This window comes from Phoca vitulina, unplaced genomic scaffold (assembly GCF_004348235.1).
Source record: "Phoca vitulina isolate PV1807 unplaced genomic scaffold, GSC_HSeal_1.0 scaffold8, whole genome shotgun sequence".
NCBI lineage: Eukaryota > Metazoa > Chordata > Mammalia > Carnivora > Phocidae > Phoca > Phoca vitulina.
This window is the reverse complement of record NW_022589711.1, coordinates 23,269,259-23,336,848: the sequence shown is the minus strand read 5'-3', so window position 1 is coordinate 23,336,848 and position 67,590 is coordinate 23,269,259. Positions and strand designations below refer to the sequence as shown.

At 36.3% G+C, this 67,590-nt stretch overlaps 2 protein-coding genes and 1 pseudogene across 2 annotated transcripts; all 3 read right to left on the bottom strand.

The window, feature by feature from the left end:
- Positions 1-22,559: 22,559 nt before the first annotated feature.
- On the bottom strand, positions 22,560-30,552 carry LOC116633514 (annotated as a pseudogene).
- A 1,768-nt stretch (positions 30,553-32,320) lies between these two features.
- Positions 32,321-33,244, bottom strand: LOC116633513 (olfactory receptor 5AC1-like). Its single transcript, XM_032406119.1, has one exon. The coding sequence runs from the start codon at positions 33,242-33,244 to the stop codon at positions 32,321-32,323; it is 924 nt and encodes a 307-aa protein (XP_032262010.1).
- Positions 33,245-50,110: 16,866 nt separating this feature from the next.
- On the bottom strand, positions 50,111-51,034 carry LOC116633512 (olfactory receptor 5AC1-like). The gene has a single exon (XM_032406118.1). It carries the CDS (start codon positions 51,032-51,034, stop codon positions 50,111-50,113), a length of 924 nt encoding a protein of 307 aa, XP_032262009.1.
- Positions 51,035-67,590: the final 16,556 nt, after the last annotated feature.

Sequence of the window (67,590 nt, the reverse complement as noted above, 5' to 3'; positions counted from 1 at the left end):
TGTGCTCCGTGGCTCTATCACTTGCCAGAAGCGGCCGACAGAGGCCCCTCCCCCGCCGTCTATCCTCCCGAATATCGCCTCGGATTCACTTCTCCGCACGTCCTACCTTCCAGAAAGTGGTCGCTTTTCTGTTCAGAGAGTTGTTGCTATTCTTTTCTTCGATCTCCTGTTGAGTTTGTAGGTGTTCAGAATGGTTTGATCCCTATCCAGCTGAATTCCTGAGAGGAGACGAAATCCAGGTCTCCTACTCCTCCGCCATCTTGCTCCGCCCCCTCCAGTTTCCTCTCATCTTAAGGATTTATGTGATTAGACTGGGCTCCCTGGATAATTCTGGATAATCTCCCTATTTCAGAGTCTGTACCCTTAATCACATCTGCAAAGACCTTTTTGCCATATAAGGGAACATATTTATGTTACTGAGATTGGGATGTGGATATCTTTGGGGGCCATTATTCTGTCTCCCACAAAGTGATAATAACAATATTTGTAATTTATCATGATTTCTTTTCTTATTTTTTCTCACAAATACGTTTTCTCTTCGGTATATAGTTATGTATTTGCAATGGTTATTCTTTTTCTTTTGTTTAAATTTGAGTATAGTTGACACACAATGTTAAATTAGTTTCAGGTGTACAACTTAGTGATTTGACAAGTTTATACATTATGCTATGTTTACCACAAGTGTAGCTACCATCTGGTTCATTACATCACTATTATAATATCATTAACTATATTCTGATCTTAGTTTTTTAAATATTCTCTCTTTTATTCTTGGTCAGTCTAACTAAAGAAATGTCCTTTTTTTTTTTTTTTAATCTTTTCAAAGAATTGACTTTTGGTTTTGCTAGTTTTCTCTACTGTTTTTCTGTTCTCTGTTTCATTAATACCTGGTCTTCTCTCTATTATTTCTCTTCTTATGCTTGTTTTCGATTTATCTTGTTTTTCTTTTTCTAGTTTCTTAAGGTAGAAGTTTAGGTTGTTCATTTGACTTTTTTTCCGCATTTACAGCTCTAATTCTCCCTTTAAGTACTACCTTTAGCTATATCCCATACCTTTGTTGTGTTTTTGTTTCCATTCATTTCAAAATATTTTCTAATTTACATTTTGTCTTGAAGTCTCTTTTGTCTAATATTAGTATAACCACTCCAGCTTTCTTATTGTTGCTATTTGCATCATATATCATTTTGTATTTAGAAGAATGGAAGCCATTTGTGTTTTTGCATCTAAGGTACATCTCCTGTAGACAGCATGTGGTTGTATCTTGTTTTTATGATGATGATAATGATGATGATGTCCAACAATCCTTGCCTTTTGGGGGATTGTTTACTCTATTCACACTGAATGTTATATTGATATAGCTGGATTTACTTCTGCCATTTGCTTTTTGTTTTCAATATGTCTTATTTCATTTTTTCCCCCTCTATTCCTCCTTTGTTATCTTTTTTGGTATTAAGTGGATATTTTCTAGTGTATCATTTTAATACTTTTAATGATTTTTTAAATATATTTTGAGTTATTTTCTTAGTGGTTGGTCTAGAGCTTATAATATGCATCTTCTCTTATCATAATCTACTTCAGACCTATACTAAGTTAGGACCAGAAAGATAAGTAAAATTTATACTGTTATATCTATATGTTACAGACCCATTGTTACAATGATTGCTTAATAAAATGTTTTGACTCTTAAATTAGCTGTGACATAAAAAGGAAAGAAAATATATATTTATAAAATTTGTTATATTAGGGAGGGGGGAAAGATGGCGGAGGAATAGGGGACCCTATTTCAACTGGTCCCCAGAATTGAGCTGGATATCTACCAGACCACTCTGAGCACCCACGAAACCAGCCTGAGATGTAAGAAGATCTGGATCTCTACAAACAGAATATCGCAGGCAGTTGGTTTTGAGGTAGGAAGCGGAGAGCCGTGATTCTGCGGGCAGATATCGGAGGATAAACGGAGGCGGGAGGGTGCCTGGATGTGGGGATCCTGCACCGCCGGTGAGTGACAGCCTCGCGCGCTGCGGACGGGCACAGACTTGCAGACCGGTAGCACCAGGAAAGAACTTTAGGGCAGCCCCCGGGGTGGAAAACCAGACCGGTGGGGTCGGGGTCGCGCACACGCGAACCACAGGCCCCCCGGAAAGAAACCGGAGCGACGGTCGCGCGCACACAAACTGCAGCCTCCGAGACGGAAACCTGGTGTGCCGCGGTCGCGCAGGTGAACTGCAACCCCCGGGGGTGGAAACCCCAAGCGGCGGAGTCCCGCGCCCTCGAACTGGGAGCGGCTGGCGGTTTTAGAAGCACAAAGGGCAGAGATGTGCCTCAACCTGGAGGCAGGACTGGGGGCGCTGCGGAGGGGCATACAACCCAGGCCGCTGCAGTTTATAGCAGCACGGACAGAAACGGAGACAGTGTGGCCTGGAGAGCTCACTGAAGAACAGACTGAGGTCTCTCTGCTCTGAGGCAGAGGGTTGGAAATGGTCTCTTCTGCTCTGACTCGCGGAAGAGATGCGGAAAGCCACCAGGGAAAGGCGCCAGAGAACAAAAACCCTAAAGACTGATTCCCGCTGAGCCCATCCCCCGCCACAGGGGTGCAGGGCAACTCTGCCCAAATAGGGTTGCCTGAGTAACAGCGCGGCAGGCCCCTCCCACAGAAGACAGGCTGGGAAAACAAGAGGCCAGCAACCCTAAGATCCCAAGAAAACAGGTGCATCTGGCTTGGGTTCTGGTCAATAATTTGGACTCTATACATTCCCTCAAACACCCATCAACAGAATGACTAGGAGGAGGAGCCCCCAAAACAGAAAAGACTCAGAGATTATGACTTATGCTGCAGATTTACAAATGGATGCAGATATAACCAAGATGTCAGAGATGGAATTCAGGCTAGCAATTGTGAAGACAATGGCTAGAATGGAGAAATCAATTAATGGCAACATAGAGTCTCTAAGGGCAGAAATAAAAGGGGAATTGGCAGAACTTAAAAATGCTATCAATGAGATCCAATCCAATCTAGATAATCTAACAGCTAGGGTAACTGAGACAGAAGAGAGAATAAGCGATCTGGAAGACAGTATAATAGATAAAAAGGGGAAAGAGGAGGCCCGGGAAAAACAACTCAGAATCCATGAAAATAGAATCAGAGAAATAAGTGACACCATGAAGCGTTCCAATGTCAGAATAATTGGAATCCCGGAGGGAATGGAGAGAGAGAGAGGGCTAGAAGATGTATTTGAGCAAATCGTAGCTGAGAACTTCCCTAATCTGGGGAATGAAACAAACATTCGAGTCCTAGACGCAGAGAGGACCCCTCCTAAGATCAAGGAAAACAGGCCAACACCCCGGCATGTAATAGTAAAACTTGCAAATCTTAGAACCAAGGAAACCATCTTAAGGGCAGTTAGGGGGAAAAGATTCCTTACGTACAGAAGGAGGAACATCAGAATAACGTCACTCTCAACGTGAATGGCCTAAACGCTCCCATAAAACGGCACAGGGTTGCAGATTGGATAAAAAGACAGGACCCATCCATGTGCTGTCTACAAGAGACTCATTTTGAACCTAAAGATACATCCAGACTGAAAGTGAAGGGATGGAGATCTATCTTCCATGCCAGCGGACCTCAAAAGAAAGCTGGGGTAGCAATTCTTATACAAGACAAATTAGATTTTAAACTAAAGTCTGTAATAAGAGACACAGAAGGACACTATATCATTCTTAAAGGGTCTATCCAACAAGAAGATCTAACAATTGTAAATATCTATGCCCCCAACATGGGAGCAGCCATATACATAAGCCAACTGTTAACCAAAATAAAGAGTCATATTGATAACAATACGTTAATTGTAGGAGACCTCAATACTCCACTCTCAGCAATGGACAGATCATCTAAGCAGAAAATCAACAAGGAAACAAGAGCTTTGAATGATACATTGGACCAGATGGACCTCATAGATATTTACAGAACATTCCACCCTAAAACAAGAGAATACTCATTCTTCTCGAACGCACATGGAACTTTCTCCAGAATAGACCATATACTGGGTCACAAATCAGGTCTCAACTGATACCAAAAGATTGAGATTATTCCCTGCATATTCTCAGACCACAATGCTCTAAAACTGGAACTCAATCACAAAAAAAAAAAAAGTTTGGAAGAAATTCAAACACTTGGAAGCTAAAGACCACTCTGCTCAAGAATGTTTGGGTCAACCAAGAAATCAAAGAAGAACTTAAACAATTCATGGAAATCAATGAGAACGAAAACACATCGGTCCAAAACCTATGGGATACTGCAAAGGCGGTCCTAAGGGGGAAATACATAGCCATCCAAGCCTCACTCAAAAAAATAGAAAAATCCCGAATTCACCAACTAACTCTACACCTTAAAGAACTAGAGAAAAGGCAACAAATGATGCCTAAGCCACACATTAGAAGAGAAATAATTAAATAATTAAAATTAGAGCAGAGATCAATGAATTAGAAACCAGAAACACAGTAGATCAGATCAACGAAACTAGAAGTTGGTTCTTTGAAAGAATTAATAAGATTGATAAACCACTGGCCAGACTTATCCAAAGGAAGAGAGAAAGGACCCAAATTAATAAAATTATGAATGAAAGGGGAGAGATCACGACTAACACCAAGGAAATAGAAACAATTATTAGAAATTATTATTAACAACTATATGCCAATAAACTGAGCAATCTGGATGAAATGGAGGCCTTCCTGGAAACCTATAAGCTGCCAAGACTGAAACAGGAAGAAATTGACAACCTGAATAGGCCAATAACCAGTAACGAGATTGAAGCAGTGATCAAAAACCTCCCAAAAAACAAGAGTCCAGGGCCTGATGGATTCCCTGGGGAATTCTACCAAACATTCAAAGAAGAAATAATACCTATTCTACTGAAGCTGTTTCAAAAAATAGAAACAGAAGGAAAACTTCCAAACTCATTCTATGAGGCCAGCATTACCTTAATCCCCAAACCAGGCAAAGACCCCATCAAAAAGGAGAATTTCAGACTGATATCCCTGATGAATATGGATTCCAAAATCCTCAACAAAATCCTAGCTAATAGGATCCAACAATACATTAAAAGGATCATCCACCACGACCAAGTGGGATTTATCTCCGGGATGCAAGGGTGGTTCAACATTTGCAAATCAATCAGTGTGATAGAGCACATTAATAAGAAGAGAGAGAAGAACCATATGGTCCTCTCAATTGATGCAGAAAAAGCATTTGACAAAATACAACATCCTTTCCTGATTAAAACTCTCCAGAGTGTAGGGATAGAGGGAACATTCCTCAAGCTCATAAAATCCATCTATGAAAAATCCACAGCGAATATCATCCTCAATGGGGAAAAGCTGAGAGCCTTTCCCTTAAGATCAGGAACACGTCAAGGGTGCCCACTCTCACCACTGTTGTTCAACATAGTACTAGAAGTCCTAGCAACAGCAATCAGACAACAAAAAGAAATAAAAGATATTCAAATTAGCAAAGAAGAAGTCAAACTCTCTCTTTTCGCAGACAACATGATACTTTATGTGGAAAACCCAAAAGACTCCACCCCCAAATTACTAGAACTCACACAGCAATTCAGTAATGTGGCAGGATACAAAATCAATGCACAGAAATCAGTTGTTTTCTTATACACTAACAATGCAACTGTAGAAAGAGAAATTAAAGAAACGATTCCATTTACAATAGCACCAAAAACCATAAGATACCTCGGAATAAACCTAACCAAAGAGGTAAAGGATCTATACTCTAGGAACTACAAAACACTCATGAAAGAAATTGAAGAAGACACAAAAGGATGGAAAAACAGTCCATGCTCATGGATCAGAAGAATAAACATTGTTAAAATGTCTATGCTACCCAGAGCAATCTATACCTTCAATGCCATCCCGATCAAAATTCCAATGACATTTTTCAAAGTGCTGGAACAAACAATCCTAAAATTTGTATGGAATCAGAAAAGACCCCGAATCACCAAGGAAATTTTGAAAATGAAAAACAAAGCTGGGGGCATCACGTTGCCCGATTTCAAGCTATATTACAAATCAGTGATCACCAAGACAGCATGGTACTGGCACAAAAACAGACATACAGACCAATGGAACAGAATAGAGAGCCCAGATATGGACCCTCAACTCTATGGTCAAATAATCTTTGACAAAGCAGGAAAAAACATGCCATGGAAAAAAGACAGTCTCTTCAATAAATGGTGCTGGAAAAATTGGACAGCCACATGCAGAAGAATGAAACTCGACCATTCTCTAACACCATTCACAAAGATAAAGTCAAAGTGGATGAAAGACCTCAATGTGAGATAGGAATCCATCAAAATCCTAGAGGAGAACATAGGCAGTAACCTCTTTGACATTGGCCACAGCAACTTCTTTCAAGATACATCTCCAAAAGCTAGTGAAACAAAAGCAAAAATGAACTTTTGGGACTTCATCAAGATAAAAAGCTTCTGCACAGCAAAGGAAACAGTCAACAAAACAAAGAGGCAACCCACAGAATGGGAGAAGATATTTGCAAATGACACTACAGATAAAGGGCTGGTATCCAAGATCTATAAAGAACTTCTCAAACTCAACACCCAAAAAACAAATAATCAAGTCAAAAAGTGGGCAGAAGAGATGAACAGACACTTCTCTGAAGAAGACATACAAATGGCTAACAGACACATGAAAAAATGTTCATCATCATTAGCCATCAGGGAAATCCAAATCAAAACCACACTGAGATACCACCTTACACCAGTTAGAATGGCAAAAATGGACAGGGAAAGAAACAACAAATGTTGGAGAGGTTGTGGAGAAAGGGGAACCCTCTTACACTGTTGGTGGGAATGCAAGTTGGTACAACCACTTTGGAAAACAGTGTGGAGGTTCCTCAAAAATTTAAAAATAGAGCTACCCTATGACCCAGCAATTGCACTACTGGGTATTTACCCCAAAGACACAGATGTAGTGAAAAGAAGGGCCATATGCACCCCAATGTTCATAGCAGCAATGTCCGCAATAGCCAAACTGTGGAAAGAGCCGAGATGCCCTTCAACAGATGAATGGATAAAGAAGATGGGGTCCATATATACAATGGAATATTACTCAGCCATCAGAAAAGATGAATACCCAACTTTTACATCAACATGGATGGGACTGGAGGAGATTATGCTAAGTGAAATAAGTCAAGCAGAGAAAGTCAATTATCATATGGTTTCACTTATTTGTGGAACATAAGGAATAACATGGAGGACATTAGGAGAAGGAAGCGAAAAATGGGCGGAGGGAATTGGAGGGAGAGATGAACCATGAGAGACTATGGACCTGAGAAACAAACAGGGTTTTAGAGGGGAGGGGGGGAGGGGGGATGGGTTAGCCCGGTGATGGGTATTAAGGAGGGCACATACTGCATGGAGCACTGGGTGTTATACGAAAACAATGGATCGTGGATCACTACATCAAAAACTAATGATGTATTGTATGGTGACTAACATAACATAATAAAATTAAACACTACAAAAAAAAAAAAAGAATAGCTAAAACCAACAACACAAGAAACAACAGGTGTTGGATAGGATATGGAGCAACAGGAACCCTCTTGCACTGTTTGTGGAAAGCAAACTGGTGCAGCCACTGTGTAAAACAGTATGGAGGTTCTTCGGTTAGTTAAAAATAGAATTACCTTATGATCCAGCAATTGCACTACTAGGTCTTTACCAAAAGAATACAAAAACACTAATTCAAAGATGCACCCCTATGTTTATAGCAGCATTATTTACAATAGCCAAGAAGCAACACATGTCCATTGGTGGATGGATGGATAAAGAGAATGTAGTATATACAATGGAATATATTCAGCCAAAAAAAAAAAAAAGAAAAAGAAAAGAGTGAAATCTTGCCATTTGCAATGACATGGATGGAGCTAGAGAGTATAATGGTAAGTAAAATAAGTCAGTCAGAGAAAGACAAATATCATCTGACTTCACTCTTATGTGGAATTTAGGAAACAAAACAAACAAGCAAAGGGGAAAAAGAGATAAAGAAGCAATCAAGAAACAGACTCTTAGTTACGGAGAACAAACTGATGGTTACCAGAGCGGAGGTGGGTGGGAGGTGGGTTAAATAGCTGATGGGGATTAAGGAGGGAACTTTTTGTGATGAGCACAGGGTGATGTATGGAATTGTTGAATTACTATATTATACACTTGAAATTAATGTAACATTGTATGTTAACTAAGTGGAATAAGAGTAAAAACTAAAAAAAGAAAGAAAGAAAGAAAAAATTTGTTATATTAACCTTCTTAACTACCATTTCTGGTTATCTTCAGTTACCATAGGGTGTAATTTCCTTATTCTAGTATACCTTTGTTCCCACATGTTATATTTGTGTTCTGATTGTCAAATATATTACATTTCTATGTTATGTCCCAATAATTCAATTTTATACATATCATTTAATGCATTGCTTTTTAGATCCGTTCACAGAAGAAAGGAAAAGAAAAATGTACTATACTGTCTTTTTTAATTGACAACATAGTTACCTTTACTGCCACTCTTTGTTATTTTGTGTGGATTTAAGTTACTGTCTGGTGTTACTTATTTTTAGCCTAAAGAATTTCCCTAATTAAGGCAGGTCTACTAGGCATGAATTCTCTCATTTTTTGTTTATTCTGGAATATTTCTATCTTACCTTTATTTTTACAAGATAGTTTGCTGGGTAGTAGATACTTGGTTGAGAGGTTTTCTCTCCTCTAAGCACTTTAAATATATCATTTTACTACATTCTAGTCTTTATTGTTTCTGATAAGAGTCAGCTATTAATCTTTGTGGTTCTCTTACACATTATGAGGTATTTTTCTCTTTCTACTTTCAATATTTTTTCTTAATATATGGGTTTCAACATTTTAACTATGTGTCTAGAGGTAAATATCTGCATTTATCCTACTTTGGAGTTTGTTAAGCTTTCTCGTTGTGCATGTTGATCATATACATTTTGATCACGTTTTTCATCATATTTGGAAAATTGTGCCAGTCTTTGAGACTTTCTCCTATCTTCTGTAGGCAGAATCTCTGTCTTATGGAATGAGGGTAGGGTAGGATAGAAAAGTCACTCTTCACCAGCTTCCACCCATATCCTCCCTACAGAGAAGAAACTATAAAGGTTAGGGGTGTAGTGGCAAAAATTGTGCTGCCATTTGGCCAACACCACTGCCCCATATAATCTTCTGAAGCATGGAGCTGGGGGAGATGAAATCTTTTAATATTCTCTGGCTACCAGATCCACTCAAAATACCTCTTCCACTCTTAGGATCTGGAGGAAATACCACTTGCTGGAATAGCTCTTTGACAACATAGACTCGGGTAGGAAAATGGGTACGGTACCCAGTTCAAGTGTCATGGCCTTCCATAGTTCTTATCAAGTTTTCATATATTTTGTTAAATAAGTGCTTCTCAATTAACTATAAGCCCTTTCATCTCCAGAGACTTTGAATGATCACCCTGCTAATTGGACCAAGTTCTTCACATCATTCTGGCAGTCTCACTCCAAGAATGATGTTTTTCTCTTTATCATTTACATTTATCATATTTGTCATCCATATCATATCACATCAATAAAGAAATTAAGCATTTGGCCAATTAGATTGACATCAAATACTGCTTTTATTACTTATATCTATGTGTGTAAAGGTATGGCTAAGACTAGTGTGATCTACTAGTGGAATTTTATTCCTATTATCATCTAAGGCTCAGGAAAAATAACAGATTTTGTAATTTAAATCTGTTGTTCTATCTACTACAACATGCTGCCATACCTAAAAATAGAAATTTCAGGAATAAACAGAAGTAAAACTTTCACTATGTGCAGATGACATGATACTATATATAGAAAACCCTAAATATGCCACCAGAAAACTGCTAGAGTAATAGATGAATTCAGTAAGTTCGCAGAATACAAAATCAATATACAGAAATCTGTTGCATTCTATATACTAATAATTAAGTAGCAGAAAGAGAAATTAAGAAAACAATTCCACTTACATTTGCACCAAAAATAATAAAACACTAGGAATAAACTTAACCAAGGAGGTGAAAAACCTGTACCCTGAAAACTTTAATGAAAAGCATTGATGAAAGAAATTGAAAATGACACAAATAGGAAGATATTCCATGCTCATGAATTGGAAGAACAAATATTGTTAAAATGTCCATAGTACCCAAAGCAATCTACAGATTTAATGCAATCCCTTCAAAATACCAACAGAACTAGAACACTTCTTTTCTCACAGAACTAGAACAAATAATCCTAAAATTTCTACAGACCACAAAATACTGCAAATAGCCAAAGCAGGCTTGAAAAAGAAGAACAAAACTGGAAGTGTCACAATCCTAGATGTCAAGATATTCTACAAAGCTATAGTTATGGTACACACAAGATAGTCACATTGATCAGGTGGGGGGTGGGAGGGATGAGGTGGCCAGGTGATAGACATTGGGGAGGGTATGGGCTATGGTGAGTGCTGTGAATTGTGTAAGACTGTTGAATCACAGACCTGTACCTCTGAAACAAATAATACATTATATGTTAAAAAAAAAAAAAAGAAGAAGAAGAAGATAGCAGGAAGGGAAAAATGAAGGGGGGGGGAATCGTTGGGGGAGACGAACCATGAGAGACTATGGACTCTGAGAAACAAACTGAGGGTTCTAGAGGGGAGGGGGTGGGGGCATGGTTAGCCTGGTGATGGGTATTAAAGAGGGCACGTACTGAATGGAGCACTGGGTGTTATATGCAAGCAATGAATCATGGAACACTACATCAAAAACTATTGATGTAATGTATGGTGATTAACATAACATAATAAAAAAAAAAAAAGAATGAGAACCACTAACTATATCTTTTAGAGGAAGATGTGGTAAAAGAAAGCAAACAAGACAAAAGCCAATGACTTCTCATTAATTTCATTACGTTTATCTCCAGGGTCTGATGAGTGAGAGGATTATCTAGCTCTAAAATATCCTGTAAACTGGTAGCACTTGAAATGCTCCTACTCACATGGGTAATAGAGAAACAAGGTAGCATCCAAACATCCTCCACCATAAAATATAAAATTGAAAAGAATAAAAATGTCTGCAAAAAGCTTACAGAATTTTATGGAAAATCCAGCTAATGCTCCCCAACATTTTGGAAAGAAAAGAAAAGAAGAGGAATACAGACAGCATAGCCAGGGGCTGACCTTCACCCCCTCACCCCAACCCTGTTGAAGGAGAGAAGTGGGGAGGGGTGGCAGGAAGTGGCTGACCCTATGTCCATCTATAAGCTTATTTGTACTTTATTGTTCCCTCCTACTTTCCCCTCCTGAACACTCTTAGACCTTTATTCACACTCTGCTTCTTTTTCCTTGCCCATTTTCTTCTTTCCCATACCATGAAATTCTCAGACACCTATTAGCAGATAGTATAGTGGTTAAGGGCAAGATCCTGGATCCAAATTGCCTGGGTTTAATCATTTTCAGGCACTTCTTGAAATTACTTACTTAATGTCTTTGTACTCCAGCTTCCCCTATGTAAAATGAGGCCAAAATAGTTCTACTTTACAAGGTTCTATGAAGATTAAATGAGGTAATACTTATACTTGGAACACTGCCTTAAATGGGTGTAATATAAATGTTTGCTAAATAAATAGATCTTTATATGGTATATCCCATATGATAAAAATGTTTTAAAATGTGTAAATTTTATATTTATACTTTAAAATTACATAAGAACATACGTATATTCTTTTTAAAAAAGGACATATGTATTCTTCACCAAATATCTATGTATGAGTTTTCTATATTCTGAGACTTACATTAAGCTGTGCCACTTGAGAATATTCAGCTCAACCTCATTAGTGACTACTGGAAGAAGAAAGAGCTCAGTAAATTCTTATAAAGTAATTCCCTAGAAACTCACTTTAGCACTATGTTCCTTCCAATAAAACACTTTATTCAATCTATGGAAGGAGAGAAAGAAATAAAAAAAGGACTCATAGTTTTCCAGACTTCACTGAATAGTTTTAAGTCCTTTTATTCACTCTGCTAATAATCTTGCCAGTACAATCCTAATAACTATGATTAGAGTAACAAAGTGCATAGGTGTTTGGGAAAATGCACCTTATGCCATAAGTAATTTAGAATGAATCTTTAAGTCTACTTCTTTTCAGTGTGCTGGGATATACACCCTCTGGGAGACGGAGAGAGCTTAAAATGCTGGGTATCAGTAGAACCTAAAAAAAATGTTTAGTGAGGATTTCTGCACTGATAAATGGTACAGGAAGCCATGGCCATCATGTAATGTTATTTGAAGAAATTTAACATTAATGTGAAGTAAAAAGAAAAGTAACTTGAATAGAATGATGCTCATTTGAATGGAAAAATTGTAAAATGCTCAAGATTAAAATTTTCCACAACACAATATAGATTGGAGAATTAAAGGATGAAGACAGCAAAATTTATGTGGAATGGTAGAAAGCTACCACGAAGATAAAAAGGGGAAATTCATGGCAGAATAAATTAGTCAAAATCTTTGGAGGTAGGAGGGTGGATGCAGGATACTTTGTAAAGGAAGCTAAATAACTACTTACCTAAGCAGGAGTTGAGAAAGTTTTGGAACAAGATTTTGCTTGTTTCTTAGGTATATCTGGGAGGAGATATGTGAACTAAAAATGTTACAGAGCAAGCAATATAGAGAGAGTAAGCAAGATCAAATAAAGCAACATCACAGGGAATTTTTTAATGTTCAGCAGTCTAGAATAAGTGTGATGTAATATATTTCATTAATTTTTCTTCTCTCTGTTCTCTGTTGAAAGTTGCAGAAATAAAGAAAAACACATTACAATAGTTCCTCCCTGAACTTGACAAACCAGATTACAGCTATATCCATTTTAAACATTGTTTTGCTTTCTTGCTTCCCAGAAGTATCTTCTGAAGAGGTTCATTTTTGACTGGTCAGTCAAAAGGATTGAGAAAGTTTCTGAAGTCAATAATAGGAATTTGATAATATGTGCATATTAAAGATTGAGAACTGGTCATTTCCAAATATATTGTAGAAGCCAGTTGACTATAGCTATCAATTTATTCCATAATTGAGTTGTAAAGTGCCAGGGGTGCTGACATTGATGGAGCTCAGGAAGGAAGAAGCAAGTGAGAATCTGTAGCTGACAAGGACCTGATTTGAATCAGGATTAATAAGGGTTGATATTATTAAGGATTGAATTAATCAGTACCCTATGTAATTTGAATCTCTTAAAGTCTCTCATTATCAGCCCAGCACTCATTTAGAAGAGATGTTTGGGGACCGGTGATAGAAATGTCTGCTAATAATGCCCATTGCTCCTCACATAAGAATTGGAAAGTTATTTAGTGAAACTGTTATCTAATTTCCTGTCACCAAACTTTTGCAAATTTCCCTTGGGTTGTTTCTCATTATTTTGAGTAATTATCATTCTCTTGGCACCCTGTTAAGTTTTGTTTGTTTGTTTTTTTCCCCATAGAAGCAAAGATGATCACTCCCAAGGCTGGTATAACAGAAGTCATAACATAAGCTGTATTTCAATCATTATAGTTGGCTTCATCCTTACTCTCTAAAAGCCCTAAATAAATTTACATTGAAAGGAGAGCTCCCTTGTGCCAGTTTCTCCTCAGGTCAAGACCAAGTGACTTTTCCCTGAGCTAGTCTCTTCTCACTTAATTACCCACCTTGGATATTGACCGAAGGTTACCTCTTCAGAGAGTAGTTAACTATCCCAAAAGACTGGCTCCAACATTTCCCGAGCCATTTAAAAACAGGCCTAAAAATTCAGCTTTATAGCTCACCAAAGCAGGAGACATATGGTTTTTTTATCTTCTATCCCCAATCTGTCTTCATTCCCCTTATTGGATACCAGAGAATTTTCTTTAAAAAGGTATACAATAGATTTGGTTGATTTATTTGTACCCTGTGTCACCTAAACATAATTAATGTTGGCTCTTTAAAATTAATTTAATCCTTTTTATCCATATGATTTCCATGAGATAATGGAAACCAGAAGAATCCAAATCTCTCCCACACATCCTCAAATTTAAAAAAATACTGATGAACAAAGAAAACAAAAATACCCATAAAAAGGAATCTGGGTGGCTCAGCTGGTTAAGTGAACGACTCTTGGTTCTCTTGGTTTCTGATCCAGTCGTGATCTCAGGCATTGTGAGTTGGAGCCCCCTGCCATGCACGGTGTGGGGCTCCATGCTCAGCAGGGAGTCTGCTTGAAGATTCTCTCCCTCTGCCCCTTCCCCGACTCACGTGCACATACATGCATGCACTCTCTCTAAAATAAATCTCTTAAAAAATATCCATAAAACAGATCTTCCATATACCTAGGAAACAGAGAATACTATGAACTTTAATTTATAGGTAAGCAGTAAATTATATCCAAAAACTCACTCTGGAGCCTGGACCTGACTATGGAAAAGACGGAGACTCTACAGGGGAAAAAAAAAAAAAAAGAGCAGAACTGAGGCCCCAGGGTAACAGAACACAGATAAAATCAATCCCAGAAATATAAAGTTCCATCCTGAGTGAAGAAAATACCAAGAACCAGCCTGAGACTTGGTAGCTAAGAGCAAAGGCTCTGAGGTATCAAAAGGACAGCACCTGGAAGTGTCCAAGGGTAAGATAAGCAGTCTCAGTGGGAGCATCGCCTCTGTGGGAGGTAGGATATGGAAGATGGAGAGAGCCCTGTCAAGCTTGGTAGTAAAGAGACAGAAGGCAATTAAAGGTCCTAAAGAGACGAAAGAGAACCACAAAATCCGAAGATACTTCAAACTCTCCTCCAAGGAAGGTCCTAGAAATCTGAAACTTTCATTTTACTATAGACCACCAGAAGAAGGGCATGGTGAACTGCAAAAATCTAGTAAACTAACCAAACCCATTCTACATGTCTATCAATACCTATAAGTGATGGTCCTGGAAAATAACATTTCAGAAGACCAGAAAGCAATTGAGGATATCCATAGTAAGCTATGATGAGATAAAAATTAATGCATTCCTACGTTACAGGACACCCATACAGGACAACACGATTGTAACATAGAATCACATGATACCAATTCAAATTAAACATCCTTAAGTATGCAGGTATATAAGAAAACTAATTCAAATGAAAAATTCTAAAACTAACAACAGATATGGACCAATATTAAGATCTGAAATAAGTTGACCAGATTCAAGAAAGAGTTAAAGAAGAAAAAATAGTCTTAGATACAGACTTACCTATAAGGTGCAAAGAAAAATAGATTTTTTTTGAAAACATATTGTAAAAAATTGAATGTGGTAGCCAGTTTCCAAAGATGATCTACATGTCCTAGTATTCATGCTCTTGTGTAGTCCCACCTACACAGAATCTGGGCTGGCCCAATGACTCTCTTTAAACAATAGAATGTAGCAAAATTGATGCTGTGCCGATTCAAGCCTAAGAAGTTGCTTTTACTTTTGGATCCTGAGAGATCACATGGAGAGAGAGAGGCCCAAAGACTCCAATATGTCAGCTGAGCCCAGTGTTCTAGCCATCTTCACCAATGGACCAGATTTATGAATGAGCTATGTTGAAAAATCTAAAACAGTTATGTCTACAGATTACTGCAGATCAGCTGACATTACTTGGAGCAAATAACAGCCCATTTGAGCCTGGCCAATCCACAGAATTGTGAGAGATGATAATTAGATTGTTGGTAGGTCACTAAATTTTGGTCATTTTTTACACATAAATAAATAAGAGAAACATTCAGAAAACTTATGAAAAAAGCCAAGGGAGAAAAACAAAAGTAAAAAGAGGTAAAAATGATCAGAGAAAAAATTACTGATATAGCTGATATGCAAATAAAATCTTATATATATATATAATGAGTCCCTGAAGAAGCAAAATAAATCAATTAAATAGAAGGTAAGCTCCTTGACATCAGTCTTAGCAATGACTTTTTGGAGTTGACTACAATAGCAAAGACAACAAACAAAAGCATAGGTATTTGCAAATCATATATCTGATAAGGGATTAATATTCAAAATATATTAAAAGCTCATACAATTTAGCAAAAAAAAAAAAAAAAAAACCCAAACAATCTGATTTAAAAATTGGCAGAGAGCCTAAAAAAAATTAAAAAATAAATTTTCCAAAGAAGACATACAAATGGCCAATACCAACATGAAAAGATGCTCAATATCGCTAATCATCAGAGACATACAAATCAAATCCACAGTGTAATATCACCTCAGACCTGTTGGAATGACTATTATCCAATAAATAAGTGTTGGTGAGGATGTGAAGAAAAAAGAACCCTTTGTGCACTGTTAGTGTGAATGTAAATTGGTACAGCCACAAAAGAAAACAGTATGGAGGTTCTTTAAAAAAAAAATCACAAATAGAACTACCATATGATCCAGCAATTTCATTTCTGGGTATGTGTCTGAAGGAAATGAAACTGTTATTTTAAAGAGATAGTTTTACCCTCATGTCCACTGCAGCACTATTTCAATAGCCAAGACATAGAAACAACCTAAATGCCCATCAACAGATAAATGGATAAAGAAATTGTGATACACACACACACACACAATAAAACATTGTTCAGCCATGAGAAAAAGCAGGAAAGCTTGCCATTTGTGACAACATGGATGGACCTTGAAGGCATTATGCTAAGATGAAATAAGTGAGAGAAAAAGGAATATCATATGATCTCACTTATATATGGAATCTAAAAAACAAAACAAATCTTCATAGATACAGAGAACAGATCGGCAATCACCAGAGGCAGGAGCTGAGGGATGGACAGAATGAGTGAAGTGGGTCAAACGTATAAACTTCTGGTTATAAAATAAAGACATTCTGGGGCTGTGGTGTACAGCATGGTGACTATAGTTACAATACTGTATTGCATATTTGAAAGTTGCTAAGAGAGTATAACTTAAAAATTGTCATCACAAGAAAAAAATTGTAACTGTATGTGGTGATGGGTGTTAACTACGCTTATTGTAATAATCATTTCTCAATACATACACATATCAAATCATTACGTTGTGCATCTAAAACTAACACAATGTTGTATGTCAATTATACTTCAATAAAAAAATAAGTTTCAAATGAATTTTTTTAAAGTATAGAAAATCTTCACTCCCTCATTCCTATCTTTATATCTCAGCAACTTGACAAAGGTGTCTCCCACTTCACTAAGCCACCATCAGTGAGGATTCCTATAAAACACTCTTTTAATTAGTGAGCTCTGTTGAATTGTCTAATTCTGCAGGACATTTCTCTGGCATTGCTCATACATAGTAGTTATCTCAAGGTATAAAATTATGTGCTGTCTTTCTATTTCCACCAGTGCCTAATAACAGACTGCCTTTAGCTTTCAGAAGGGCTGTTCCTTGCTGTGCATCAAGTAATTTATAATATCCCCAATGGATGCCATTTGTGTGGTAGTGTTGATGTTTGCCAGAGACTCCAGTCTTCATGTAACTGGATAACAGACACCCCTGAAATCACTCGTAACTTAGGATGATGTGATTCCAGAGAGACTGTTTGGGCTCAGGTTGTCTCTAAAGGTTTTTGTTTTTTTTTTCCCAACTCCATTAAAATTCAGATTTCTTTGAGTAAATCAATACAAGGCTTAATAAAATGCTCAAGTGCATTATATATATTCACCAACATGTAAATAGCCCTCTTCTTATCTAGAGGTTCTGAAAAGACAGTAATTTATTCTGTACTATCTGTAAAATGGCTATTGTTGTCCCAGTTCAAATTATTCTCCCAAATTTTATGGATCGGTCAGGGCCCCATATTTTAGCTGGATAGATTAACCATTTTGGATATGACTAATTCTTAGTTCCTAGGTTCCTTTGTTCTTAGTTCCTAGGTGTCTTCCTCTTCTCAGAGATAAATTATGATAGAATATATTTTCAATGTAATGAGCTAGTATCCTCTTTACAAGGATTGAATCTATATCTTATCTAACCAAGGTGTATGGCTACGCCGGAGTGATCAGCCTATCTCAAACATGTATCGGCGGCGTTGTCAAATGGAAGAAAATTATTTGATTTTCAAAATTCTTCTGAAACTGGAATAAAAACATAAATCCTTGGCCAACTCCACAGTAGTGTACCAGTCTCCTTTAGTTCACTGGACTTCTTTTTAAATGGCTTTTACCATCCCTAGTGAAGAGAAGCTTATCAATGGAACTGTTTTATTTAGTCCTCAGTAGTCATAGTAAAACTTCATTAACTCTTTTTTCCTAGATACCAGACAGGGCCTTTATATAATTAGTCAATAAGGGATTAATATCCCTATTTCTAGCATCTCTTAAAGCAGGAATGGATTATTGTCCTCCAAGGATTTGGAATTGTTTAATATTCAATATAGAGGAAAGCTTGCACTATTCTACAGGTTCTCTTTGGGTGTCCAATTAGCAATGGGTGGAGGCAGACTTGACCTGATTAGATATTTGCAGGCAAAGGCAAAAACCTCCAGTATCACAACATATCAAATCCAATAAAACATTCAGATAGAGGTGACATTTCTACAGGCTTTTCTTATACTCATATATTCCAATTTGTAATTTACTATAACTCTGGCACCTACTACCACAGCATCACATTATCCTCAGAGTTTTATCTTTGGCTTTCCAATGTTGTCCTCTCTGTCTCTTGCTGATATCATCATGCATCATGTTCCAGTTTCCGGTAATCCCAGAAAACTCTGTTCACCACCTCAAAGCCATTCAGCTTAGACCAATCATGCATCTTTAGATTTCCCTGCTGATATTTTGCAAGTAGAGCACAATCCTCGCACTCTATTGCCTTAACAAACGGAGTATTCCCACATCTTGCTCACTCACTTTATTTTACCAAGTATTCTTTGACATATTCCAAACAACATATCCCATACAACAAATCTGTCTGGTTCTTTTTAGCAAGGCAAGTGCAGTTGCCCAAACTATCAGGGGTTTTCCACCTCCCAGCCAGTAGTCACCATCAGATTTTATATAGCACCTTCACCAATATATTTCTTTTTCATCTAACTTTTCTTTTAAAAAGCACAGAACTTTCTTCTATCACTGAGATCCAGGAAAAGGAGATTGCTAATAAGTTTGCTATAGCTGTCTGTATGTTTTGTTCTCCTACGAGATTGTATAAGGGTACCAAGCATTCTCAAAGTTTGCATGGAAGCATTTTTCATTAGGAGTGATATTATTGTTATCTATATTCAATCTAAGGTACCTGCAGTTAAAACATTTCTACTACCATTTCTGCAAGGATCTTTTATGTTCCATTAGGTGAAAAAATTGGGCAGGTACCCTTTTCAATGTAAGCTTGTTAGATTTCTACCTTAACCATGGTAGTATCATTATTTGGAAAGAAAAATGTATACTAAAGTCCATAGTCATCAGGCCATTTAATTCTCTCCATTCAGACTCAATGGATTCTCTACCATTGAAATACTAAGCCCTAGGACATGTGGTCTGGACTAACAAAAACTCATCAGGTTTCTAGTGTTTATTTGTTGGAAAGATGTCTCAATTATTTAACAATGCCCCCCCTCCATTTCCATGGTCTTGTCCTTCATTCTCAAGGACAGTGAATAACGTTGGCTTCTAGGTGAATATAATATCTGCCAAGCAAAAAACCTCATGACTCATCTTCTATTTTATATATTTGTCTCATCTCTCCTAAGTCAGTCTACTCCTTTGTGTTCTTCTGATAGAATTTCCATTTTGTTAATGCTATTGATAACCAACAAGCAATGTTTCTAGCAATTTTCCCTATTTGCCTTTGTTTATTAACCAACCCATTTTGCTAAATCCTAGATGTTTGAAACTATATAACCTAAATTCCATTGATAAGATATATACTGTAATTTGCTTCAAAAAAACTTCCACTATAGTGAACCAGGGGTTAGTTTCAGCTATCCCAGCACCAAAGTCTCAAAAGACCTTCCCTACCCATCCTTCTTCACAAGGACCATTTAAGTAAATTTCAAGGGTGGAATGACGTCAAATTCACAAGATGAAATAGGCTTACCCAGTGTTTATTTACCCAAGTTTATTACCCAAGTTCACTTAGCTTTAAGCAAGAATACAGAACAAGTAAAGCAGCAGCATGCATAGCCGCAACACGACAGCAGCTTTGGATACTCTGATAGTTTCCAAAGCTTCATTCACTGAATGCAAACTGTTCTATGTACAGATCACTCAGCACAGGGAAGGTGCAGGGTTGGGGGGCTCTCTCAGCTTAATTAACTTGCTTATAACCTAGCACCTAGAGGTATGTTTGCCTCACATCTAATTTTAGTACAGCTGCATTCCATAAAAACAGGCTATACAATAAACAATCTTGATATACTTGACACACTTGATGTACAACATGTTTAGGAACATTTTGGATCAGCAATCAGTTCATACCAACCTCAGGAGGAATCTAATTTATCCCAAGTTAATGCATCTATTGAGTTGCCTTTGGAAGACTGTATAAATGTCAATTTCTTAGAGGGTCCTCAAACTGGAGTAAAATATTACTGTTCAACTTTTAACCCTTTACGTCCAAAGTAATATAAATACCCAGGATATTATTAAAAATAATCCTGATAAAATCATATATTACTTGTGCAATTATGAAGCTAGTAAAAGAGTGTAAATATCATAGCATATAATTGTTTTTGAAGATACTTCAAATAAAACATGTTCCATGTACATTAAGAAATAAATATACTTACATTTACATAAATAATAAAAAGTATTTAAGGATTACTTTTAAAAGACCAATAGTAATTACAGAAAAGAGGGTTTAATCAAAAAGAAAATTAAAATGTTAAAGAAACATGTAGTTTATAGCGCTTGTAAAATGAGTCACAAATACTGTGAAATTGCTGAAAATCACCCTACAAGTACAGATGGTTTCTAAGGAGAATAAACTTAATCATGTGGAATATTTTTAAAAGAAATTTTGTTTTTGGGGACCAATTGGAATTAATTTTAAGACCATACCAACAAGTTGACTTTTTCCAATAATGTTTATATAAGAGATAAATAAATGTAAGCGATAAGAGATATTTATCATATGCCTACAGTTTTAGATAATAACGTTTAGTATATTTGTTGGAACTATTGGCAAGATCTAAAGTGTTTTAAAAATACTAGAACAAGGGCGCCTGGGTGGCTCAGTTGGTTAAGCGACTGCCTTCGGCTCAGGTCATGATCCTGGAGTCCTGGGATCGAGTCCCGCATCTGGCTCCCTGCTCAGCAGGGAGTCTGCTTCTCCCTCTGACCCTCCTCCCTCTCATGCTCTCTGTCTCTCATTGTCTCTCTCGCAAATAAATAAAATCTTAAAAAAAAAAAAAATACTAGAACAATAGGCATATTTTCATTCTTCTACAACTTAAACTTAATTCTCATTTTGTATAATTGTTTTTCCTAAGTGAATGTGCTCAAAAAAGAAACAAACCAGATTGTTCAAGGAATATAATTGTTTTGCCAAAAGAATTGAAGCACCTGTGCCTATATAATTTTAAGTAAATTAGAATATATATATATATATATATATATATATGACATATATAATATCTTTTAAGTGATCACATCCCTGAATTGGAAGTAAATTAGTGGGAGAGAATTCACTGACAGTTTTATATCCCTACATGCAAAATCAGGTTCTTATCTCTGATCCAGCCTCCTCGCCTTTTCCTTAGTCAGCTCCAACTAAAACAGATAGGAATAGTAACGCAACCACAAGGTTGATCGAAATTGCTTTATACTGCACTCAAATATCCCTAAATTTATAAATTATTGCATCTCATGCTGCATGCAGTATCCCTGATTTAAAAAAAAACAAAAACAAAAACAGTGCATGGAATTACAACTCTGAGCTGTGGTTAATTTTGATGTTTCATTCTTTAGTTCATGCCAACTTTCATTTTCTTCCTAACATCCACAAATTTCTTTAGAAATTTTCATTTTTTCCTAACTTTATCACCAAACAGTACATTTCTTCTCAGGAAATATTCTTCCAAGGAGCAGAATTTTATTTTATTAGTCAACTGGAGTTACTATGTGTGGCAGAAAACAACAAAGCCTTATTAACTTGCAGGTCCAGAGCAATGGGCTGGGCTCATTCATGAACTAAATGACTAACCCTATATACCAGCCTCTATTACAGCTATTTTTCACCATAATTATCTGTTTCTATCTGGAATTTTGGAAAGCCCTAGAAAATAACTAATTTGCAAAAGCCAAATCCTCAGATAAAAATAAAGCACAATGTTTCTAAATAAGCTAGTTCTATAGATAAGGTTCCCAAACTTTCACTGGACCCATATCCAAGAAACCATAATGGGAAGCTGGGATGCTTCCACAGAGCTTATGAACTCCTCTGACCATTAGCCTTCTGGTGGAATAGCAGTCATGGCTTATCTACAGGACTTGGGGCTTTTTTCAGCAGATGATAAAAAAGAAACATTTTGAATATTGTCTGGCAACTATTTATTTCTTCATTATTCTTCTCAAGGTACCTATAACTTCTTTGTTCCTCAGGCTGTAAATAAAAGGATTTAGCAGAGGAATTATTATTGCATAAAATAAAGAATACATTTTGTCATGATCTTCAGTGTGGCCAGACTCAGGATGCACATACATGAAGAAGAGAGCGCCATAGGACAAGGAAATAGAGAGCAGGTGGGCGCTGCACGTGGAGAAGGCTTTGCTCCTGCCCTTTTCAGACTTATTTTTCAGGATGGCGAAGAGGATCCAAATATAAGAAACCATGATGGTCATAAAAGTAAAGACTTGTGTAAAGGCCGAAAAGATTAAAACCAGAAGTCTATTAACTGTAGGATCAGTGCAAGAAATTTTGAGAAGTTGTAAAATTTCACAGTAGAAATAATGCATTTCATTGGACCTGCAGAAAGTTAATCTAAATAACAAACCCACATGAATTGCTGAATGTAGAAAGCCAATAAAATATGAAACACCAATGAACTGAGAACAGAGGTTATTGGACATCACCCCCGGATAAAGCAAGGGGTTGCATATGGCTACGTAGTGGTCAGAGGCCATCACTACCAGGAGGAAACACTCTGTGATGGCACTGGAGCCAAAACTGTAAAATTGAGCCATACAGTCAAAAAGTGATATCGTATGATTCTTGGATAAAAAATGTATAAGCATCCTGGGAGTCACAGAGGATGAGGAACGAGCATCTGCAAAGGCCAAACTGCCGAGAAATAAGTACATGGGGGTGTGAAGATGGGGGTCCTTCCAGATGAGAGCAACCAGACCAAGTTTGCCCACCGTGGTGGTGAGGTATGACCGAGAACACCAGGAACAGGGGGACCTGCAGCCCCGGACGAGCTGTAAGTCCTGTGAGAACAAACTCAGCCGCGAGTGTCTTATTTTCTTCTGCCGTATCTGACCTGGCCGGACAGTAAAATAAAAGAAAAAAGTGTTGAAACAGTCACAAAAGAAATCATAAAAACAGTGTATTTTTTGTGTAACATGTATTTCTAAAAGGTGCTTTTCATGTAATTAGCAATTTCTTAATTTTTACCTTTGTATATGTACTTTAATATACATTCAAAATTTTCCATAATAAAATGTTTTAAAATGATAATTCACCTAAAGTAACAAGTAAATTTAATACAAATCCTTCTCAATCCAACAGAGGTTTTAAGAATTATATATGCTTATCTTAAAATTTATATGAAAGAAAAAAATTTCCAATTTTATCCAAGAAAAATGTATAGTAAGAACAGTCAAGAGTACCTTAATTTCTACTGCACTATAACATAAAGATATAATAATCAAAACATTAAGATAGTGGAATAAGAATAGACAAGGGGGTCAATGCAATAATAGGCAGCCTTCTCAGAAATAGATTCCATTATATATAGAAGTGTGGCATAAGACAAATACGATGTTTCAATTCGGTAGGAAAAAGGTGATGGGTTTAATGGATTGTGCTGCCAGTGTTGGCTGTCTGGATATAAATAAGGTTAGACTCCTACCTAACAGCATAGATATTTTGTAAGAAATTTTGGAGACAACAATATAACATAGTGATTAGAGAAATCCTTATCCAAGAGAAGAAAGCCAATACTAAGCGTAGCTACTATATAATTTTAATGATTAGCAAAAGAGTATTGAACAGAGTCATAGGGCATATGATAGGTTGGGAAATACATTTTACTATGTATATGAAAGATCTAGATTTATGAATAATGTAATATGTAATATAAGAATAACTTAAAAATAGATAAGAAAAAGGCAAACGATCCAAAAGAAGAATGAATAAAGGATATGAACAAGCGAGTTTACAGATAAGTGAATCAAAATGACCAATAAATAAAATGAAAAGATGCCTAGTTTTCTGTGTGTCGTAAATATACACACATGTGCAAGTGCAGGTGCGCACACACACACACACAGATACTTCCTTTCTCACATATCAGATTAGCAGAAATTAAAATGAACGGATACTGCTAACTGAGGTGAGAGAAGTGCTCCTTTCGTGTTACTTGTGGATATATGAATTGCAACAGCCTTTTTGAAAAAGCGATTTTATATGATACCATTTAAATTTTTAATAAATACATATACCCTTTATCTTTTTGCCTTATATATACCCTAGAAATAAAAGCACAACTATACAAAGATAAATACACAAAAGATATCTAATGCATTATTTTTCAAGGTGGCAAAGACCAGACACATCTACAGTGAGATGGTTAAATAAATCATGGTTATGTACATTCATATTTTGTAATAGAATTCAGCCACGAAAACAAAGTCTTATTTCACTTGAATTGGCAATTTTCACAATGTATTGTTACCCGAGAAGAATATGTAACAGAGAAGTGTAAATAAGATTTCATTATTGAAAAATAAACAATGCATTTTTAAATCTTTTACCTGGAGAAAAATGTGGATAATAGAAATTAAGTTTATAGCATTGGGTTTTCTAGAATAGAAGTAGAGGTAGAAATGAGGGAAATGGAGAAGAGGAAGAGAGAAGTCAAAATAAAAGTTCTATGAGAACAGCAGCATATATATTAGGATCTCTTTCACATAAAATTATGTAATTGATTTATTTGTGTGTATATCTATGTAGGCCTTTATACGTACATAAAGAGATGTGCAAAAGAATAGTCTCCAACATGTTAGTAATGGAGAAAAGAAACAAGAATGATGAAATCCTGTTGTTTTCTTTTTCAAGGAGATGCTTTGTCACTGAAAAGTCCATTGTAAAATTAGGATGCAATCATCTGTTAATTTTTGCACGTATATATCAGTTAAAGACAGAAATAGCCTCCAGGGAAATTAGCATTTTCTTTTGGAAATTGTCAATGGGAGCCAAGTTTTAACCAGTGAAAGTAGATACGGGGCGCCTGGGTGGCTCAGTCGTTAAGCCTCTGCCTTCGGCTCAGGTCATGTTCCCAGGGTCCTGGGATCGAGCCCTGCTCTGCAGGAAGCCTGCTTCTCCCTCTCCCACTCCCCCTGCTTGTGTTCCCTCTCTTGCTGTCTCTCTCTGTCAAAAAATAAATAAAATCTTAAAAAAAAAGAAAAGAAAGTAGATACAATTTGTTTTAATACCCCGAAGTTATCTGTAATTGTGTAAGATAGGGATTCAAATAGAACAAGAGCTTTTTAGAAGGTTTTCTTTTTTTGCAATTTTAGTAATTTTTTTATTAATCTTATTTCTCCATACTTATTCTTTAGTCCCTGTTGTAAATTTATTTTTTATTTATTTATTTATTTATTTAATAAGATTTTATTTATTTGTCAGAGAGAGAGAGAGAGAAAGCACAAGCAGGGGGAATGGCAGGCAGAGGGAGAAGCAGGCTTCCTGCCGAGCAAGGAGCCCGATGCAGGACTTGATCCCAGGACCCTGAGGATCTTGATCCGAGCTGAAGGCAGACGCTTAACCAACTGAGCCACCCAGGCATCCCCCCTGTTGTAAATTTAACATGTGATGAATAAAAAAAAAAAATTTAACATGTGATGTTTGCATGAAGTAATGACATTGATTTTTTTTCATGATTTATAGATAGTCTCTGAAAGAAGTCTAAAAAGGAGTTTTCCAGTGAATGTAGTTTCTTTTATATTACCATAAAAAGAAAAATAAAAACATTCAGGTACACAGATTGTTATGGTATTTCCTGGGATGAAAAAACATTTTCATAATTTTATAGTCACATCTCTCAATACTGATGGAACACAAAATTTTTTTTATCATGAGAATGTATTAGAAAAACTGAGTTTGTCTAATGTAGAAATAGGAACAAAAGCTCTTTTTCTTTTTTTTTTTTTTAAAGATTTTATTTATTTATTTGAGAGAGAGAGAATGAGAGAGACAGCACATGAGAGGGGGGAGGGTCAGAGGGAGAAGCAGACTCCCTGCCGAGCAGGGAGCCCGATGTGGGACTCGATCCAGGGACTCCAGGATCATGACCTGAGCCGAAGGCAGTCGCTCAACCAACTGAGCCACCCAGGCGCCCACAAAAGCTCTTTTTCAATGAATCAGTGATCAGCATAAGAGAAGATTGTGAGATATTATTCTATCTCCACTAAAAATAAAGGAAGAATTCATGAGCTTTGGAATTTTTACTTTTGAATGTATATCCACCGGGAACCCCAATATGTACAACACAGGCAAAATATTAATTGAAAATTAGGAACTTAAGAGATTTTTGCCCTGCATAAACTGGCCCAACTTTCTTTACAATCTTGAATAACCAAATGTTTGTTTTTGCTAGTTTTAGCTCCTACAGTGTGTAACTTGGCCAAGGATTAGTAATCTCTGTGAATTTTGTCTCCAGCGTTATGTGATAAATGAGACAAGGAGCATTTTGCAGTTACCACCAGTGACTTTAGCCCATAGTCTCGTGATTTCATGAAATTAAAGAATTTGTATTGTATTTAGCCACAAACTGTAAGCCAGAATTTCCCAGTCTGAACAAATTACAAATAAGTTAGATTTGAGCTGCATAGCTTATGTCTCAATTAAGCAAACTTCACATTATGAAATTAACTCTGAATTTTTCTTACCACTATTATTGAATTTTTCTAATTTTCATTCTTCTGTTAACCAGAGTTTATTATTTAAGAACTCCCCCCAAAATGTGTAAAAATTCTAACTGAAATATACATGATCAGACAGACATTTACTTCTGTCTGTCTAGATTTTGGTTGCTGATTTAAATAGAAAAAACACCTGTCCAGGATGTTAATTTCTTACTTAGATGTTTATCATACAGACAAATTACAACACTATATTAATGAAATTTATGGAAAATTATGAAAATCTCTGCACTCTCACCTACTTCCTGTAAATCATGGGAAATTGGAAATGTTTTCTTCAAGTAACATAAAAGGTGCAGAATTGAAGCAGTATTATTTGTGTATTGATTTTCCTTGGAAACTCCAAACTGGAGGGAGATAACATTTCTTCCTTCTATCTGCAAATCTATTCTTTAAAAAATTCTGAAATTCCCTTAATGCTTCAAAAAGATTCCCAGTAGGATGAAGTCAAAGTTGTTCTACTGGGCCTTGTGAGCTAATCATCAAATCATCTACACACAGCTAGTTATAACAATTAAAACTGTACATTGTGTCCTCAGGGTTCACCAGAGGGGCATGTTTATAAAATGTCACTGAACGGAGTTTAGAATAAGCTTGTTTTCCTTCCTCTTGTCTCTTTTAATGGTCCCACTACCCAAATACCTACTTGCCCACTTGGAAATCCCAAAGGTACATTAGAATTAACATGTCCAAATCTGAAATTAAGATCTTCCTCTATTCCACCCCCAAACCTGGTATTCTTCCAATGTTCCCTGTCTCAGGGAATAGGGTCTGCAAACAAGTATTTGTGCACACCATAAATCAGGAACATATTCATGAAACTAATTTCTCCCTCAATTCCATTTTTTTGACTATTGCCTCTAGATTTTATGTACTAAAGATGTCTTAAATCCAACTATTTCTATTTGTACAGTTAATCCTAAAATCCATAATACATTCATCTTTCACCTGGGCTTATTAAATAACTTCCTAATGACACTATCTGCATCTGCTAACACAGTCATCCACTCCATTTTCTACACTGATGCCAGACTGATTCTTATAAAACGTACACCATTTCACCATCATCCCATACACACTCTCCCCACTCGGCATGTATAAATAACTTCTCATTCCACACAGAGTAACAACTAAAATTGGTAAGCCTAAATATCCATTTCCCTACACTGAGAAATAGACCCAATAATTAACTGTATACAGTTGAAGAGGGTTTTTTTGCATTACATGTATATATTATTTACAGTAACACTAATTGAATTTACAAATAATAGCCAATATTTTAGTAGATCAACAGAACAGAAGGTTAGTTCTCCTTTATGATAAGTATGAAGCACATGTTCTTAATTGAACAACTGTTCATTCCATTTGATGATTCAGAGTCCCAAACTCTTTCCAACTTGCCACTCAAGCATTTTCCACACATGATTTCCTTCAGGGTTTGTGTTCTCATTTGGATCAAGCTGGAAGGGTAAAGTTCATAGGGGATTCCAAATGTGAGGTGCTTATGAGCCAGAAATGTAAGTGATATACATCACTTTCAAGCCTAAACTCAATCATATCGCTATAGTCAATGGAAAAGGGAAGGTGTGTGTCTAGGATGAAAAGAAAATAGATTTGGTGGTCACCTAACAGTTTCTTCTCCTTATTCTACTACAGTTTCTGATTCTCATTTACCAGTTTTACCCTCCTTCCCATGTAGACAATACTTTCAGCATCTTCCCAAGGGAGTCAAACCCAATTCCCATCTAGCCTGTATTCCAAGAAAAAGCTAGGATCTCCAGTTGATACTCTGGTCTCTCCATTAAATCCAGCTGCAGCTGTTCTTTGGGAACCAAGAATTTTTTTAGTATTTTGCCACATGTTATAATTACACACAGAAATATGCAATTTTTGTAAGAATTATCTGTCATCTTGTGGAAAACACGAACTTTACAAAGTTATCCAGTCTTTATCAACATAATATTGTCAATATAAACGAACCAGCCTGTGCTCTACAAAACGTCCTGAAAATAAATATTCCTTCTGTTCTCTTAACCCATTACATTCTCTTCTTAATAAACTTTAGTCCACTCAAAAGACTTACTCTTTTTGAGGGATCTACCCATTGCAAAAAGACGTCTGTCCTTAATCTGATTTTCTGACTGTGTTACAGACTATCAATGTTTGGCTAAGTAAAACTGGATATTGGATGTTCAGAAGCTGCCCCCACCCCCAGTATTTAGCCTGTCTCTATGCCAGGGATCTCACTACATGACCAGCAAGGCTACCCTTGTGTAGGCATAAATATAGGGTGGATCTGAAATATCTGGAGATTTGGCAGTTGTCTCTGATAAGGTGTCAGAAAGTGTAGAATGTCATCCAACCTCAATTTCTCTGTGAGTTCTCCTCTCCCACATGCTCGTTCCTACCCCCAAGTTGTAGCGCCATCTCTACTTTACCTGTCTGGCTTGAGTGAAAACAGGTACTGGATGAGCCGATTGTTGGAAGATTAGTATAAATTCACTTGCTAATTTCACAGGATTTCCCACACTGACTTTGCTTTCTGCCGGACAAGCTTCAGGTTCTCTTTCAGACTTGACTAGAGACTCTGGTCATGTCCTCCCACATCTGGTCTTCACAAATATGTCCCAGGCTACCTCTCTGAACTGAGTTATCACTGTTGGAATTGGGCTGTTCTCATGAAAAAGTGAGTCTCAAAAATTCAGAGTCCAAGAAGGGGATTTAATTGCTTGTCCCTTGTCTTGCTACCTCCCATTCTTTCTGTCATGAGGTCATGTCCTCAGCCTAGAGATGACCTAGGTCTACAATCCTAGTCAATGAATTGTTGAGCAATCCATGGAATAGGTATAGCAATATCCACGACATCCTACCTGGCAGAAAAGAAATTAAATCTTTTTCGTCTTTGTCTCTGAAATGGTATATGAAAATATGGGGGTGGGGAGGTAGCATGTGAGATGTTGGAAGTGGAAAGAAGGTCCCTAAGACTTCTATTCTACTAATATCTTCACATTCTTATGGACTCTTCATTTTTTCAGCTTTTGCAGCAAAAGCCGAGGGCTGTTGGAACTTGTGATCTGGTCTCTTAAATGGAACATGGCTTGCCTGTCCTGAAAGTCTTTCTGTCTCTCCCAGCTCTCTAAAAAGTCAAGTACTAGCTTTTTCCAACTTTAAATATCATGAAAACAAACATAAAATGGGATATTTATTTATTTTAAAGATTTTATTTATTTGTCAGAGAGACAGAGAAAGCGCCAGAGAGAGCACGAGCAGGGGGAGAGGCAGGCAGAGGGAACAGCAGGCAAAGGGAGAGAGAGAAGCAGACTCACCATTGAGCAAGGAACCAGATGTGAGCCTCAATCCCAGGACCCTGTGAGCATGACCTGAGCCGAAGGCAGATGCTTAACCGACTGAGCCACCCAGGTGTCCCTAAAATGGGATATTTAAATTGCATGGTTTAATATTTGCAAAACATTTATCCCCACGGACCACAGAACTTCCTGTGGCTGTTTCTCCAGGGCAACTGTGAAGATGACAGTCCCGCTATATATCAACCTGTGATGACAAAAACATAGAGAATGTAACAATCTGCTACTGGATCACATCCCACCTTAGTAACAGTGCTGTTAGAAAAAATAAAGACAAAGACCATCTATATATTGACAGATAGCAGTTATACACAGCCAATACCTAAAACAGTCTGCATGGCACATAAAGGGGAAAAAAAGAGAAAGTTTTGTCACTGGCCTGGAGTGTAGAGAGGGAGTGACAGTAGGTTAACAGAGACTTGGCATCCATGTTGGTTCGAATGAGCCCACACAGCAGAAGCAGGGCTCAGACGCAGTGAGAGGAGCAGGGTCTGAGGAAACTGAGCCCCAAACACACAGTGCTGAAGCCAGTCAACCCCACCGCGGGCTTTATTGTTCAATGACTCAACAAATTGTTTCTATCCTCAAATCAAAATAATAGGCCTGGGGTTAGAGGGGTGTGTCATGTATATGGGGATATCTTTTCTTATTTTTCACTACAATATTCACAAGTCCATATGTAATAAAGTCAGGAAGCCAGACAGAAAACATAGATAACTTTTGTAAGGGAAAGAAAATTGATTTAAGTTACATAATTATGAGATGATCAAGCACACCTGCTATTTCAGGTAGCTGTCAATTCCAGGGTGGGGGGGGCGGGGAATGTATTCAATGGTATATTTGTGCTGGAAACAAGGTGCCCAGTGAGATTATTCAATAAATTAAAAAGTAGAAATTTTTAAAGAGCTCAGAACTATTCCTTATATTGCAGGAAAAGTAATTATTTTAAGTATTTAATTGCTAAAGTGTTGTATCTTTGAATGAATACAATGCAAATATAAGTTAATTTTCCAAAATTACTTGTAAGCCTCCTAGATATATTCATGTTAAATGCCTCACGAGGAATATATGTTGTCATATTTAGTCTAACAGTGTTACTATGGCATATATAGTGTTTGCCTCATTATAAATATCTATCAAAGATACTTATATCTACAAAATCTTGAAAATTACTTGCTCAGAATTATCTAGGAGGGCATGAGTAATTTTTAAACGGTGGATTTACACAGGCTAATTCTTCCTATAACTTATAAGAATATAAGTTCAGGGGCGCCTGGGTGGCTCAGTCAGTTGAATGTCTGACTCTTGATCTTGGCTCAGGTCATGATCTCAGGGTCATGAGATCGAGCCCTGCATTGGGCTCCATGCTCAGCGGGGAGTCTGCTTGAGAGTCTTTCCCTCTCCCTCTGCCTGTCCCCCCACTCATGTTCTCTCTCTCTCTTTCTCAAATAAAAAAAAAAGATTATAAATTCAAAAAGTTTTAAAATATGTGTAACTGGAAATACAAAACCTCATTCAGGTTATGAAGATATAGTAATTTGGAGATTTCTTTTTCACTTTTATCCTTGAGGATGGATTAAAAACAACAAGAGCACAAAATAAAAGGAGCCTGTCCTTACCATGCTCATTAATAATTTGATGATCACAAGAACTTAGGATGAAGACAAGTCTATCTACTCTAAATTTGTTATCCATTCATTTAACAAGTATATTAAGGCCCTACTATGTGCAAAACCCAGGGACACATGCTTTATTTAAACAGAGTAAAATCGAAGGAATGATGAAAGCTTTCCTGAGAAATATTTATTTCTTTATAATTTTTCTCAGTGCACCTAAAACTTCCTTGTTTCTTAGGCTATAAATAAAGGGGTTGAGCAGGGGGATGATAATCGTGTAGAACAGTGAATACATTTTATCCTGATATTGATCTGGGCCAGACCCAGGACGCACATACATGAAGAAGAGAGTGCCATAGAACAAGGAAACAGAGAGCAGGTGGGCGCTGCACGTGGAGAAGGCTTTGCTCCTGCCCTTTTCAGATTTCTTTGTCAGGATGGCAAAGAGGACACGGGTATAAGATGCTATGATGGTCATAAAAGTAAAAGCTTGAATAAAAGCAGCAAAAATAAAAAGTACCAATGCATTAATAGATGGGTCAGTGCAAGAAATTGTATATAGTGGCAAAATTTCACAGTAGAAATGGTGTATTATATTGGACCTGCAGAACGTTAATCTAAATAATAATCCTACATGAATTGTGGGATGCAGAAAACCAATTACATAAGACAAACTTATCAACCAAGTACAGAGCCTGTTGGCCATCACCCCGGGATAAAGCAAGGGGTTGCATATGGCTACATAACGGTCAGAGGCCATCACTACCAGGGGGAAACACTCTGTGGTGGCACTGGAACCAAAAAAATAATATTGGGTCATGCATTCAAAGAGGGATATCATTTGACTTTTGTCTAACATGTTGACAAGCATCCTAGGAGTCACAGAGGATGAGGAACAAGCATCTGCAAAGGCCAAAGTGCCAAGGAATAAGTACATGGGGGTGTGAAGATGGTGGTCTTTCCAGATGAGAAAAATCAGTCTGAGGTTGCCCACCATGGTGGTGAGGTAGATGACCAAGAACACCAGGAACAGGGGGACCTGCAGCCCTGGATGATCTGTAAGTCCTGTGAGAACAAACTCAGTCACCTGCGTCTTGTTTGCCTCCATCATATGCACTCGGGCTGATCACTGCCATGAGAGAATAGGTAAAGGAAAAAATTAATCAATAATCAGGAAAACTGGTATTATATGGCAACATTATATTCCTCTATTTCTGATGGCCCTTACTCAACAAATACTAAAGTTTAGAGTTTAGAGTTTCTCTTTTTTAAAACACACTAATAATGTTAAATGTCTTATAGGTAATTTCAAGAAGTAAAACTTGGTTAAAAAGACTTCTAATTCTGGTGTTATGCTTGAGATGCTAAAATAACCACTCTTTCAAGACTAGAGAAGAAACAAAAATACTAGCCAGCTTATTTGCACATTTGGAATAGATCCGAGAGCTCCCATTAAACATGCCCATATAGACAATTATCAAGCGGTTAACCAAGAATGTTTTTAACATCTTAGAGGCTCATAATTCTTTTTTAGAGGCTCATAATTCTAAAATGATTAAAAAGATTTTTCTTTTCCTGCCCTTTTTGAGATTGCAAGTGGGACCATCAAAGCCAGGGTGAATGAAACTTTACAAATGGCACCACAGTTGGAAAAATAACCAATGTTTTGAAAATGTGGATTCAGTTTAAATAGTAAAAAAAAAACTATAAATTCTGTTTAAAAGGTAAATCAAATGAGGAAAAAAGACGAACCACTGTAATGGGCAATGACTAACATAAAGATAGTCAAGGCAGATAAGAGCCCCAAACAACAAATGCATCCATGAGTTTTATAAGCCTGGGAAGCAAGTGAGAAGGCTGGGTTCTGTGGAGACACAAGAGAAAAAACCTCAGTCCTCATCAGCACAATGCATTTCATCAATGACAAATTATGCACAAGTCTGAACATAAAATATGTTTTATGCCCTCTCTTAGTATCTAAAGCAGGGTCTACCCATTTATAAACAGCTGATCTAAATATATAACCATTCAAGGGAATATTTACCAGTCTTGGATTCACAGCTGCCAGGGTTTTATAACAAGACCATCCAAGTGGGTGTCATTCCAACGCCTATGTTTACTTCTACACCAATTCCACATAGACGTAGCTGAAGATTCCCTTCCTAAGTCGGTGCTAGCCTGAAATATCTCAAAGCTCCCACTTGGTAACTCAAAAGGAAGAATAACAGTATTTGTGAAAATTTCAGTTCTGATGAAAATAATCTTTGAACAGTAAAAATATATAGAAGAATTGGGATATTTTCTATAAAAAGACACCTGGAGTTTTTCCCCTTTAAAAGAGAGGCTGTTTTGAGGAACACAGTTCTTCTTTGTCTCCAGTGGAAAAAGAGAAAATTTGGGATTGATTTTAGACATGAAGAAACACCAACAGAGAGGCTGGTCATAGTGGCAGTAATCATCGAGTAAGCACGCTGCTGTCAAGTCACTGCAAGTACTAGATTATCCTTATTTCACACTATTCCGAGATTATGACATTAAGGTGTGGCTCTTAGCAGATGTGGTGAATTCTTTTCTGCAGATTTCCAGAAAAGTACTATCTAAACAAGAGCCACATTGAAGGGGAAAGCATAGACTCTCTTTAAAAGTCCCATAACTCTCTAATTCTTAACTATTGGAAAATTTCCTGCTTCTATGAGGTTTCCATTATAAAGTGAAAGCCAGAATGAATTTGACTTTCAAAAACACCAATTATTAAATAGATTGATTGTATAATTCATTGTCCTGGCAAAGAAAGTGTCAACAGAAATGTAACAAAATTTCAAAAGCTTGAGTCGCAAATCTATCTCTAAATTACTAAGTGATGTGTCTAAACCACTTTATGACCTTCGTTTTAAGGTTGTCTCCTGTGAAGCACTGGATTTTCTGAGGTGCATTTCTGCCCACAGTCTGTGAGCCTCAACTAGTCTTTGCTATTCAGTGGGTAGCATAGCATGGTGTTGAAGCACACAGACAGTGTCGTAGTTCAAATCCTCATTCTACAATTATGTAGCCTGTAGCCACAAGGGTTAAAGGAGCTGAACATAGTTTTTATTTAGCTGTTAAGTTAAGATTGCTTTCTGTTCCATTTGATAGATTAATCATCTCAAAAATTTTTCAAATATTTTGACAGCTCATGAGAAACTCTTGGTACTAAAATGATATGTTCTATCATTTTTGGTGGAAAGAATAATGACAATAAAATAAAGCACTGCATTCTCACCCAATTCTTACAAGAAGATGCAGAGATGTCATAAGATATAAATTTTCATGAAGAACTCTTAAGATATGAGAACAAAGATGTCAAAGACAACTACTTGTCTCATGTTAGTTTTCTTTGAAAAATGCAGTTTGGAAGCAAAGATATTTATTTCTTCCCATCTTCAAACCTGTTTGCAAAGAGAATATTGAAATTCCCTCAATGCCACCAAAAGATTCCCTGTAGAATGAAATCAACCTACTGGGCATTATAGACTAGTCTACAAATCATTTTTAACGTACTCATTTCTAACTATTATTTTTATAGCTTGTTTCTTCTGCAAACAAAAGCAGGTTAATTGGAGAAAACAATGAAAATGTAGTAAAACACAAAGAAACCAAATTGTTGTAATCTCACTAAACATTGATAAATACAGTTAACTTTTTGGTGTATATCTCTCCTATCATTTACCCATGCATGTAGTTAATATTTATGTATATTTGTATATCCATAATTTATAGATAGGTAATTTTATATGAACATTTTTAAATAAAATAATGGCTCTGCTATACATAATTTTTCACAAACTATTTTTAACTTAATAATATAACATTTATAGTCTTCTATATCATTACAATTGACTCTTGGACAACATGAGGGTTAGGGGCACTGACCACCCACGCAGTTGAAAATCTGTGTATAAATTTTGACCCCTCAAAAATGTAACTACTGTAATAGCTTGCTGTTGACTGTAAGCCTTACCAATAACATACACAGTTAATTAATGCATATTTTGTATATTACATGTATTATATACTATATTCTTATAATAAAGTAAGTTAGAGAGAAGAAACTATTAATAAAATTGTAAGAGAAAATACACTTACAGTACTGTACTGTATTTGTTGATGTTGTAAGTTGACATCCTGTATTTACAAAATGAATTCTCTGGGGCGCCTGGGTGGCTCAGCCAGTAAGGAGGGCACGTATTGCGTGGAGCACTGGGTGTTAAACACAAACAATGAATGATGGAACACAAACAATGAATGATGGGCACGTATTGCGTGGAGCACTGGGTGTTAAACACAAACAATGAATGATGGAACACGTTAGTTAGTGAAAACTAACGATGTACTGTATGGTGACTAACATAGTAAAAGAAAAAGAAAGTCTGCCTTCAGCTCAGGTCATGATCCCAGAGTCCCGGGATTGAACCCCCCAGCCCCGCATCAGGCTCCCTGCTCAGCAGGGAGTCAGCTTCTCCCTCTGCCTCACAATGCTCATGCTTCCTCCCCCATCTCTCTCTCCCTCACTCTCTCTCTCTGAAATAAATAAATAAAATCTTTAAAAAAAATAAATAAAAATGAATCATCTGTCAGTACCTATATCAACATTATCTTATGATACAAAACACTGCAGATGTTATATGTGTGACTAACAGTAGACACTGAAAATGGAAAGATGTGAAAAAGAAACTCATATTTATTTGCAAGAATACAATTCATGCACTGATACAAAGAAACAGCAATATGATTGCTTTATGGTAGCCTACTATAATTAATATGACTGCCTCATGGTAGTCTAGCCTATACACTAATGAATGAACTGTTACTAATTTTTTTATGGCATACCATATTATAGCCATATTCATAACACGGTACTGGAAACATTGTTACATTTTTTTAAAAAACCACTTACATGTGATGATAGGCTGAGAAGCAGTTTCTCCAATTATGAAAGAGAGACATATTATAGGATAATGTAATTCTTTGAAAGCAAAGTTATAAAAACTAACCCATTATTAATTTTATATTAAATATCACTCACCTTATGCCTGCGTAAGGATAGGCTGTCCACTTCCATACAGGACTTGCACACGATGTTCTACAGGATGAATACATAGGCGATGATGAGGACAGAAAAATGTTTCCCCAGTTCTCCCTGTACAGTTATTAAACTTTTCACACAAAAACGCATAAAAACAGGTTTTTAACTGTATGGCATGATGATTGTTTAGTATCTGTGAAGGAGAGGTAGATCATCATACAGGTATTCATCCTTGTCTTCACATTGCGTAGGCTGAGGAGGAGGAGGAAGGGGAGGTTGGTCCCAGAGGCAGAAGAGGTGATGGAAGTGGAGGAGTTGGCAGGAGAGGCAGACACACTCAGTGCAACTTCACAACAACACCTTGTAATTTCTTTCTCACTTTTTTGCTTTTTCACTCCTCTAAAAATGTTTCTACCCAGTACCAATCCTTCTTCCACCAGTTGCTTTATTTTCAGTGCCCATATCATGGAAGGGTGCAGATCATTAAAGTCAAAAGCAGTCTTGAATAATCCGAAACCTTCTGCCAGATGGTCTAGTGCCAATTTGTTTTCTGACATTGCTTCTTCTATGTCTTCTTCCTCATCATCTGGTGCTGGTTCAGAAGCACTCATCTCCATCAAGTCGTCTTCGATCAATTCCTCTGGTGTGGGGTCTGTTAGCTCTTGAATTTCTCCAAGATCCATATCTTGAGACCCTTCCCCCACCATTTTTTTTTTTTTTTTGCCATATACACAATTTCTTTAATGATTTTATTTGACTAGCTCTGTCATAAATCCTGTAGTGCACAGCATCTGAACACAGTTTTCTCCAGCAGAAATTTATTGTTTTGGGCTTGACTGCTTTCATGGCTTTTTCTATCACAATAGTGACATCTTCCATGGTATAATTGTTCCAGACTTTCAAGATATTTTCTCTTTAGGGGTTCTCTTCCAAACTGTTGACAATCCTTTCCATAGATTATTGTGTGTAATGAGCCTTAAAGGTTTTTATGAACCCCTGATCTAGAGGCTGAATCAGAAGCATTGTGTTTGGGGGCAAGTAGACACTTCAGTGCCCTTGGTCTTGAACTCATGGGGTTCTAGGTGGCCAAGGACATTGTCCATATCAAAAGAACTTTAAATGCAATCCCTTACTGGCAAGGTACTTCCTGCCTTCAGGAAAAAAGCAAAGATGGAGCCAATTCAGAAAAATTCTTCCCTTTGTCCAGGCTTTCTTATACAACCAAAAGACTGGAAGCTGGTGTTTCTCTTTTCCCTTCAAGGGTCAGGAGTTTAGCAGCTTTATAGATAAGGGCAATCCTGATCATAAACCCAACTGCATTTGCACAAAACAGTAGATTTGGCCCATCCCTTGTTGCCTTAAATCATAGTGCTCACTTCTCTTCCTTACTAATAGATATCCTTTGTGGCATTTTCTTTCCAGAATAGGACACTTTGATCTGCATTAAAAACCTGTTCAGGCAGATATCTTTTTTCCTCAGTGATTTTTTTAATGGCATCTGGGAACTCGTCTGCTGCCTTTTAGTTGGCAGAGCTGCTTCTCCTGTTATCTTGACATCTTTTAAGCCAAACTTCTTTCTAAAATTATCAAACCATCTTTTGCTGGCATTAAATTCTCCAACTTAAGATCCTTCACCTTCCTTTTGCTTTAAGTTGTCATATGACTTCACTTTTTCTCAAATCAGAGTCTATAGGCATGCATCTCTTATAGTCATTCTACACCCATATTTTTAATGCATTTTTAATATGAGGCAAAAAGGTATTTTGCAAAGAATGCAAGGTTTTTGTGCCTGCTGGCATAGCTGTAGTGATGGCTTCAAGAATTTTCTTTTTCGGGGGCTTCTGGGTGGCTCAGTCAGTTGAGCAACTAATTTCGGCTCAGATCATGATCTCAGGCTCATGAGATCAAGCCCCATGTCGGGCTCCATGCTGGGTGTGAAGCCTGCTTAGGATTCTTTCTTTCCCTCTGCCCCTCCCCACTTGCACTCTTTCTCTCTCAAAAAAAAAAAAGAAAGAATTTTCTTTCTTTTTTTTTTTTTTCCTGACAATGGTCCTTATACTGCTTTAAATGACAGGCAACCACAGCTGCAGACCTCAATCTACCATACATATTAAGCAATTCAACTTTTTGTTGTAATGTCATGATTCTTCTCTGCCTCTTGGGGGCACTAACAGCACCGCTAGTGGTACTTCATAAGAGTTCCAGAGTGTTACTCAAGGTTTATGTTAATTGCACTAAACACGAAAAATACACGAAAACCACGAGATCAGTTTGTTCTGCGATATACAATTTACTAGAGAAACCAATTGCTCATGTAGAGATTAGCATGGTAGGTTGCCTTGAGCTCACCAAGACAGCAGAAGAAGGTGATTATGAAATTACAGTAGTGCAGTATGTACTACAGTTAATTTTATGCAGTTATGACTTAATGCTGCTTTCTCTCAATTGCCATTGGTTCCATGTACAGTCTCTAAGTGTTGGTTTGGATAAGATTTAACTTTTTACAATAGATTTTTGTATATTTTATGGTAGTAAGTGATAAAATAGTACCACATATATTTTATGCATTCGTGACATACCTAACTTTTTCTTTTTTTTTTTTTTTTGATATTTCCAGACTATGAAGTTCATCTGAGAGTTTTTTCAAATTGTCACAAATCCACAACAAATTTTCCAACATATTTCTTGGAAAAAATATGCATAAGCCTGACCTATAGGTATTTGGTAGAAATGAAAAAACTACTGAGGGGTATAAAAATGTGTTTAATGTGTGAAAATTCATCATTTTATCTAAGCAGAAAGACTTGATCTAGCAAAAGCATTAATTTTTCTAAATTAATTTATAAATTTAATTAAATATTAAACAAAATCATAGGGAGATAGTTGAACTAGAAAATTAATTCATCTATAAGGGCAAATAGATTTTATTTAATGCCCGAAGAATTCTTCTAAAAGAATAAAGAAGGGAGATGGCCCATGCCAGCTTTGCAATATATCATAAAGTTTGCTGTAATAACTGAAACTATGGTTGATGTTACCAATGTTCATTATAAAATACAAATTCACTAAAATTTGAATATCTACTTCTAGACATGGGGAAGAAGAGTAGCAACGTTGATTGAAAGCATAGACTTTGGAAAGAAACAGACTTTGGTTCATTGGGCTTTGCCTCTATGACTGATCAATAACTTAAACTCTTTAAGCTTTGACGTCCTCATTTGCAAGATGATGTTAATAATGTGCACTTACAAGGTTGTTGCAAGAATCAGATGAGAGGGTGAATGTCAAGCCCTTAGCACTGTACTTGACAGATAGGAAAGGCTTGTTGAATGGTAATTTTAACTATTTGTGATAGTTATTTTAATTATGCAGAAGTAAAGCAGTTAAGCTCTTTTGTTAGAGAATGGTTTTGGGGTGAGCGAATTGAGATGTGTTGTCATAGTGCCAATTTATAACAATGGCAATTTAATTTTGTACATAAAATACTTTTACAATTAGCTCAAGCCATCTGCAGGTTGGCACACAAATCAGTAAGTAGTGTGATTTATGTGGAGTCACAACTTCTAGAAAAAAAAAACCTATAGGCATAACACATTTTAAAGAGAAAATTTTATTTTAATGAAAACTACAGATACATTTCATAATTAAACATTTCACACTGCATCATGAACAAAGGACTTTTTTCCTAACCACAATACCACTTGGCTATCAGATAAAATGAATACTATTCTTCCAATACCATCAAATAACCAGTCTATATTCAAATTTCTCCAATTGTTACTAATTTTTTACAGCATTGCGTTTGTTTGTTCTACCTATCAAGATTCTTTTAATCCAAAACAGTGTCAGGGTGCCTGGGTGGCTCAGTCGTTAAGTGTCTGCCTTTGGCTCAGGTCATGATCCCAGAGTCCTGGGATGGAGCCCCACATCAGGCTCCCTGCTCAGCAGGAAGCCTGCTTCTCCCTCTCCCACTCCCCGCTTGTGTTCCCTCTCTCTGTCAAATAAATAAAATCTTTAAAAAAAAAATCCAAAACAGTGTCATTTCTTTCCCCTTTCTTTATTTCCTTGTTGTTGTTATTAATCACAATGGTTTTCTTGTTTCTCCCCCTAATGAAATGACGTGGAGAAAGTGGACCAGTTGTTCAATTGTCTTGTGAAATTTCCCACATTCTGGATTTGTGTAGCTGCCTTGTTTGACTTGTTCTCCTACTCTTTGTATTTTTCCATTCCCAGTGGAATTTATATCTAAAGGCTTGATTAAACATTTTGGCAAGAATTCTTTATAAATGATGTTATGAATTTCATATTGCATAACATTAGGAAGTGCAGGGATCCTGTTGGTCTCACTATTGGCGGGGTTCAGTGTGATCCCTGGGTTAAGGTATTAATAGTCACATCTCTCCACTATAAACTATAAAGTTTATCTGTTTTCCCTTACATCTGGCAAGTAACTCATGATATGATACTTTCTCACTTTGCACCCAGGTCCCTATCCTTTTTTTAGCTAAGGTTTTTAGCATCCTTTGATGATTCTTGCCAGAACCAATTATATTATTAGGGATTTTTAAATGGTAATTTTTTAATTCTGTCATTTGTTCTACATTTTCTTAGCTGGAATACTTTAGCACAACTATAAAAGAAGAGGAAATAGGACAAAATGTTTTGACATTTATCATGAAAAAAATTAAACAAATGTCTAAACATTTGTTTAGTTTTATTTGACCTTGTGAGAAGTTCAAAGTTTCATAAGCCCATCTTCTTTCTTGGAGGCAAATTGTTGGTGATTTTAAAAGGTTTACTTTGAATAGCTTAGTAATTCAGTCCAAAAATACATGTAAGTGTCTGGTATAGTAGACCCTGGTCAGGAGTTTTCTTTGAAAGGACAAAAATGAGTCAATAAAAATGCAAGTTGTGCCAAATTCTGTCTAGTCAATGTTTCCTGTTTCTCACACTTTGTAAGAAATTGACTTTTCTCTCTCATTAGTGATCAAATTATTTTTTGCCAGAAATCATCCATTTGGGGCAATGTTGTTTTTGGAAACCTTCCTCCCAAAGAGGGATTTTACAGACACTTGCTTTTTAAGGTCTCCTAAGACTAATTTTTTAATGTACATATTTAATAAAAATATAATAATCATTATCATAAGAACATATTTTTGTACTTTACTTTCAACAAAAACATATTCATATAAACTTTCTTAATTTCTCAACAGTATTGGAGCACCTGACATTTCTCACATTACCTTACATAATGAGAAGAATTCTGGTGTGGACACATTGGCCACCTGTGACAATGCAGTTTGTAACAGTGTTTCTTGTCTTAACTTAGCCGCTTTTTATTTATATAACTTTAAAAAAGTTGGACCTTAACTTCCTCATAAAAACAAAACCTATGTTTGTATAGTGATTTATGTCCTGTAATGTTCCTTAACATATACCGTCTCACCCAATCAGCTACATAGGGACACTAGTGCATAGTATTATCTCCATTACCTATGAAGAAATTGAGGCACTGCCCATTTAAACATCATCAAACACTCATTGTTTTCTTCTCTGTATGACCCAGAAGATTTAACGAAGGCTCTTGTGGTCACTTTAACTTCATCTAAGACTCAAGAATAAAAGAACAGATCATCTGATTTGACACAACTGTGTTTTCCGTTACTCCAGGCTCCCTCACTTGTAAATGGAAAAAATGTCACCTCTTTCCATTTTTCCAAAATGACTGAAAGGATCAATTAAGATGATTCAGATGAACACACTCTAAGAGTCTTAAAGTAATATTTAAATATGAGGTGTGTCTTAGTCCATTCAGGCTGCCATAAAACATACCACCGACGTGCTGGCTTATAAACAACAGAAATTGATTTCTCACAGTTCTGGAGGCTGGAAGTCCAAGGTCAAGGTGTCAGCATTGTCACATTTTGATGAAGGTCCTCATCCTGATTCATATTCAGTCAGTGCCCTTTCACTGTGTCCTCACATGGAGGAAGAGGTCGGGGATCTGTCTGGAGCCTCTTTTATAAGGCACTGATCCCAACATGAGGCTCTCCCACATGACTTCAGCAACTTCCACAGGCCCTACCTTTTCATATCATCATCTTTGGGGATTGGGATTTTAAAATATGAATTTGGGGAGGACACAAATATTCATATGAGAGCAGGTAGGCTTTCCTATTAAGAAATCAAAATTCAGCTTTGTCGAAGATTATTTGACCATAGAGTTGAGGGTCCATATCTGGGCTCTCTATTCTGTTCCATTGGTCTGTATGTTTTTTTATGCCAGTACCATGCTATCCTGGTGACCCCTGCTTTGTAATATAGCTTGAAATCGGGCAACGTGATGCCCTCAGCTTTTTCTTTTTCAACATTTCCTTGGCGATTCAGGGTCTTTTCTGATTCCATACAAATTTTAGGAATGTTTGTTCCAGCGCTTTGAAAAATGTCATTGGAAGTTTGATCAGGATAGCATTGAAGATATAGATTGCTCTGGGTAGCATAGACATTTTAATAATGTTTATTCTTCTGATCCATGAGCACGGAATATTTTTCCATCTTTTTGTGTCTTCTTCAATTTCTTTCATGAGTGTTCTATAGTTCCTAGAGTATAGATCCTTTTTTACCTCTTTGGTTAGGTTTATTCTGAGGTATCTTATGGTTTTTGGTGCTATTGTAAATGGAATCCTTTCTCTAATTTCTCTTTCTACAGTTGCGTTGTTAGTGTATAAGAAAGCATCTGATTTCTGTGCATTGATTTTGTATCCTGCCACATTACTGAATTGCTGGATGAGTTCTAGTAATTTGGGGGTGGAGTCTTTTGGGTTTTCCACATAAAGTATCATGTCATCTGTGAAAAGAGAGAGTTTGACTTCTTCTTTGCCAATTTGAATACCTTTTATTTCTTTTTGTTGTCTGATTGCTGTTGCTAGGATTTCTAGTACTGTGTTGAATAATAGTGGCGAGAGTGGGCACCCTTGACGTGGTCCTGATCTTAAGGGAAAGGCTCTCAGCTTTTCCCCATTGAGGATGATATTCGCTGTGGGTTTTTCATAGATGGATTTTATGAACTTGAGGAAAGTTCCCTCTATCCCTATATTCTGGAGAGTTTTAATCAGGAAAGGATGTTGTATTTTGTCAAATGCTTTTTCTGCATCAATTGAGAGGACCATATGGTTCTTCTCTCTCTTCTTATTAATGTGTTCTATCACACTGATTGATTTGTGAATGTTGAACCACCTTTGCGTCCCCGGGATAAATCCCACTTGGTCATGGTGGATGATCCTTTTAATGTATTGTTGGATCCTATTAGCTAGGATTTTGTTGAGGATTTTGGAATCCATATTCATCAGGGATATGGTCTGAAATTCTCCTTTTTGATGGGGTCTTTGCCTGGTTTGAAGATTAAGGTAATCCTGGCCTCATAGAATGAGTCTGGAAGCTTTCTTTCTGTTTCTATATTTTGAAACAGCTTCAGGAGAATAGGTGTTATTTCTTCTTTGAATGTTTGGTAGAATTCCCCAGGGAATCCATCAGGCCCTGGACTCTTGTTTTGGGGAGGTTTTTTTTGTTTTGTTTTTTGCTTTTTAATTTTATTTTATTATGTTATGTTAATCACCATACATTACATCATTAGTTTTTGATGTAGTGTTCCATGATTCATTGTTTGTGTATAACACCCAGTGCTCCATGCAGAACATGCCCTCTTTAATACCCATCACCAGGCTAACCCATCCCCTCACCCCCCTCCCCTCTAGAACCCTCAGTTTGTTTCTCAGAGTCCATAGTCTCTCATGGTTCATCTTCCCCTCATGAACAGACATTTTGGGAAGTTTTTGATCACTGCTTCAATCTCGTTACTGGTTATTGGCCTATTCAGGTTGTCAATTTCTCCCTGTTTCAGTCTTGGCAATTTATAGGTTTCCAGGAAGGCATCCATTGCATCCAGGTTGCTCAGTTTATTGGCATAGAGTTGTTGATAATAATTTCTAATAATTGTTTCTATTTCCTTGGTGTTAGTCATGATCTCTCCCCTTCCATTCATAATTTTTTTAATTTGGGTCCTTTCTCTTTTCTTTTGGGTAAGTCTGGCCAGAGGTTTATCGATCTTATTAATTCTTTCAAAGAACCAGCTTCTAGTTTCGTTGATCTGATCTACTGTGTTTCTGGTTTCTAATTCATTGATCTCTGCTCTAATCTTAATTATTTCTCTTCTAATGCATGGCTTATGCATCGTTTGTTGCTTTTTCTCTAGTTCTTCAAGGGGTAGAGTTAGTTGGTGAATTCGGGATTTTTCTATTTTTTTGAGTGAGGCTTGGATGGCTATGTATTTCCCCCTTAGGACTGCCTTTGCAGTATCCCATAGGTTTTGCACCAATGTGTTTTCATTCTCATTGGTTTCCATGAATTAAGTTCTTCTTTGATTTCCTGGTTGACCCAAACATTACTGAGCAGAGTGTTTCCAAGTGATTGAATTTCTTCCAAATTTTTTCTTCTGATTGAGTTCCAGTTTTAAAGCATTATGGTCTGAGAATATGCAGGGACTAATCTCAATCTTTTGGTATCACTTGAGACCTGATTTTTGACCCAGTATGTGGTCTATTCTGGAGAAAGTTCCTTCTCTGAAGATGACATACAAATGGCTAACAGACACATGAAAAAATGTTCATCATCATTAGCCATCAGGGAAATTCAAATCAAAACTACATTGAGATACCACCTTACACCAGTTAGAATGGCAAAAATTGACAGGACAAGAAACAACAAACATTGGAGAGGTTGTGGAGAAAGGGGAACCCTCTTACACTCTTGGTGGGAATGCAAGTTGGTATAGCCACTTTGGAAAACAGTGTGGAGGTTCCTCAAAAAATTAAATATAGAGCTACCCTATAACCCAGCAATTGCACTCCTGGGTATCTACCCCAAAGACACAGATGTAGTGAAAAGAAGGGCCATATGCACCCCAATGCTCATAGCAGCAATGTCCGCAATAGCCAAACTGTGGAAATAGCCGAGATGCCCTTCAACAGATGAATGGATAAAGAAGATGGGGTCCATATATACAATGGAATATTACTCAGCCATCAGGAAGGATGCATACCCAACTTTTACATCAACATGGACGAGACTGGAGGAGATTATGCTAAGTGAAATATGTCAAGCAGAGAAAGTCAATTATCATATGGTTTCACTTATTTATGGAACATAAGGAACAGCATGGAGGACATTAGGAGAAGGAAGGGAAAAATGAAGGGGGTAAATCGGAGGGAGAGATGAACCATGAGAGACTATGGACTCTGAGAAACAAACTGAGGGTTTTAGAGGGGAGGAGCTGGGGGGATGGGTTAGCCCAGTGATGGGTATTAAGGAGGGCATGTACTGCATGGAGCACTGTGTATTTTACGAAAACAATGAATCATGGATCACCACATCAAAAACTAATGATGTACTGTATGGTGACTAACATGACATAATAAAATAAAATTAAAAAAAAATAAATTAAAATTCAAAATCTAAAGTGATTATCATGTATGTTTGAGCAATTTTAGTGCTTTGTCTTTCAAAATGTAGTCCAGCCCCACCTGCCTCAGAGTTGTCTGGGCTACTTATGAATAGTACAGAATCTCACACCAACCAACAATCTACTGAATCCAATACCTACGGGCTCATGCACACTAAAGTTTAAGAATGAAAACCTCAAGTGAAAAATCTCCACATCGTTGGCTCTTCTGCTTAACTAAACCAGTTATAAATGTTATATAGAGGTTATACTCTCCAACCAAATAATGTACCTAGTAGACATTTTGTAATAGCTCAAATGACGTTCAGTGGATTGATTATACTACATGACAATACGGACAAGAATGGAGAACTGTCCAATACAAATAAAATCCCTGCTGAAATATGGGACTCTAATAATGCAGGAGAAACATTTGTTAGGAAAGATTTGCAATTAACTTTTTGTGAACTGTCTGGATATGCATAGCCTGTTTCTCCAAAGTGATTATCTGGTAGGAATTTGAAAGAAATTAGTGTTATTTACAATTTTTTTTATGAATGAATTTGTTTTCAGACAGCAAACTGCAGGTCCCTATTCACTAGCATATAGATAATTGTGTCAGACTTCCAAAACCAACTAAAGAATCAAAAACCATATGAAGATTTTACTTTCCCCTTAAACCAGCAGTTTTCAATCTGGGCTATGCTTTTATCACCTGGAGGGATAAAGGTCGACAAATAGCTGGGTCACATCTCCAGAGCAGCCGATTTCACTGGTCTGAGATTGGGTCAGAGAATTTTAATTTCTAAGGACCTTAGGTGATTCCAGCAAGGGTTGAGAATCACTGCCTTAAATAAAAAAAAGCACACTATGCAATAGACATATCATTTATATATCATTATTTCCTTTGTGCCATCAAAAATGGGGGGAAATAAAGATAAAAACTTGATCAAAAATTGCATAAACTATGATAAAGTAGCCATTTGGCAAAACAGTCATTGTAACAGTCATACAAGAAAGTTTCTATACTCGAATATCACCTATTCTTCATTGGAAGCTTGCCAAGTTTCACATGATTGTCCCTAGTGACTCTCAACACTGGCTGCATATTAGAATCACTCAGAGAGGTTTAGAAAACTACCAGAAGCCTGGTACCCCATCTTAGAGATTCTAGTTTGTTTGGTTTGAGGTGAGAACCAAGAGTGAGAACCACTGATCCATGGTCCATACCATCTGGGTGAGGAAGAAGAAGATATGCAAGACTTGATTGGTGACATTTAGTCACTAATTCTGCTACTTGTTATCAACAGGGTGTGATGTATCAAAGAATTATTCAGTTTTACAGTACGCTCGCTATAAAGCCTACTAAGAAGTACCTGAAATGCTGTCATTCTCATGGATTAAGCAGCTATTAGTTGGATTCCAAACCATCTTTTGCATAAAATATAAAACCATGAAAACTAAAAGTTTCTACAAAGAACTCACAGTATCCTATAAAAAAACCTAGCATGGTGACCTGAGCTTTACAGGAAAAGAAGAAGCCAGGAAGCACATCTAGAGGCTTACTTCCATTCTCTTAGCCACAGGGCACAGCGGTGGAGCAGAGGGAGCCGTCCAGATTTGGCCAGCACCATCTCCTTCCAAGTGCCTCTTCAGCCATCAGTGTTGGCTCTCACATAAGACTTTATAGTCTAATAGAAGCAGCATAGGGTAGTGGTTAAAAGCGTGGACTCTGGCACCATGCTGCCTGAAATAATAAAGGTATAAAGAAGACAGAGAACATCTATATTTTGACAGACAGCAACTGTATACAGACAATACTAAAACAGGCTGCATGGCACATAAAGAAAAAAAAAGAGTTTTGCCACTTGCTTTGACTGTGGAGAGGTGGAAGTAAGAACTCCCACAGACATTCTGCACCCACAGGGAACAACCTGCTTCCAATGAGCCCACACAGCAGAAGCACGGCTCAGATGCAGTGAGAGGAGCAGGGTCTGAAAAAAGAGCCCCAAACACAGTGCTGAAGCCAGTTGGCCCCACCTCGAGCTTTGTCATTCGATGACTCAGCAAATTGTTTCTATCCTCAAATCAAAATAATAGGCTAGGTGTTAGAGGAATGTGCCATGTATACAGAAATACTTTATTCTTTTTCTAGAGTGCACCAAGGTCACTACTCATGGTTTATATGCTCCTTTTTCCTTGTATGGCCTATCAGAGACATCTAAGCGTTATGAGAATTGGCTTTATCAATAACATAATGTGTGTAAAACTACCTATCTTTCCTTTATTTTTGAATAAAATATTCACAGGGCCATATGTAATAAAGCCAGGAGCTCAAAAAATGCAAAAGAGCCAGACAGAAAACATATATAGTTTTTATAAAGAAAAAATCAGTTAAGTTGCATAATCACAAATTGACCAAGCACATGTGTTCTTTCAGGTAGCTGTCCATTCCAAGAGAAAAAAATTCAATTGGCATATATGTGTCAGACACGAGCTGCTTAGTGATTGCTTATAAATTAAAAAGTAGAAGTTTTTAAAGAACTCAGAACTTTTCATTACATGGCAGGAAAATTACTTTCTCTTAAATACATAATTGTTAAATTTTTATACCCTTCAATGATTGAAATGCAAATATAATTTTCAAAATTACTTTTAAACCTTATAGAAATGTTCATTTTGAATGCCTCATGAGGTTATATTCTGTCATATTTAGTCTAACAATATTACTTTGGTGTACATATTGTTTGGATAATTATAAATACTCAAGAGAAGGTTTTGAAAAATTACTTGCTCAAGGATTATCTGAAAGGGCATGAGGACTTTTTAAAAAGAGGGTTTACACAGATTGAGTCTTCCCTTAAAAAAATATAAGTGCAAAAAAGTTGTAAAGTGTGTGTATCTGGAGGGTCACCTGGGTGGCTCAGTCAGTTGAGCGTCTGCCTTCAGCTCAGGTCATGATCCCAGGGTCCTGGGATCAAGCCCCACGTTGGGCTCCCTGCTCAGCCGAGAGTCCTTTTCCCTCTTCCTCTGCCCCTTCTCCTGCTTGTGCTTTCTCTCTCTCTCTCTCTGAAATAAAAAAAAAATAAACAAAATCTTAAAAAAAGTTGTGTGTATTTGGAAATACAAAGCTCATTCAAGTTACAAAGACATAGTAATTTGAAGATTTCATTCCAGTTTCATCCTGAGGTTGGATTTAAAACAACACAAGGTAAGTGGAGTCCATCCTTACCATGCTCATTAATTATTTTGATGATCACAAGAACTTAGGATGAAGACAAGTCTATCTACTCTAAATTTGTTATTCATTCATTTAACAAGTACATATTAAGGCCCTACTATGTGCAAAACCCAGGGACACATGCTTTATTTAAACAGAGTAAAATCGAAGGACTAATGAAAGCTTTCCTGAGAAATATTTATTTCTTTATAATTTTTCTCAGTGCACCTAAAACTTCCTTGTTTCTTAGGCTATAAATAAAGGGGTTGAGCAGGGGGATGATAATCGTGTAGAACAGTGAATACATTTTATCCTGATATTGATCTGGGCCAGACCCAGGACGCACATACATGAAGAAGAGAGTGCCATAGAACAAGGAAACAGAGAGCAGGTGGGCGCTGCACGTGGAGAAGGCTTTGCTCCTGCCCTTTTCAGATTTCTTTGTCAGGATGGCAAAGAGGACACGGGTATAAGATGCTATGATGGTCATAAAAGTAAAAGCTTGAATAAAAGCAGCAAAAATAAAAAGTACCAATGCATTAATAGATGGGTCAGTGCAAGAAATTGTATATAGTGGCAAAATTTCACAGTAGAAATGGTGTATTATATTGGACCTGCAGAACGTTAATCTAAATAATAATCCTACATGAATTGTGGGATGCAGAAAACCAATTACATAAGACAAACTTATCAACCAAGTACAGAGCCTGTTGGCCATCACCCCGGGATAAAGCAAGGGGTTGCATATGGCTACATAACAGTCAGAGGCCATCACTACCAGGAGGAAACACTCTGTGGTGGCACTGGAACCAAAAATATAAAATTGGGTGATGCACTCAAAGTGGGATATCATATGATTCTCAGATAAAAAATTCATTAGCATCCTGGGAGTCACAGAGGATGAGGAACAAGCATCTGCAAAGGCCAAAGTGCCAAGGAATAAGTACATGGGGGTGTGAAGATGGTGGTCTTTCCAGATGAGAAAAATCAGTCTGAGGTTGCCCACCATGGTGCTGAGGTAGATGACCAAGAACACCAGGAACAGGGGGACCTGCAGCCCTGGATGATCTGTAAGTCCTGTGAGAACAAACTCAGTCACCTGCGTCTTGTTTGCCTCCATCATATGCACTCGGGCTGATCCCTGCCCTGAGAGAATGGGTAAAGGAAAAAAACAATCAAATGTCATGAAAACTGGTTTGGGATGGTAATGTCTGTTCCCTATCTCAGATGTCAGTTTCTCAGCAAATAGGAAGGTACAGCGTTTCTCTTTTTTAGAAATATACTTGAGTATTAAGTATATAATAAATAATTTTGAGAAAGACTTTTTAAAGAAGGCCTTTAAGATTATATATTTAAAATTAAATATATTAACAGCGAAATGTTTTCCAGAATTAAGAATAAAAAATACATTTTATATGAAAATCTGTAAAAGCAGCAGTGCTTCAGTTTCAAAAGTGTTATCATTCTTTCTCAGAAAATCTTGTGCATCTTTTCTATTGAATGAAAAATGGGCTCTCTCTCTGATATAAGCAATATACATCATTCAATCCTTTTAAGACATTAATACGTTGAGTAATAAGAGAGCAAAATAAATATTCTATTACTATTTTACTGTCCATTATCATTATTATTTGATTATATATTCATCAAAATCACCCCAAATTCCTAATCAAGTCTTTTGATTATATATTGCATATATATATATATATATATGCAATGCCACTCCAAATTTTTAATTAATTATTTTTAAATATCCCCAATAAACTCTCATCCATGAACATAATAATTCATTCAGTCAACAAATTTTTATAGTAGTACCTCCTAAGTTAAAGCACTGTCATTCTTAGCTCGTAGAACCTCTATCTGGTATTACACTCAGGATGATAAAATACCCCTCTTTTAAGAGGAGTGAAGAAACAAAGACTCTACTGTCTTATTTGCAGGTTTGGGAAGGATCTAAGGACTGTCATTTTCAGGCCAAATAAGACAATTACCATCCTGTTAACTGAGAATGTGTTTTAATATTTCAGAGGCACAAATTCTAAAATGATTGTAAGGCTTTTTCTTTTCCTGCCCTTTTTGAGATTGCAAGTGGGACCATCAAAGTCAGGGTGAATGAAACTTTACAAATGGCACCACAGTTGGAAAAATAACCAGTGTTTTGAAAAGGTGGATTCAATTTAAAGAGTAAAAATTATAGGGGTGCCTGGGAGGCTCAGTCGGTTAAGCATCTGCTTTCAGCTCAGGTCATGATCCCAGGGTCCTGGGATCGAGCCCCATATCGGGCTCCCTGCTCCGCAGGAAGCCTGCTTCTCCCTCTCCCCCCTGCTTGTGTTCCCTCTCTCGCTGTGTCTCTCTGTCAGTAAATAAATAAAATCTTTAAAAAAAAAAAAAAGAGTAAAAATTATAAATTCTGTTTAAAAGGCAAATCAAATGAGAAAAGATGAAATGTAGTAATAAGCAATGGCTAACATAAAGACAGTCAAGGCAGATAAAGAGCCCCGAACAACAAATGCATCCATGAGTTTTACAAGCCTGGGAAGCAAGTGAGAAGACTGGGTCCTGTGGAAACCCAAGAGAAAAAATCTCAGTCCTCATCAGCACAATGCATTTCATCAATGACAAATTATGCACAAGTCTGAACATAAAATATGTTTTGTGTATTCAAATCCCTCTCTTAGTATCTAAAGCAGGGTCTACCCATTTACAAACAGCTGATTAAGTATATAACCATTCAAGGGAATATTTACCAGTCTTGGATTCACAGCTCCCAGGCTTTTATGACAAGACCACCCAAGTGGGTGTCATTCCAACAATACGTTTTCTATAGCCTAGTCACCAATTCTGTACAGAAGTGAAGATTTCATTCCCCAAATCTGTGCTGACCTGAAACACTTCCCTAAAGTGCCTGCTTGGTAATTCAAAGGCAAGAAACAAACAAAATTGAGGGAATACAGGGTTTGTGAAAAATTTAGTTCTAATGAGAATAATGTTTGAACAATAAAATACATATGGAAGAATTGGAGTATGTTCTATAAAAAGGCACCTGGAGTTTTTTTTCCCCTGTAAAAGAGAAGCTATTTTGAGCAAAACTATTCTCCATCTTCTCTGGAAATAGGAAAAGAGGAAATTTGTTTGAGACTTATATTAAACATGAAGAAACCCCTGCTGAGAGGCTGGTCACCTTGGCATTAATCATCGAGTAAGCACGCTGCTGTCAAGTCACTGCAAGTCCCAGATTATCCCTTACAACAGTGAGTTGTGCCTCTCAATAGTTGTGGTGAACTTCTTCTTTTTTTTTCATATTTCCAGCAAAGTATTATCTTAAAGAAGATCCAAATTGAAGGGGAAGTCATAGACTCCCTTAAAAAGCCCCATAACTCTCTAATTCTTAACAGTCAGAAATCTTCCTCATTCTGTTTGTGTTCCAATGTAAATTAAATGCCAGAATGAATTTTAATTTTCAAAGACACAAGAAATACTAAATAGATTGTTTCCATAATTCATTATCCTGGCAAAAAAAATAAAAAGTTAATAAAATTGTAAGAAAATTTCAGAGGCTTTGAATCTCAATTCTACCTCTAAATTACCACATGATTATTAGCTTTATAACCCTTGTTTTGAGGTTCTCCTCTAAAGCACTGGATTTCCTCAGGTACATTTCCACGACAGCCTGTGTGACTATTTCTCCTCTCTGCTACTTAGTAGGTATCATGACATGGTGGTGAAGCACACAGTGCTATAACTGATTTGCATGAGTTCAATTCTTCATTCTACAAATATATAGCTTTATATCCAAAAGTTTTCAGAGGAAATAAACATAATGTTTATTTATCCATTTAATTCAGGATGCTCCATTTGAAAGGTAAATCATCTGAAAAATATTTTTTACGAATTTTGATAGCTCATGAAAAACTCGTTACTAAAATGACATTTCCTATCATTTTTCATGGAAAGAATAATTGTAATAAAATAAAGCACTGCATTCTCACCCAATTCTTGTAAGAAGATGCAGAGATGCCATAAAATACAAATTTTCATGAAGAACTCTTAAGATACAAGAACAAAAATGTCAAAGACAACTATTTGTCTCATGTTATTTTTCCTTGAAGAATGCAGTTTGGAAGGAAAGATATTTATTTCTTCCCATCCTCAAACCGTTTATGAAGAGAATGTTGAAACTCCCTCAATACCACCAAAAGATTCCCTGTAGAATGAAGTCAATCTACTGGGCATTATAGACTAATCAACAAATCACTTATAACATTCTTTAATAACTATTATTTTTGTAGCTTATTTCTCTCTTCTGCAAACAAAAGCACTACAGGTTAATAGTAGGAAAAAATTGAAAATGTAAAAAATGTAAAAAAGCAAACAAATTGAGAAGAGAAAAGAAAAAAGAAAACAAATTGCTATAATTTCACTAATCACCAATAAGTATAGTTAACTTTTTAGTATATATTTCTCCTATCATTTACCCATACATGTGGCTATATTTATGTATACTTTATTATATGTAATTAATATATATTTATATTTACATAATATATAAACATTTTATACATACATATAAAAATAAAATTATGGCACTGCTGTACATAGTTTTTCATAAACTATTTTTATTTAAGTATAGCTGACATACAATATTATATTGGTTTCAAGTGTACAACATAGTGGTTTGACATTTATATAAGTTATGAAATGATCACCATGTAAGTATAGTTAACATCTGTAATCATATATAGTTATTACAATATTATTGACTATATTCCCTATGCTGTACTTTATATCTCCATGACTCATTTATTTTATAACTGGAAATTTGTAGCTCTTAATCACTACCGATTTTGCCCATCCCCCCAATCCTTTTCCTCTGACAAATACCAGTTTGTTCTCTGTATTTATGAGTCTGTTCTTGTTTTGTTTGTTTGTTTTGTTTTTTAGATTTCACATATAAGTAAAATCATACAACATTTGTCTTTCTCTGTTAGACTTATTTCACTTAGCGTAATACTCTCTGGGTTCACTCATATGTACAAATAGCAAGATTTCATTCTTTTTGTGGCTGAATAATATTCCATTGTAGTATGTGTGTATTTGCATGTGTATATCTATATATATAGATATACACACATACATATATATATATATATATATATATCACATCTTTATCCATTCAGCTATTGATGGACACTTAAATTGCTTTCATATCTTGGCTATTGTAAATAATGCTGAACATAAGGGTGTATGTATCTTTTTGAATTACTGTTTTCATTTTCTTTGAGTAAATATTCAGAAGTGGAACTACTGAATTGTATGGTACTTCTACTTTTAACTTTTTGAGGAAACTCCATACTGTTTTCCACAGTGGCTGCCCCAGTTTGCATTCCCACCAACAGTGCACACAGGCTCCTATTTCTGCACATCATTACCAACACTTGTTATTTCTTGTCTTTTCAATACTAGCCATTATGACAGATGTGAGGTAATATCTCATTGTGATTTTGATTTGCATTTCCCTAAGGCTTAGGATTGTTGAGTATATTTTCATGTATCTATTGGCCATTTCTATATCTTCTTTGGGAAAAATGTCTATTCAGGTACTCTGCCCATTTTTTAATCAGTTTGTTTGGGGGTTTTTTTGATGTTGAGTTGTATGAGTTCTTTATATATATTGGATATTAATTTCCTATCAGATATATCATTTGAAAATATCTTCTCCCATTAAGTAGATTGCCTTTTTGTTTTGCTGATGATTTCTTTTGCTGTGCAAAAGATTTTTAGGTTGACATAGATACAAATGCTTATTTTTGCTTTTGTTGCTCTTGAGTAAAGAGGCAGAACCAAAAAATTGTTAAGACCAATGTCCAAAACATTACTGCCCATGTTTCTCTTAGGAGATTTATGGTTTCAAATCTTACATTTAAGTTTTTAATCTATTTTGAGTTTGGTTTTGTATATAGTGTAAGAAAGTGGTCCAATTCCATTCTTTTGCATGTAACTGTCCAGTTTTACCAGCTCCTTAACTGAAAAGATTGTCTTTTCCCCACTGTAGATTCTTGGTTCCTTTTCGTAGATTAATTGACTACGTAAGTATGGGTTTATTTCCGGGTTCTCCGTTGTGTTCCTTTGGTCTATATGTCTATTTTTGTGCCAGTGCCATACTGTTTGGATTACTATAGTTTTATAATATATTTTGAGGGGTGCCTGGGTGGCTCTGACTCTTGATTTTGGCTCAGGTCATGATCTCACAGTCCTGGGATAGAGCCCCAAGTCAGGCTCCATGCTGGGCAGGGCGTGCAGCCTGCTTACGATTCTCTCTCTCTCCCTCTGCCCATCCCCCTGCATGTGTGTGCACACTTGCTCACTCTCTCTCCCTCTCTCTCAAAAATAAAATAAAATACAACAAAATAAGAATATAATATATCTTGAAATCTGGGAATGTAATATCTCCAACTTTGTTCTTTCTCAAGATTGCTCTATTTGGAGTCTTTTTTGATTCTATACAAATGTTAGGATTATTTATTCTTGTGGAAAATGCCATTACTATTTTGATAGAGATTGCATTGAATCTATAGATTGTTTTCAGTAGTATGGACATTTTAACAAATATTAATTCTTTCAATCTATGAGCATGGTTTATCTTTCCATTTATTTGTATCATCATTAATTTCTTTTAGCAATGTCTTCTAGTTTTCAGAATACCGGTTTTTCAACTCCTTGGTTAAATTTATTCCTAGGTATTTATTCATTTTGACTCAATTATAAATGGAATTGTTTTCTTAATTTTCTTTTCTGATGTTCATTACGAGTGTAAAGAAATGTAATAGATTTCTGTATATTAATTTTGTATCCTGCAATTTTAATTAATTCATTTATTTGTTCTAAATATTTTTGATGGAATCTTAAGGATTTTCTATATATAATATCCTTTCATTTGCAAATAGTAACAGTTTTGCTTCTTTCCCAATTTGGGTGCTTTTTATTTCTTTTTCTTGTTTGGTTTATAAGGTAAATTTTCCTATTAAGAAAAAAGAAGAATTCAAAATCTAAAATGATGGTCACGGATGGTTGAGCAATTTTAGTGCTTTGTCTCTCAAAATGTGACCAAAACCCCATCTGCATCAGAATCACCTGGGATGCTTCTGAATAATGCAGAACCTCAAGCCCACCAATGATCTACTGAATCTAATACCTATGGACTCATGTACACGGAAGTTTAAGAATGAAAACCTCAAATGAAAATCTTTGTACCATTGACTTCTCTTTTGCTTCACTGGCCAGTTATAAATGTTAAATAGAGGCTATTCACTCCAACTGTATAAATTAGGTAACTAGTGTACGCTTTTAATAGCTCAACTGATATTCAATGAATTTATTTGTTATACTACGTTATAATGAAGACAAAAAATGAGAACTGTCCCTCATAAATAAAATATCTGCTGAAATATGAGACTCTTAGAAGGCAAGAGAAATATTTCTTAGAAAAGAATTCCAGTTAAGTTTTTGTGAACTGCCTGTATATGCATAGCCTTTCACCCCAAACTGATTATCTGATGACATATTGAAAGAAATTAGTGTCATCTGTAACTTTTTCATGAATGCAATTGTTTTTAGACAGCAAACTCCAGGTCCAATTCACTACCATAGAGACAGTTGTGTTGGAACTCCAAAAACAATAAAAGAATATTCACATGGGGTGAAATGGTAATGCTATGTATAAATCTTACGTCATTGTATTTAAAACAACTAAGGTCGTATCTTTCCTTTATCAGGCATTTATTTATTTCAGCACTTACCATATATCAGAGCCTATGCTCTGTGGCTTCATGCATATCCAACTCACAATCACGGGTGGTTACTAAAAATAGTAATAGGCTTGCTACATGGTCATAAAGAAGTTCAGGAATTGAAATGATAATGACTGAGAATTTTCCCCAAATTAATGTCAGACACCAACCCACAGATCCAGGAAGCACAGAAAATACCAAGCAGAATAAATTCTATAAAACTATACCTAAGCATACCATTTTCAAACTCCACAAAATCAAAGATAAAGTTCCAGAAGAAGCCAGAGGAAAGAACACCTCACCTACAGAGGAACAAAGAGAAGAATTACATCTGTGTAGTTTAAACTATTCCATAATATCAATGTTTTGGCATTTATTTGGCTTTGAACTGATTATAGCCCTTTCTGCAAGTACATGCCCTAGATAATAGCCCACATAGTCACGAATGTAAGTTCCTGTTTGACTTCCCCAATACTCCTGGTGATAAACAGTCTCTCCTGCTTCCCAGCTACTTCTTGTGCACTCCTTAGATAAGACCCCCACAGAGCTTACCAAAAGCCCAATATTTTTTATTTGAATTGACCAATCCAGCCTTATGTTGGGGACCCCAGAAACACTTTAACCAAAGACCTCAATAAAGACATATGCAACAGGTCCCTTTGCTTGCACTCTGCCTGTACCTTTCCTTGATATCCTTGTGTGGGCCCTCAAAGCATGTTGTGTACTTCCTCCAGGAACTGTGAGTAATAAACTTTTCTATCTCACTTTCCCTTGTGGTCTTTTTGATCAGTGGCTCACCATCCAACACCCCACATAAGGCTCTACTTAACAAATGTTCATTTAACAAAATTACAACAATCCAACTTCTCAAAAAAACATGTAAGGAATGAGTATGGAGTGAAACATTTTAAGGGTTGAGAGAAAAAACCACCAATCTGTACCCTGCAAAATATCCTTCAAATGTACAAGAGAAATAAAGATATTCTTAGACAAACAAAAATTGAAGGAATTTATTCCCAGTTGACCTGCCTTATAAGAAATGTTAAAGAAGTTCTTTAGAGAGAGGGAAATGACATAGGTCAGAAACTCATATCTACATAAAATAAAGAAAAGGATCAAAGAAGGAATAGGTGAAGGAAGATAAAAACTTCTATTTTTCTTATACATAATTGATCTAACAGACAATAGTGTATTCAAAATAAAATAACCAAAAATGTATTTGATTATGTATGCTTATGTATATATCATATATGTATTTCATATGTATATGAAGTGGATGACAACAATTATACAGGGATGAGAGGCAGGAATAAGGATTATTTTGTGATTATAAGATACTCACACCACCCATGAAGTGGTATAATGTTACTTGAAAGTGGACTTGGATTAGTTGTAAATGTATATTGCAAACTCTAGGGCAACCACTGAAAAGTTTTTTTTAAAAAGGAAGTATAACCAATAAGCTAAGAAGAATGTTTGGAATCATATAAAATGCTCAATTAAAACCACAAAAGCCAGAAAAAGAATGGGTGACAAAAGTGGGAAGAACAATGGCAACAAATAGAAAACAGTTAATGACACGGTAGATTTTTTTTTATTTTCATTCCACCATAGTTAACATACAGTGTTATATTACTTTCTGGCGTACAATATAGTGATTCAACAGTTCTGTACATTTCTCAGTGCTCATCATAATAAATATATTCATAATCCCCTTCACTTGTTTCATGAATTCCCCCACCCATCTCCCTTCTGGTAACCATCTGTTTGTTCTCTATACTTAAGAGTCTGTTTTTTGGTTTGTCTTTTTTTTCTTTGTTCATTTGCTTTGTTTCCTAGATTCTACATGTGAGTGAAACCATGTGATATTTGTCTTTTTCTGATTTACTTATTTCATTTAGCATTATACCCTCTAGACCCATCTATGTTGCTGCAAATGGCAAGATTTCATTCTTTTATGGCTGAGTAATATTGTACTCTATCTATCATCTATCTATCTATGCTGCTCCAGTTTGCATTCCTACCAACAGTGCACAAGTGTTCCTTTTCTCCATATCCTCACCAGCACGTTTTTTCTTGTTTTTTTTTCATTTTATTCATTCTGACAGATATGAAATATCTCATTTTGGTTTTGATTTGCATTTCCCTAATGATGAGTGATGTTGAGCATCTTTTCATGTGCCTGTTGGTCATCTGTATGTCTTCTTTGGAGAAATAGCTCTTCATGTCTTCTGCCTATTTTTAATTGGATTATTTGTTTTTTTGGTGTTAAGTTGTATACATTCTTTATATATTTTGGATACTAACCCTTTATTGAACATGTCTTTTACAAATATCTTCTCCCATTCAATAGATTGTCTTTTAGTTGTTAATTTTTTCCTTTGTTCTGCAGAAGCTTTTTCTTTTGATGCAGCCCAATAGTTCATTTTTGTTTTTGTTTCCCTTGCCTAAGGAGATATCTAGAAAAATGTTGCTACAGCAGATGTCAGAGAAATTATTGCCTGTGCTCTCTTCTGGAATTGTTATGGCTTTAGGTCTCATTTAAGTCTTTAATCCATTTTGAAGTATATTTTTGTGTATGGTGTAAGACGGTAGTCCAGTTTCATTCTTTCACATGTAGCTGTCCAGTTTTTTCCACACCATTTGTTGAAGAGACTGTCTTTTTCCCATTGCATATTCTTGCTTCCTTTGTTTAAGATTAATTGACCATATAATCATGGGTTTATTTCTGGGCTCTCTATTCTATTCTATTGATCTGTCTATTTCTGTGCCAGTACCATACTATTTTGATTACTATAGCTTTGTAGTATATCTTGAAATCTGGGATTATGGTACCTCCAGTTTTGTTCTTTTTCAAGAGTGCTTTGGCTATTTGGGGTCTTTTGTGGTTCCAATGAAATTTTAGGATTATTTGTTCTAGTTCTGTGAAAAATGCTTTTGATTGCTTTGATTAGAATGGATATTTTAACAATATTTGTTCTTCCAATTCATGAGAATGGAATCTTTCCATTTGTTCATGTCATCCTCAATTTCTTTCATCAGTGTTTTATGGTTTTTCAGATACTGGTCTTTCACCTCTTTGGTTAAGTTTATTTCTAGGTATTTTATTATTTTTGATGCAATTGTAAATGGGATCATTTTCTTAATATCTTTTTTGCTTTTTTGGGTTTTGAGTTTGAGAAGTTTTTTATAGATCTTGGATATCAGCCTTTTATCTGCAGTGTCATTTGCAAATATTTTCTCCCATTCTGTGGGTTGCCTCTTTGTTTTGTTGACTGTTTCCTTTGCTGTGCAGAAGCTTTTTATCTTGATGAAGTCCCAAAAGTTCACTTTCACTTTTGTTTCCCTTGCCTTTGGAGACGTGTCTTGAAAGAAGTTGTTATGGCCGATGTCGAAGAAGTTACTGCCTATGTTCTCCTCTAGGACTTTGATGGTCCCCTGTTTCACATTGAGGTCTTTCATCCATTTAGAGTTATCTTTGTGTATGGTGTAGTGAATGGTTGAGTTTCATTCTTCTGTATATAGTTGTCCAATTTCCCAGCACCATTTGTTGAAGAGTCTGTCTTTTTTCCATTGGAGATTTTTTCCTGCTTTGTTGAAGATTAGTTGACCATAAAGTTGAGGGTCCATATCTGGGCTCTCTATTCTGTTCCATTGGAAAAATGGGCAGAAGACATGAACAGACACTTTTCAAAAGCAGACATACAAATGGCTAACAGATACATGAAAAAAATGTTCATCATCACTAGCCATCAGGGAAATTCAAATCAAAACCACATTGAGATACCACCTTACATGGTTAGATGGCAAAAATTGACAAGGCAAGAAACAACAAATGTTAGAGAGGTTGTGGAGAAAGGGGAACCCTCTTACACTCTTGGTGGAATGCAAGTTGGTATAGCCACTTTGGAAAACAGTGTGGAGGTTCCTCAAAAAGTTACAAATACAGCTACCCTATGACCCAGCAATTGCTCTACTGGGTATTTACCCCAAAGATACAGATGTAGTGAAAAGAAGGGCCACATGCACCCCAATGTTCATAGCAGCAATGTCCACAATAACCAAACCGTGGAAAGAGCCGAGATGCCCTTCAACAGGTGAATGGATAAAGAAGATGTGGTCCATATATACAATGGAATATTACTCAGCCGTCAGGAAAGATGCATACCCAACTTTTGCATCAACATGGACAGAACTGGAAGAGATTATGCTAAGTGAAATAAGTCAAGTGGAGAAAGTCAATTATCATACGGTTTCACTTATTTGTGGAACATAAGGAATAGCATGGAGGATATTAGGAGAAGGAAGGGAAAAATGAAGGTGGGGATATCAGAGGGGGGAGATGAACCATGAGAGACTATGGACTCCAGGAAACAAACTGAGGGTTTTAAAGGGGAGGGAGTTGGGGGATGGGTTAGCCCAGTGATGGGTATTAAGGAGGCATGTATTGCATGGAGCACTGGGTGTTATATGTAAACAATGAATCATGGAACACTACATCAAAAACTAATGATGTACTGTATGGTGACTAACATAACATAACAAAAAAAGTAAATAAAATATTTCTTTTTGCTGTTTCACTATTAGTGTATAGAAATATAACAGATTTCTGTATATTGATTTTGCATTCTGTGAACTTACTGAATTCATTTATCAATTCTAGTAGTTTTTTGGTGAAGTCTTCAGGGTTTTCTATATATAGTATCATGTCACCTGCAAATAGTGAAATTTTACTTCTTCCTTACCAATTTGGATGCCTTTTATTTCTCTTTCTTGTCTGATTTCTGTGGCTGGGACTTCTAGTACTATACTGAATAAAAGTAGTGAGAGTGGACATCCTTGTCTTATTCCTGATCTTAGGGAAAAGCTCTCATTTTTTCACCATTGAGTATGATGTTAGCTGTGGGTTTTCCATATATGGCTTTTATTATGTTGAGGTATGCCCCCTCTAAACCTACTTTGTTGAGGGTTTTTTTTATCATGAATGGTTGTTGTACTTTGTCAAATGCTTTCTCTTCATCTATTGAACTAATGATTTTTTTTTATTTTTTTCTTGTTGATGTACCACATTGATTTGCAAATATTGAACTATGCTTACATCCTAGGAAGAAATCCCACTTGATTGTGGTGAATGAGTTTTTTAATGTATTGTTGACTTAGTTTGCTAATATTTTGTTAAGGATATTTGCATCTATGTTCATTAGAGATATTGGCTTGTAGTTCTCTTTGTTTTTTATAGCGTCTTTATCTGGTTTTGGTATCAGGGTAATGTTGGCCTCATAGAATAAATTTGGATGCTTTCCTTCCTCTTCTATTTTTTGGGATAGTTTGAGAAGAATAGGTTTTAACTCTTCTTTATGTGTTTGGTAGAATTCACCTGTGAAGCCATCTGGTCCTAGACTTTTGATTGTTGGGAGTTTTTTGGTTACTGATTCAATTTCATTGCTGGTAATTTGTCTGTTCAAATTTTCTATTTCTTCCTGATTCAGTCTGGGGAGGTTATATGTTTCTAGGAATTTATCCATTTCTTCTAGGTTGTCCAGTTTGTTAGCATATAGTTGTTCATAATATTCTCTTATAATCCTTTGTATTTCTGTAGTGTTGGTTATTATTTCTCCACTTTTATTTCTGATTTTGTTTGAGTTCTCACTCTCTCTCTCTCTCTCCCTCTCTTTTTGATGAATCTGGCTAAAGTTTTATCAATTTTGTTAATTTTTTCAAAGAACCAGCTCCTGGTTTCATTGATCTGTTTTATTACTTTTTTAGTTTCTATTTGGTCTATTTCTGCCTTAATCTTCATTATTTCCTTCTTTCTCCTGGCTTTGAGTTTTGTTTGTTCTTCTTTTTCTAGCTCCTTTAGGTGTAAGGTTAGGTTGTTGAGATTTTTCTTGTTTCTTAAGGTAAACCTGTATTGCTATAAACTTCCTTCTTCGAACAGCTTTTGCTGCATTTCATAGATTCTTGAACCATTGTGTTTTCATTTTCATTTGTCCCCATGTATTTTTGACAGTAGATATTAATCCAACTATATCAATAATCACTTTTAATGTCAGTGTTCTTTTTTTTTTTAAAAGATTTTATTTATTTATTTGAGAGAGAGAGAATGAGAGAGAGAGCATGAGAGTGGGGAGGGTCAGAGGGAGAAGCAGACTCCCTGCCGAGCAGGGAGCCCGATGCGGGACTCGATCCAGGGACTCCAGGATCATGACCTGAGCCGAAGGCAGTCGCTTAACCAACTGAGCCACCCAGGCGCCCTAATGTCAGTGTTCTAAGTGCACCAATTAAAAGACAGATATTAACAGAATGGATCCAAAAACAGGAGCCAACTGTATCTTGTCTATAAGAAAACCACTTTAAACTCCCAGAACTATTAAGTAATTATAATAACTTTTCAGGATACGAGGTTAATATACAGGACCTAATGTTTTTCCTATGTATTAGCAATGAACAAGTAGAATTTGAAAATAAGAACAAAATATTGTTTACATTATCACACAAAAAATGAAATACTCAGATGTAAATCTAACAGAATATGTACAAGATATATATGAGAAAATCTACAAAACTCTAATGAATAAAATCAAAAAAGAACCAAATAAATGAAATAATGAATAAGTAGAAAGATGCTCTATGCTAATGGGTAGAAAAACTCAAAATTATCGAGATGTCAGTTTTTCCCAATTTGATCTTTAGATTTAATGCGATGCCAATCAATATCCCAGAAAGTTATTTTGTGGATATCTACAAACTGATTCTAAATTTTATATGGAGAAGCAAAGACCCATAATAACCAATACAATATTGAAGAAGAGCAAAGTTGGAGAACTGATGCTACCTAATAAGCTACTTATTGTACCTAGTGCTTACTATAAAAGTGACAGTAATCAAGACAATATGGTATTGGAGATAGAACAGACAAATAGATCAATGAACAGAACAGAGAGCCAAAAATATACTCACATAAGTATAGTCAACTAATCTTTGGCAAAGGAACAAAGGTAATACAATGAAACACAGACAGTCTCTTCAACAAATGGTGCTGGACACATTGGACATCCACATGCAGAAAAATTAAACTGTCCACCTACCTTATACCCTTCACAAAATTAACTCAGAATAGATTACAGACATAAATGTAAAATGCAAAACTATAAATCTCCTAGAAAATAACATAAGAGAAAACCTAGATGAAATTAGTTATGGTGTTGCCTTTTCAGGTACAACACCAAAGGCATGATCCATGAAAAAAATTGAGAAGCTATACTTCAGTAAATTTAAAAATTTCTGCTCTACAAAAGGTAATGTCAGGAGAACAAGGAGACAAGCCACAGACTGGGAAAAATATTTACAGAAGTCACATCTGATAAAGGATAGTTATCCAAAATTTACAAAGAGCTCCTAAGTCTCAACAATAGAAAAACAAACAGGGGCGCCTGGGTGGCTCAGTCATTAAGCATCTGCCTTCGGCTCACGTCATGATCCCGGGGTCCTGGGATCGAGCCCCGCATCAGGCTCTCTGCTCGGCGGAAAGCCTGCTTCTCCCTCTCCCATTCCCCCTGCTTGTGTTCCCTCTCTCGCTGTCTCTCTCTCTGTCAAGTAAATAAATAAAATCTTTAAAAAAAAACAAAACAAAAAAACAAACCAATAAAAAATGGGCCAAACATCTTAACAGACACCTCACCAAACGAGATAGACAAATGGCAAATAAGAATATAAAAAGATGGGGCATCTGGGTGGCCCAGTTGGGTGAGCAGCTGCCTTTGCTCAGGTCATGATCCCAGGGATCTGGGGCCCAGCCCTGTGTTGGGCTCCCTGCTCAGCGGGGAGTCTGCTTCTCCCACTCCCTCTGCCCACCCCCCGCCCCCCGCTTGTGATCTCTCTCTCTCTCTTTCTCTCTTTCTCAAATAAATAAATAAAATCTTTTAAAAAGAGAATATAAAGAGATGTTCCACATCATATGTCACCAGGGAAATACAAATTTAAAAAACTATGAGATCCCACCACAGATGTATTAGAATGGCCAAAATCTGGAACAGTGACAACACCATATGCTGGCAAGGATGTGGAGCAACATGAACTTCCATTCACTGCTCGTGGGTACACAAAATGGTCCAGCCATTCTTGAAGACTGTGTGGTGTTCTCTTACAAAATGATCATATAGTCTTACTCTATGATTCAGCAGTTGCACTTGTTGGCATTTACCCAAAGAAGTTGAAACCTTATGTCCACACAAAAACCTGCACACAGATGTTTATAGAAGCTTTATTCATAATTGCAAAGACTAGAAAACAACCAAGATGTCCTACATTGTTGGTGAATGGATAAATAAACTATGATACATATAACAAACTATTATTCAGTGCTAAACAGAAATAAGCTATCAAGCCATGAAAAGACATGGAGGGAATTTAAATGCATATTACAAAGTGAAAGAAGCCAACTGAAAATGCTACATACTGTATGGTTCTAATATATAATATTGTGGAAAAAAACACAACTATTGAGACAGGAAAAAGATCAGGTTGCCAGGGCTTGAGGGGAAAGCGATAAATAGGTAGAGCACAAAGGATTTTTAGGTCAGTGAAAATACTGCATATGATACTATAATAATGGATACATGTCATTATTCATGTATCTGAACCCAGAGAATGCACAACATCGAGAGTGAAGCGTAACATAAACTATTGACTTTGGGTAACTCTGCTGTATGTACTCAGGGGCCTCAATTGTAACAAATGTCCATCTTCTGGTTGAAGATGTTTAATAGGGAGGTTATACATGTGTAGGGCAAGCGGCTATGTAGGAATTCTCTGTACCTCCCTCTCAATTTTGCTGTGAACCTTAAACTTCTGTAAAAAAATTGTCTCAATTTTTTTAAAAAACAATCTGGAGATGAATAGTGGTAATGATTGCACAATTCCAATATACTTAATAATTCTGAAGTGTATACCAAAACATAGTTAAGATGGTAAATTTTATGTTATGTGTCTTTTACAACAATTTTAAAAACTAAAGAAATAATCAATCATATTTCTATATGCTAGCAAGTTACAATTGGAAGCCAAAACTTTTAAATCAATGCTATTTATAATAATTCCAAAAACATAAAATGCATAGATATAAATGTAACAAAATATGTACTAGATATATATATATGCTGAAAACTCTAAAACACTGATAAAAGAAATCATAGAAGACCTAAGTACAGGCATAAAAGACCTAAATAGATGCTTGCTGATTGGATGATTCAACATAGGAAGATGTTAATGCTCACCACATTGATCCAGGTTTAATGCAATGCCAATCAAAATCCTAGCAGAATTTTTTTTTTCTTTTTTTTTTAATATTTTATTTATTTATTTGACAGAGAGAGACACAGGAGAGAGGGAACACAAGCAGGGGGAGCAGGAGACAGAGAAGCAGGCTTCCTGCGGAGCAGGGAGCCCGACGTGGGGCTCGATCCCAGGACCCTAGGATCACGACCTGAGCTGAAGGCAGACGCTTAAGGACTGAGCCACCCAGGTGCCCCCTAGCAGAATTTTTTTGTAGAGGTAGAAAATCTGACTCTAAAACTTGTACACAAGGACAAAAGAACTAGAATAACTAAAACAGCTTTGAAAAAGAAGAATAAAGTTGGAGGATTTTAAGATTTATTTACTATGAAGCTACAATGATAAAGACAGCGTGGTACTAGCAAAGGGATAACATAAGACTAACGTTAACAGGACAGAATTTCTCCTATAGGCAATGGGAAAACATTTTTGCCAGAGAAAAGATAATAGAGAAAGAAGTTTCATTAATATAATATTGGCAACTGCATATAGAAGAGAGTAAACTAGAAAGACTTGAGGCAAGGAGGCTGATTTAGATATATATTTATATTAAAAG

Coding starts and splice junctions, on each gene's coding strand:
- LOC116633512 (XM_032406118.1), bottom strand. CDS start 51,034: ATGATGGAGGCAAACAAGACGCAGGTGACTGAGTTTGTTCTCACAGGA.
- LOC116633513 (XM_032406119.1), bottom strand. CDS start 33,244: ATGATGGAGGCAAACAAGACGCAGGTGACTGAGTTTGTTCTCACAGGA.